This window comes from Ascaphus truei, chromosome 6 (genome assembly GCF_040206685.1).
Source record: "Ascaphus truei isolate aAscTru1 chromosome 6, aAscTru1.hap1, whole genome shotgun sequence".
Lineage (NCBI taxonomy): Eukaryota > Metazoa > Chordata > Amphibia > Anura > Ascaphidae > Ascaphus > Ascaphus truei.
The window spans coordinates 44,244,403-44,316,491 of NC_134488.1; the positions used below are offsets into that span (position 1 = coordinate 44,244,403).

At 44.6% G+C, this 72,089-nt stretch overlaps 2 protein-coding genes and 1 pseudogene across 2 annotated transcripts; 1 reads left to right on the forward strand and 2 right to left on the reverse strand.

The window, feature by feature from the left end:
* The first annotated feature begins 1,594 nt into the window (after positions 1 to 1,594).
* LOC142496451 (nicotinamide N-methyltransferase-like) lies at positions 1,595 to 6,835 on the forward strand. The gene is made up of 3 exons (XM_075603146.1): positions 1,595 to 1,790; positions 3,176 to 3,383; positions 5,336 to 6,835. The coding sequence occupies exons 1-3, from the start codon at positions 1,643 to 1,645 to the stop codon at positions 5,763 to 5,765; spliced, it is 786 nt and encodes a 261-aa protein (XP_075459261.1). The 5' UTR covers positions 1,595 to 1,642; the 3' UTR covers positions 5,766 to 6,835.
* Positions 6,836 to 28,619: 21,784 nt separating this feature from the next.
* On the reverse strand, positions 28,620 to 30,177 carry LOC142496452 (uncharacterized). The gene is made up of 2 exons (XM_075603147.1): positions 30,041 to 30,177; positions 28,620 to 29,675 (listed from the first exon to the last, which is right to left on the reverse strand). The coding sequence occupies exons 1-2, from the start codon at positions 30,135 to 30,137 to the stop codon at positions 28,657 to 28,659; spliced, it is 1,116 nt and encodes a 371-aa protein (XP_075459262.1). The 5' UTR covers positions 30,138 to 30,177; the 3' UTR covers positions 28,620 to 28,656.
* Positions 30,178 to 34,048: 3,871 nt separating this feature from the next.
* Positions 34,049 to 50,626, reverse strand: LOC142498085 (nicotinamide N-methyltransferase-like; annotated as a pseudogene).
* Positions 50,627 to 72,089: the final 21,463 nt, after the last annotated feature.

Consider the following 72,089-nt stretch of genomic DNA (forward strand, 5'->3'; position numbering starts at 1 on the left):
GACTATAGGAAGAATATACAAAAAAGTGGGAAATGCCAAATCAAATAAGTATTTAATAAATGCACAAGTTATATACAAGGAGCAAAGTGACAACAACACAATAGAATAAAGCACACTAAAAAATGTAGCAAAAAAACACGGAAGTGGTGAGTGGGGAAAAGAAAAAAGGGGGGTGGTGGGGGGTGGTGGGGGGCAAAAAATGGGGATGAACAGGGGGTGTATATAAGTGTCAAAATGGAGTGCTATTGAGCGTGGCATATGTATACAACAGACGACAGAGAAGCCCAATGCTACATCCAACATGACAGAAATGCACATTAAAATACTTATATATCCTAATAGAGGTAAATTAGAATTTTAATCCTAATAGGATATATTAGTATTTTATTTGGTAGTGTTAGGCCTTGCGAACAGGTGCCTGCCTTGTCGTGGCTCACAAGCTTACAACGCTTTGGCCAAAGGGTTAAACTAAATTACCTGTCAGGTATGTTCCAAAGTGATACTCAGGAAAGAAGGATCCAGCGCTCCACGGTTTTTTAAATAAAGTAAATTTATTGTGCCACACAACGTTTCGACCAGTAGGTCTTTCTCAAGTGACTAGGCCTAGTCACTTGAGAAAGACCTATTGGTCCAAATGTTGTGTGGCACAATAAATTTACTTTATTTTAAAAAACGTGGAGCGCTGGATCCTTCTTTCCTGGCTATATAAATAAAGACATACGATACAATAACTTATTTTCGAGGTTAATATTTTATTGATTGTTCATTTTGTGCTTCTTTCATTTTTAATACTTATCTTTCAGGTATAATACATGTGATTGTTGCTTTAACTCTGGTTTCTGGTTAATGTAGAGAACTCAGTAAGTTTGGGAAAGTCACATAACACAAACTATTTGTTATGAGAAGTCTCACATTAGCATTTAATCATTGTGATGTTTAATAATCTTATTTTATTTACATTTTTGTCTCCCGCTTGTCTCCAAAAACCGCATGACACTGAATATCCCCCAGTCCCCTCATAAGCTTGTTATTTTTTTGCACAACTGCAGCTGGGCTAATACGTTTACCCCATCTTAATACAATGTGAGGATAACACATTTAAAAATATCTCGGTCTTTAGTGCTTTGCGATGATTAAATTTATTGATTAAATGCAGGTTAGTTTACAGGACCTAACTGAGAAAGAGACATAATAGTTTACATGTAACACTAGTTCACTATTGGACACACTAGACATTCCCAGATATAATAAATACATTGAATCTAAAATAAAATAAGTAGTGCTTGAGGTTAGCAAACATTGGTCACGCTGCTAATCTTTACATAATAGCTGTCATATATTCTCTGTTAATTCCTTGTAGATTGTGATCCCTTCATGGGACCAACATTAGGGATCTTTAAAGATGAAATAGAATAATTTAATCTGCGATTGAAAAACCTTAATATTAGTCCCCTAAAATTTTTCACAACTTACAGTACAACAATTCTAAATTTCTTCAGAACCAACCCGGCTACGGGAACTTTGAACTACAGCAGGTTCTCTGCAATCTTTGACAATTATATTTTTCATCTCAACCAGGTATTGGACAACAGTCAGTAGCATCTGCGGCTCAGAGATATCTATAAGTGTGAGGAGACTCATAATGGCATCCACACCCCATAAACACTATCATGATGAGGAATTTGATGCTAAAAATCTTATGGAAACATATGCAGGTGCTGATAAGACTGATACTAAAGAGGAACTGTTGCACTATCCTTTACGTGAACTATTTAAAATATTAACTCCAGGTTTGTATATTATTGAAATAGGTTATTTAACATTTTTATCAATTACTATATGCACCAATTTAAAAATTATTTAGAATAATTTAATATAATATTTTTTAATTGGACCAATGTTTCTGGTCATGAAGGGAAATGTCATAGGTCAAATCATTTAAAAACATAAAATATCTTATACGGTGGAGGCCGCCTTTATCCTCGTGCGGCCGTATCAGCGCTACTCTGAAAACCGCAGGCAGATGCAGTACTTGATGCGGTATGTTCCGGTATTTTAAGCCGCGGCCGCCTTTATTGTATTAGCGCTGTCTCGGCATGAATGCGGCATGAACGCAGTGAAGTGCATGGCATTCGGAAAAAATACCCAAACAAAATCGGAGATGTTGGAGAATAAAAGGGGCCGTGACAGTATGGTGTCCCCTATCTCAATGGGGAAATCAGCCATGAGGTAGAAAGATAATTGAGGGAATTAATTAGTACCTAATTAGTGGAGGTGTTAGACACTCTGTGCTGTGTCTCAGCTGGTTCAGGTAGTGACAGAATATTAAATAATCTTCACAAAATGTAGCGATGCTAAATATTGAGATATTGCAGTAAAATCTGATAACATATCACATGTCATTATTGTAAAACACAGCAACATATTTGCACTTGGGACCCAGTAAAGTAGGACTATGGCTCTCGTTCTCCTGCACTACCCGTATTTCAGGGTCAGGGTGGGGGTAACATCACCTTTTATTATCTAAGACATGTTACGGAGCCATCATTTTTTATAAGTAACGCAAGTCACTGCTAATTTAACCTGATGTTAAGCCTACGTGAAGGAGTTAAATCACGGCCATTGTATTTGCGTATAATTACCTTTGTGATATGCGTTAAACTCAGGGGAAATAACGTCCGTTAGTAATGTTGGTACCCTAACTATATTTGCCCTGATATAACAGAGCTTACTGCACCTGGGCCAGTATACTTTAGAACAGGGGAGCACAATCTTTTTCCCCTGTACCCCCTGCCGGCTGTCCTCCTCTCTGTGCACCCCACCAACTCCTTACTTTGGTTCCCGGCATCTGGGCGCATGACGTCACGTTTCCATAGCAACGTGACATCACATGATCCCACAGCATTATTTGATTCCGCGTTGCCATGGCAAGAAAAGTTTACAGTGTCCTTCGCCGCTTTCCCGGCACTTAATTTAAGTGCCTTCGGGAAGTGTGCGGGGCCTCTGTAAACCCTATGCACCCCGCAGTTAATCTCGCCCCCCCCCAGATTGTGCACCCCTGCTTTAGAATAGAGATTCTCATGGCTGACCTTAAGGTTCCTGCTAACACGCATTGTTCATATACTGCTCTCTCCACTTGCTAGGCTTGTGTATAATTGTTTTCCTTTTTCTGCAGGTTGTGTGAGAGGAGACACTCTGATAGATCTCAGCATTGGTACCTCAATTTTTCAGCTGCTGACAGCCAGTGATTACTTCAAAGAGATCATTATGTTAGAATCATCTGATGTCAGCATAAGAGAAATAGAAAAATGGTTAAAAAAGGAGCCAGGAGCCGTGGATCGCTCTCATGCAGCTATGTTTGTCTGTGAGCTTGAGGGGAAAAGGTGAAGTATATAAATATATACAGTACATACAGTTGTGTGAAAAAGAAAGTACACCCTCTTAGAATTTAATGGTTTTACATATCAGGACATCATAACAATCATCTGTTCCTTAGCAGGCCTTACAATTAGGTAAATACAACCTCAGATGAACAACAACAGATGACATATTACACCGTCATGATTTATTTAACAACAATAAAGCCAAAATGGAGAAGCTATGTATGAAAAACTAAGTACACCCTTACTGCTTCCATAGGAATTCAGAGGCTAAGTAGCATACAGGTGCTGCTAATCAAATGCCCTTAATTTATTGATCATCAGCAAGTGTGACCACCTCTATAAAAGCCGAAGTTTTAGCAGTTTGCTGGTCTGGAGCATTCAGATGTGTGTTAACACAATGCTAAGGAGGAAAGACATCAGAAAAGATCATAGAGAAGCAATTGCTGCTGCCCATCAATCTGGGAAGGGTTTTAAGGCCATTTCCAAACAATTTGTAGTCCATCATTCTACATTGAGAAAGATTATTCAAAAGTGGAAAACATTCAAGACAGTTGCCAATCTTCCCAGCAAATTCATCCTAAGGTCAGACAGTGCAATGCTCAGAGAAATTGAACTTGGACTTCGCATCTGACTAAGCCTCAGCTGGGCAGGCTTTCTTAGCTCCAAAAATTAAGCCGGCTGCTCTACTATTCGAAACAGAGCAACTTTGAAAAGCCCACCAGCCATAGAATGTCTTGTTCTCTACCTCCCCGTCTCCTTACATACCCTCCACTAAGCTATCCTTAACATGGAAGTAAGAGTGGCGACCAGTCAGAGCATGGAAAATTTCCCCAGCAGCCAATCGAAATAGGGGCTCGTCTGGCTGCTGACGTCAGAGGAGGGGGCGTGCCAAGCCGGCTCAAAAAGCCGGGTGAGTGGGAAATATGAATTGGCCAATGGGAAACGCGCCTATGAGCATAATCTTCCCCAAGCCAACCCACTGCCACCCGCTGGGCAGGCTCCACCAGGTCTGGCAGTCCAAAAGGTGTTCCAACGGGGTGCCATTTATTCTCTGGACCTGGCATATCGCCCTTCCCCGCTCACCAAATGTTTTTTTTCACCTCTGGACATCCTCTCTCCTTTGAACTCTGATGTCTATGCAGAAAACCCAGCGCCTATGTAGATGCCCAAGCTGACTGTATAGACATTAATACAGTTTGTATTCAATATTAAGACACTGTTTAAATAAACTTATATATCTTGGGGGACATTATTCCTGGGTGGGAAATGGGTCACTGTGTAGCCCCTGAGTAATTCACCTCACATACCCACAAATCATGCCTGCATGTCGGAGAGAATTACGGGACTTTGTCCCCCAAACTTTGTTCCCCAAACTCCTACAATACAAAAAAGAAATACATTTTGACCCAAAACATTGCACTTAAAACTCCCACTACCGAAGTTTCATGTTTATTGGGGAGAGGGAACATGTAAAACTCCAAACAGGTCTGGTATTTCATATACATTACATTTTCCCTGGCTTATGGTGCAACATACAGTAGCTGCCCTGGACCCACGGTTTTCAGGGGTAACCAGTCGGGCTTCACCTTTATTATGAAGACTGGCTACTCCCTACCATCACACTGAGGTCACAGGCTCAGGGAAAAATAATGTCTTAAATGCATCATATTTTCTATAGAACCTATTCAGCATCAGAAACAGAACAGACACAGGTTCTCTGAACATGGGATACAAAGAAATATACTGTAGCTGTATGGTCTGTTTTAGCTTCCAAGTCTCTACACATAAAGTGCCTTCCACATTGTACAGTTTTCCCGCTTAAGTTGGCATCAGGTTGCAAAGAGACAATTTAAACATATGATAGTTATAAAAGTGGATGAGTGCTAGAGACGTAATTCTGCAATGTATATGTTTTACATAATTATCTGAAGAAATAATTCATTGTTTTTCAGTGAGGGATGGGAGGAGAAAGAAGTAAAAGTAAGAAGAGCAATCAAACGTGTTGTAAAATGTGATTTCACCAAAGCCAACCCATTGGACCCTGTTGTGGTGCCACAAGCAGACGGGCTGATCAGTGTTTGGTACTTGGACGTTATTAGCAAAGATCATGTCAGTTATCTCAGCAACCTGAAAAAAATGTCATCATTTCTGAAGGTGGGAGGGCATCTGATCCTGTTTGCGTCATTCAACATTTCATATTACATGATTGGCCAACACAAGTTTTCCGCACTGACCTATGATGAGGAGTTTGCAAAGAAAGCTCTTAGAGACACAGGGTATATCATTAAGAGTTCTGGGAAATACAAAAGCAAATTAAATACTCACATGTTAGACTATGACCATATTGGGTATTTTGTGGCTTGCAAGGAAAGGGAGGTTTAATAACCAATAATCTTACATCATATTTACTAAGCATTCCTCTGTCTTAAGACACTAGAGCATTTCTCCAAGGTCACAAACCATATAGAATTGTCCCTCTCTTATTCACAGCAGAGGTTGGGAACTGATCACCATGCATTAAGTCAATGTAGTTTTATCAAATATATGGTGAGATACCTGTGATCAAAACTCAACACACCCGAGATACATGGAAAATATGCAAATTTCAATCCTTTGAATATATTTTCAATATCCAAATTAAAAATGTTCCAGGTATCTATTTATTCTGAGTATTATCCTGTTTTGACAGGAATGAGTTTTTATTAAAATTGGCAAAAAATACAAATGCATAGTGCAAAGATTTGCACGTCTCTAAATGGCACCTTTAGCCTATTCAGGTCCATTGACTGCAGTGCAGGAAAGTGTCTAATGGCAGAAGACTGCTTAGTAAATATGGGCCTAAATTGGAATGATTTACTAATTCTACTGCATGGAAATGAACCATCAGCGACATTTACACCATCCTGACTGTGTTTCATAAAGCCTCCCATTAACATGAGCATGTTACAATATTTATCAGTACTGAGATTGTCCTCACATCGCAAACCCTATAAGACCGCTAATCAATAGCTAGATATGTTCCCTGCAGCTTCCTGCTATTAAAGCTCTTTAGCCTTTAAAAGATTATGAGAAAATAAACCATGCTGCTGCTGTGTGCTATTGTTGGTCAGAAGGCAGCAGGGATTAACATGGCAGGTCTGGGTGTAAATCTGGCTATTAACATTAGATTAGGGTATCATTTACCTGTAGGATAGGAGCTTTCATGGTGTGGGAGTATAATGCTATTGTAGCTAAATGTCTTTGCTTTACGCTTCTTCCACCCATTGGCCAAACCCTGGCAGGCGGGGAGAGTGAGAGAGATCTATTTGTGCCTCTGCAGTGCAAACACCTCTCCAAAGCAGCAGTGTCCCCTGCAAACTGGGACATTAGGTAGCTTTACTTTTAATCACTCCATGTATGTAATGTATGTATATGTTTATTTTCAGAGTTCTGTTCATGTACATGGTGATTCACAGCAGTAATAAAAGTCTATATGATTTACTCCCACAGTGAAGCCTTTTTTTTAAGGATCCTGACCTTTGCAGCACGTCTGTTAGGCACATACATACATGTATATATATATATAGCCTATAGACCTTTGCAGGTTTCTGAACGTATCTGGATGGTAATTTAATACAAATAATAAGCCGGTGTCCCTTTAAGATGGATAGAACCTAATGTTGACCCTCCTTTTTTCGTGATTCAACTCTCACACAGGGCTTGCACACAGGTAGAATTTATTAGGGTATTCAGGTCTGTATTTCAGCTTTGTCAAAGGCACAACAATATTAATTGATCACCGAGATTACTTCTGTATCAGATCCTGACTCTTAGCCCCTTATTGAAGAGGGGAAAACGGAAGGAAGACTGTTATGAAAACAGAGGTCCAAACCAAACAACCTTCCCCCTCTGCTGGGATCCAGAACATGGGTGTTTTCCTTGTTCAAAAAAAACCCCACATCTGATAATCCCACCCCAAAGGGGTATTTAACCAATTTTCCAAAATAAAAAGTTGTCTAACAAATTGATTAAATAGTTACAAAAAATGGATGGCATCAAATTAGCATGAGGATACCTTGAACTCATCACTCCATTTTCCAGAACCCACATTAAAAATGAGATGTGCTGTTAATAAATAAAAAACAAGGTCTCTCTTACATGGCGCCTGGGGTTCTGGCAAAAAGGCGTGCTGAGTTTTTCAGCCAAACCCTTGCATTTAAAAGGACTCCATTTCCACAGGCCCAGTACCACAAGATTGGCGTAAAGCAGATGTGGTGCCTATATTTAAAAAGGGAGCAAGATCACAACTGTGGAATTACAGACCTGTAAGCCTGACATCAATAGTGGGGAAGCTACTTGAAGATTTAGTACACGATAATATTCAGAAATACCTAATCGAAAACCAAATTATTAGAAATAGTCAGCATGGATTTATGAAGGATACATTTTGCCAAACTAACCTTATGAGTTTCCTTGCTGAGGTAAGTAGGAATTTAGACCAGGGTAATGCAATTAATATGATCTACTTAGATTTTGCAAAGGGGTTTGATATGGTTCTACACATGAGCTTTGTGTACAAAATAAAGGAAATTGAACACTGTAAAGATATTTTCACCTGGATTGGAAATTAGTTAAAGGATATACAACAGAGAGTTGTCATAAATGGACCCTATTCAAGTTGGGCTAAAGTTGCGTGGAGTACCTCAAGGATCGGTACTGGGACTCCTGCTTTTTAACTTGTTTATTAATGACCTTGAAGTTGGATTAGAGAGCAAAGTCACTATCTTTGTTGATGACACTAAGGGGCTTCACTAAACATCGATAAGTGCATCATTCCATGATAAGTGCCTTTTTAAACTGATATTGCATGCGTACTTATTCATAAACTTCAATAACATGCAATATTGCACTAAAATATCTTTTTAACGAGCTAAAACACTCCGGCTATAACAAGTAGTGCTTAGTGCAGTAAGTGAAAAAATGCCCAAACTCGCATTTTGTGCCAGCAACTACTATTCACTAAACTCCGATATGCATATCGTACTATAAAACCTTGCATTCTTTTCTCGCAATCCAAAGGGTGGCGAGATCAGAATTGCGATTTGGATATGAAGGAGTTTCTTTTCTTCTTACTGCATAAAATTTAATCCGGGGGTCTCCAGTAGTCTCCTGGTTTCTCTGAGGGTCTCCAGGGGCCTTCAGGGGTCTCCGGAGGTGACCCGCATATTTATTTCACTTCCGAAGACCCCAAGATTCAGTTCTATGTAATACAAATTACAGCCAGTTTCATTAATTTAGCAGCTAACTTCTAAGGTAATGAAGGGGTAAAATAACAGGCACTGCTTTGTTGTTGGTAAAGGCTAGTGGTGAAGGTGGTAGTTGCCCCGGTGGTGGTTTAAGCCTTGCAGGTGGGTTGCAGTAAAAGTTAAACCCTTCATTACCTTAGCGGTTACAACTGCTAAGGTAATTAAGAGGTTAACCCCTCGTGCTATACTCCCACAAGGCCTAAACACCTTCCTGTGGCAACCACCCCCTTCAGCCAACCCCTGTACCAACATCACACCGGAATGGTAAAAGTGGTTTTCCCCATTGAAAAAAAACATTACAGTGAAATAAAATAAAAAAGATAACACCCCCTGCCCCTCCCACTCGCAACCCCACACACATACAGTATAATAATGGGGAAAATTCTTATTATCCAGATCAGGACAATAGCTCATTTGTACATTAAAAATAAAACATTAGCTAGTCAGCATAAAGTAAATTAAAGTTCTACTTATCCCTGATAGGATGAAGGCCATCCTCATCTTCCTCTGCCTCCTCTTTGTCGTCCGTGGGCAGCAACTTTACAATAAAAAAAGAACTACTAGCCACTAACCCCTGTATCACCATAGTAGTTAGGAACCGCTATTGCAGGCCTGCACAACTCGTAAAGTGCGAAGGGCCGAACTGCTCCAAGGAAAAAAAAATTGGGCCGCACGTGTAAAATCATCATCATCGTCATCATCGTCATCGTCGTCATCATCATCTCTATCTCTCCTCCAGCACCTCTCATCATCATTCTGCACCTCTCATCACTCCCCCCCCTGCACCTCCCATCACTCTCCCCCCTGTACCTCCCATCACTCTCCCCCCCTGTACCTCCCATCACTCTCCCCCCTGCACCTCCCATCAATCTCCCTCCCCTGCACCTCCCATGACTCTTCCCCCACTGCACCTCCCATCACTCTCCCCCCTGCACCTCACAAGGAAAACAGAGTCCGCCGCACGGGTAAACAGCATTTATTATTCAAAATAACACATTTATTTACTATGTTTACTCGAAACTAAATTACATTTAAAATACTTTCATTAAAATTAAATTAATTTGCCCATATCAGCCCCCACAGCCCATGTCAGCAGTCCCCCACAGCCCATGTCAGCACCCCCTCCCATGTCAGCACCCCCCCCTCCCATGTCAGCACCCCCCTCCCATGTCAGCACCCCCCCTCCCATGTCAGCACCCCCCCCTCCCATGTCAGCATCCCCCTCCCATGTCAGCATTCCCCCACAGGCCATGTCAGCAGCCCCCCACAGCCCATGTCAGCATCCCCCCTCCCATGTCAGCATCCCCCCACCCATGTCAGCATCCCCCCACCCATGTCAGCATCCCCCCTCCCATGTCAGCATCCCCCCTCCATGTCAGCATCCCCCCTCCCATGTCAGCATCCCCCCACAGCCCATGCCAGCATCCCCCCTCCCATGTCAGCATCCCCCCACCCATGTCAGCATCCCCCCTCCCATGTCGGCATCCCCCCTCCCATGTCAGCATCTCCCCTCCCATGTCAGCATCTCCCCTCCAATGTCAGCATCTCTCCTCCCATGTCAGCATCCCCCCTCCAATGTCAGCATCCCCCCTCCCATGTCAGCATCCCCCCTCCCATGTCAGCATCCATGTCAGCATCCCCCCCCATGTCAGCACCCCCCCATGTCAGCATCCCCCCCCCAAGTCATTTCAGCAGCCCCCCGCATGAATGAATGAATGACCCCCACCCCATGCCTACCTGATAACATTGGTGGCGGTAGCAGAGGTGGCGTCGGCGGCAACAAAAGAAGAGGAGGAGGAGGAGTGGTGGATGGCGGCGGCGGCGGCAACCAAAACTAATTTAAAGTGGTGCCGGTGGTGAGGTGAAGCAGGGAGAAGCGCGCTCTAGTAACAGACCCATAAGTTCCGGGTCGCGCTACACTGCTGGAGCGCGTCCCCCTGCTGGAGCCGGGAAGGGGGGTTAGGGGGATTAGGGGAAGCGCGCGCATTCAAAGTTTGCTGGAGGCGCGCTCCTACTAGAGGGCACAGACACAGCATGCGGCCGTGAGCGTTCTTTTCTTTCCGGGGAAGGGGGAAGAGGGGGGTTGAAGGGGGGAAGAGGAGGGTTGAAGGGGGGCCGTCGCGGGCCGCACGGGATGCCCCGTCGGGCCGCATGTTGTGCAGCCCTGCGCTATAGTAATTAAGGGGTTATCCTCCTTCCCCCGCTAACCACCCGGGAGGCCTAACCAGTCTCCCCGGGATGACTATCCCCCATTTAAATTGTAATACTATTGTGCGGGAGCAAGGGGTCTCGGTAGCTGAATCACATTAATTTCAGGACCGGATACCCCATGCTTCCCAATGTGGTGCCGGTATCTCCTATGTATTTAAATGTCCTTGTCATGTGATGAAGAGATTTAAACATTGCAGAGGGATACTGACACCCCATATTGTGAAGCAGGGGGTCCCGGACCTGAAACCAATGTGGTTCAGCTCCGGAGACCCCCTGCTCCTGCACACTTGTATTCAAATTGAAATAAAAACAGCTTCATTAACTTAGCAGCTAGTAGCTAAGGCGATGAAGGGGTTAAACATGAGTACCCGGTTTATTGGGGGCAGAGTGGGTGAATGAAGGGGGTAGTTGCCCCAGGGTGGGTGGTTAGGCCTTCCAGGTATATTGCGGGAGGAGTTTACACCTTCACTACCATAGCAGTGAAAACTGCTATGGTAATGAAGGTGTTAATAACTCCCACAACCAAAACGAGAGGCCTAACCACCCACCCTTGGGGCAACTACCCCATTCACCCTATCCCTTTACCCCAAGAAATTTAAAACAAAAACACAACAACCCTACTACCCATCTCTTCTAGATGTTTTTACTAAAACATTTCATAAGTAATAATTTGGGGCTCTGAATAAACTGTTGCACGCTCTGTAGAGAGTCATTTACATTTTCATACTGTACATATTTTGCTCATATTTTCTATCATGAACAGGGACTTGAGACACTAGCAGATATATATTCATTACCTTCTTGGTTGGTGGAGTCAGACATATATTGCAATTGATTAAGGGGTTAATATTAACTCATTGAAGGTACCTTGCGGAGGAGATAGGTGAGTTGGCTAGAGTAGCTATGTATATTAACCCTGGTTGCATATATACAGTAAGTCAACGTGCTCACTTGTGTTCTGTTTGTGACAGGTGGTGTATTGTAACAGATTGAGTGGAGATATTGTTCATTTGAGGAACCTTTGTGCAGGTGAAAAGTGGGCTCCATAGAGATCTGCGTTTTGACCTTTATCCCGTAAGTAGGTAATGTACTCAGAGATGTGCCGTACAGGACACTAATGTTAAGCAACCAATAAAAGATGTGTTGAGAGGTTATAAACTCATTTCATTTGCCTGAATAACCCCTGTATCAGCTTTCTTTATATTATCAGAGATTCCATTTGTTTCAGTGTTTAATACACTAAGAGGGAAACTTAAAAATACCATCGTAGAGACTTCCGGTGACGTCACAGAGCATGGTTGGGTTGTAGAGGAGCTCCTGAACACCCTCGCTAATAACTCGCCAAATATAGCACCCACCGCCACCAAAATTTGCCCAAAAAACTCCCAAAACACTTAAGAACAGGGGACTATGCCATCCAAAAGAACAGCAACGCAGAACCAAGCGGTCACCAAGTACTTTACCCCTGCAACGCGACTGCCGGAGCCGAACTGCGACTCCCAAGATGGCGCCGAGGAGGCCATGCTGTATTCTATTTTATCTGTTCGCTTCGTGAGGCCGTTGATTTCAGATCTCAGGTTTTCTAAAGCTGCATTAATATCTTCCTGGACTCCTCTCCTCATCTGGAGGAATAGTGCGTCAAAGTACTGCTTGTTAAGGCCAAATTCTTGCTGTTCGTGGTTAGCTGTGTCTGTGTCCTGTTCCGAGGACAAAAGAAGGCAAAAAAATTCAGGGACATAATGGTAGCGTTTTCCCTTATAGACATTTGGAGGGCTCAGCACCAGGGTCAGAGGGATTATACTTTCTTCTCCACCCCTCATCAGTCCTACTCGAGGATCAACTACTTTCTAGGCACCAACAACATCTTCCAGGCTTCCTTCCACACAAACATAGGCCCAATCACTTGTTCCGACCACGCCCCCATTGAACTCACTCTCACCATACCCTTCGTAAAGAATAATCCATATAGATGGAAGTTAAATGACTCACTACACCACTGCCCAGAAACAGAGCTATTAATTAAAGATAAATTGTGTCAGGCAGACAGGCATCTGACAACACCCGCAAAATTGTGGATATAATAGACCATGTGCACCTCACAGGAACCAAGATGATGATTCTTAGCCTCAACGCAGAGAAAGCTTTTGACAGAATCAAACGGTCCTTCTTAAACCAAACAATGCTGAAATTTGGGTTCGGCGGTCCCTTCCTGCAGGGGGTCAGAGCCCTATACCAAAACCCGACACCACATGTCAAAATCTTGGGTGGATATTCTGACCCAATCAAGATAAGAAACGGGACCAGACAGGGTTGCCCCCTCTCTCCTCTCTTATTCTACCTCACAATTGAACCACTTCTGGCTACAGTAAGAGAGGATAAGAGCATTAAGGGCATTCGAATTGGCAAAACGGAATACAAAATTTCTCTATTCGCGGATGACGTGATACTGACCCTCGCGGAACCCCACATCTCCCTCCCCAATCTCCAAAGGTCCTTCCACCAATTTGGCATGGTCTCTTATTATAAAGCCAATATGGACAAATCAGAGGCACTTAACGTATCCCTTCCAACTCAAGAATGGCAGCTCCTTCAAACTAACTTTAAATATCGATGGAGCACCACACACATTAAGTATCTAGAGTTAGAATATCTAACACATACGGCTCCCTATACCAATACAACTACCCCCCCCCCCTGTTCGACCAAATTAAAAAAGACCTGGAGACATGGAAAATGTTCCAAATCTCCTGGTTCGGAAGAATTGTCTCAATTAAGATGAACATCCTTCCGAGACTTCTCTACTTCTTTCAAACACTCCCTATCACCTTTCCCATCCCAGCTCTAAAAAATATTCAGGCCCTAATGTCCAAATTTATCTGGAACGATAAATGCCCAAGAGTACCCAGATCAGTAATGTTGTCCCCTAAAACAAGGCTGTGGTGTGGAACTACGACCCAGCCACAACATGTTGGCTGGCAATCGAAACCCACCATGCCGAGCCGGCCACCCTCCAGGTCCACCTCTGGTCCCCGGCAGGAAGGGAGGGGGGACCACAGAGATTCGCTCTGGGGGCAATGAGGTGCACATGGGAAGTATGGCTCAAAAACAAAGGGAAGTATAGCCTGTAGCTACCCCATCTCAACTTACACCTATATTTGGAAACCCGCACTTCCCGCCCGGGTGCTCCAAAAAACAATTTGACCAATTCCAAGGTCTAGGTATAAGCCTGGTTGCTTATCTGCTGAAGAGCGAGGGGTTACTATCCTTCCAGGAACTACGAAATAAATATCACTACCAATGCCTCCACCTATTCAAGTTCCTGCAAATTAGACACTTCCTCCTCTCCCTAGCCCCGAACGCCAAATTCCCCCCCTTGACCAGATTTGAATCCCTGTGTCGCAAAGGCTCCTATCAGAAGGGACTGATCTAAGAGATCTACAGGGGGATGGAGTCGTCAACAGTGCCCCCAATCCACCAGTATATGCAGAAGTGGTCTGAGGACCTTAACGTCCAGATAGACATGGACGAGTGGGAGGATATCTGGGAGCTGGCTACAAAGACATCAATTTGCACAGTGACAAAAGAGAACATACAGTAGAGGCAACGTTTATTCTAACATTTGCCATAAACTAGCCGGGTTACATTCTGGGTATGTGCTGGGTATGTGCTGGGTATGTTCTGGGCTAGTTTGAGGCACGTTTAAGGCATTTCTGCATTGACTAACGACCCATAGGATTAACACAGCAGGGATCCCTGGCAGTCCCATTCAGTTTGAATGGGACTGCCAGGGACCCCCGCTGTTAATCTGATAGGCCATTAATCAATGCAGAAATGCTGGGGCTAGTATCAGGAAAGTTTAAGGCATGTACCCAGCATGTACCTGGGTGTTTCCTGGGTTTTTTGGGGAATTGCCACTGGTTTTTGTTCGAATAAGAGTTGCCTCTACTGTATATAAAATACTTTTTCAGTGGTACCTGACTCTGGCTAGACTGAGCCAGATCTTCCCCAGCACCCCCGATCTGTGCTGGAGGGGATGTGGTCAAAAGGGGGACATGGTCATGTCCGGAGATCCAGAGATACTGGACCAAGATTCAGTTGATCATACAACAGACCACGGAGCTCCTTCTCCCTCTGGACCCACTGACCTTTGTGCTGAGCAAACCAATAGACGACCTAGACCCACCCATGAGTAGACTAATAACAGCCATACTAACCGCAGCGAGATGCTCAATTGCAGCGGCTTGGAAAAACACCAAAGCCCCAGCAAGAAACACGGTGCTGAGAAGAACAGATGAAGTGATGTCCATGGACAAATTAACGGCAATGTTACATAAGAAAATGCCACAGTTCCGTAACACCTGGGGCCCCTGGAGTGGCCCGACGGGAATAGATCTGCTGTAGCCCACCCCAAATTTTTTTTAAAAAAGGCCCGAAAACTCCGACCAATTCCCTCCCCAGTATGTCTTTTCCCCCCCCCATCCTTCCCCAACTTCATCCCCACCCACTTAGGAAACACACCCTCATTGAGACTACAACATGCTTTATTTAGTCAAGAACCATGTCATGTGCCTATGACACTGTTGTATTCATGCAAAATGTTTGTTGTTCTCAAATAAAAAAATTGTTAAAAAAAAAAAATATCGTAACCGATTGGACACAACTGTCCCATGACTTGGGCAATCTAATTCAAGCCCCTTCATTATTTTCTTATAAAAGGGGAAGAAATGTGAATGATATGCTTGCAAGGGCTGATCTGAGTGGTGGTGGTCCAACACAGACATTTCTGAGACCCTCCAAATTAGGTACTTACAGATGGTGTTCCTGATCGCAGTGCAACAGTGTAATAGAAGATAGCTTCTTCTCACACCCACAGTAAGGGTATAAATATAACATAAAACAATATTATTCCTGTCTTTCAAAGTATGTGATTTGTCTGATTAAATGTCCATTTAATGACCAATGGCCAATGACCGCTCAGATGGTCAAGGAAAGAATTGTCTAACACAAGGCAGCCATAAGGAGGGGTGATTGGATGCGCCGGTCTCATTTGACATTATTTTCAATGGCCACCAAGCTAACCAGCTGATGTTTCAGGTCACTAATGGGGTGGAGAAGCCACACTGGAGGGGGGGAGAGGGGCAGTAGATCAAACTGCTGCTACAAAAGGAATCAGAAGGAATTTGGAGATTTAAAACACTGATTCCAGCTGATATGAATAAGGAGTTGGACATGAGCTGCTTTTTTTTTTTAAGAGCGGTTCAGGTTGTTTTCTCCTGTCTATTGACCCTATAAGATTACATAATGGGATGGACTATGACATATACCTTTGTGGGCTGAGGTAGATCTTAATGTTCCAATTGCCCATGAAAAAGGGATTTTTGGGCACCTTGTGTAAGAGTTCCAGTCCAGGCTTTGGCTGAAACCCGCCCTTACCTGGCTGCTGTGGGCATTTTGATTATTGGCAGCCTGCTCTATTGGCTGCACCTGTTCAAGCATTGTATATATTTCCCTGTGTTCTTGGCCACCTTGGGTTCTAGTAGCTGATCCTTCCTTGTTTGTGAGCCTTCCCTGTTGCTGTGTCTAGCCTGATGCTGAGCTTTCCTTGTCCGTGAGCCATCCCTGTGGCTTCCCTGTTCCAGAGGCTAGCCAGTTTCTGTGGATAGCCTGATAATTTGAAATCCCTGTTGCTGACCCCGGACTGTGACCCCAACCTCGCTTTCTGCCGCCTGCCCTGACTCTTTACCTGTTGCCTGGACTTTGCAACACTGCCGCCAGCCCTGACCTCCTGTCTGCTTATGGACTATGGATACTCTAACAGGGATTCTGTCCCTGGGCTCTGGTCGGTTAATTTACATCCCTTCCTCAGCCCTGCGGGTCTGCTTCCTGAACTGATAAACACCATCACAGCTTGTACCCTGTGATTGCACTGTGGTATCCCTGGCATGTTGGGTCTCACTAGCTTTTTATTTACGTGTGTCCCTCCTTTACAGGTCTCCCTGATGCACTTCTACCCTCCGTGGTTGAACTTTGTACTCATCTGGCACTGATGTGCATTAAATTGCACTTACGTTGACTTGAGATCTTGTTTGGGATCCTCTCCGATTCTCTATTGGCATTCACCCAACTCTATCCTCCCACATGGTCATTTATCCGATTCCTCGCATATGATTGATTGTAGAAACATTCAGTTAGAGAAATGAATTGGTTACAATGTGTGTTCGTAGATCCATCGGATGAGAGTGTAATACTACAGCACCTTTTCCCTAAGAATAAATAGATGTTTGAGTAAAGGGTTAAGCTATGAGTTACTCATTGTATCTGTTATTGTATATTTATATCCCCTTGAACTAATGCCTTTCTATGATTATTCCTCTATGTAACAAACCTGCGATCAGAGTTCCCGCTAGAGGAACAAGAAGGTTGTTTACTTCCCGGTTTGAATCGTCATGACAACCTACTAAGCAACCAGGATGCTTCAGGCCTCAATTATACCAGAAACAGCAGAGCTGCAGAGCGATACAGTGATGTCATTGTAGCGACGGGCGCTACTGTACATGTGTACATGCAGAAGCGATCTGTAACACTAATGCAGAGGTGAAATGACCAGTTCAATCACTTCCTGGTTTGTTTAAGATGCACTGTGATTGGCCGTGCCAATCACATGATACGGCCGTCGCTTGTTAAAAACACATCTCAAATTTCTTCATGAGAAAGAAGCTTTGCAGCATGTCACTGTACTACCGTCGCGATTGGTATGTACGCTTTCATTGCATTTAATTTTTTTGTTTAGAAGCTGCGCGGCGTTGCGCCTTCAAGCGCAATTTTTGGAATAATCATGGCCTTACTATCGCGGCGGGCTCTCATTGAATTTTTCTGATGATCGTGAGATGTGAATCAGCTGTTGGATGTTGATGACGTCAGACACCCTGCGGCTATTTTAGATCTCCTCCTCGTGCGTTTATCGATGCTAGGAAAGCCTCAGTTCTGGAGATAATTGTTTTTCCGTGTCCATTTCTGCCACATCTGTAGTTGAGTTTTGATAGTAGTTTTTTACTTCGTATGCATTTTTTCTACTGACATAAAATATACTGATTGAAGATAACGGTTTGTCATAGTTTTCTTGCATGAGTCCGGGTTATCTACTGTATACTATTAAGTGTGTGTGTACGTGTGTATGCTCCCAAGAGTGTTTTGCAGACATATAGTCAACTTTTCCTAGCACCTGAGAATAAATAGCAACACAAGGAATTCACAAGTAAACATAATGTGAATTTTTCTTCAATAAATACTGTATATTGGTCCTTCCAAGTTACAAAGGTTTCACTTGTGGCCCATACAGATGTTATTTATCAAGCTGACTCCATCAGTGAACTGTGGTAACTCAACAGAACTCAATAAGCCATTAAAATAAAAGGAGTTCAAATCCATGATAAAATGCACGTAAAGAAAACCAAGATACATGTGATTGTCAGCGTGTTTATTAGTGAAGTTTTGAGAGACAGAAAGAATAAGAAGGTGAGAGATACAAGAGGGAGAGAAAACAGGAGAACAATTACATCCGCAAACCCGCGAGGTTACCAGGGCCACAGAGCTCACACATTTAGCACAAATCCAGACACTGAAAATCTCTGATTTGAAAACAAGGGTTTTTTTAAATAAACAAAATTAAGGTATAGAATTGCAGCAAACATGGCGGCACGTTAGTCAGTATTGGTCCATATATAAGTAAACACGCAAAGGATTGACACTTCTGTACCTTCCAGATCTCTCCAGCTGTTACAGGATAAGACACACTGCAAAGGTAATACAGGTTTGCAGAACATTAAAGGTGTAACGCCCCTGTATCCAGGATATAATGCACGTGATGGGCAGCAACCAGAACCAAATAACCGTATGATCTATTTTACGGGTAATTCTGTATAAGGCAACTGGGGAAACTACACAGTGTCAGTATAGTATATTCCTTTGAACAACTCACAGAAATAAGACTGGGAACACAGTATGGGACAATGTAAATGCGCTTTTAAGTGTTTCTGTTGTTCTTATGCAAATACAACTGTATGCTCATCTGCATGTCTTAGGCAGGTCTGCAACCCCGCCTTTCCTGTTGTTCTTAGAAATCAATCATATACTGTAACACATTTATTACAACAACAACAAGCAACTTCTTACAAGCAGCGTATGGAGCAGCCATAAACTCTGTGGGGAAAGAATCATCACAGTGAAACCTTTATTCCTTTCTCTCAATATAAGTACTTCCTGAACCCCCATTACTAAGTGATTTATTAGTATTTTAGTATGAGTGAGTCCAAGGAAAAGCACACATGTTATCAGATTGTCATTCTTACATAGCGCAGTGTGCACGGTACAAATTTGTTCTTTCGGCATAGATTACTGTCCTGTAAAGTATGTTAAAGTGGACACTGAGATTCCCTCTGAATTTACCCGCTTCATATCAAGTGATTTTATCCCTAAGCCTTTTATTATCTATTTGGCCCAGACTCACTAAACTCAGTTTAGCCATTTAGAGTAACGTTACCCTCAGATAACATAACGTTAGTGGTAACTTTGTACTCACTACAGAGAGGAATGTAATGGTACAGTAATGTATGTTAAAGTCACATTAAAAGCCTAACATTACAGAACATAGCATTTTCCTAAATTATCCCATACTCACTATACACAGTTAAGCCTCTTAATCTAACTTTAATCCCATTTAATGCAATGCTACTTGTAAATGTATGTATATCTTTCTCTTTATTTATATAGCGCCATCTATGTACCTAGCGTGTATGTATAGGTAAACTCCCTATAGAAAGTAATATAACATATATTAGATAGAAATGTATATATACAGACATTGCCATCAATACTTAGCTTAGTAATAACATATCCACTGCATCATGTTGCTTCTATCCCTCCACATAGAAGATCCATAACACCACTGCAGGAGGCGTCTGGCTGCACCACTAACGCGTTTCGACCCGCTGGTCTTCTTCCCGATTGGGAATATACTGTATATCATATACATTTTAAGTTATGGTGGGTGAAAAAGGAAACACAAAACCTCCACTGTTAGCATAAAGCCAATAAATAATATCACTTGTGAACACATTCACATGTCTTAGACAGGTCTGCAACCCTGCCTTTCACCATTATCACCTGGCCTACAGTGCTCCCACTGCAGCAAAGAATTCTGGTAAATGACATGCAAATGAGCACACAATGTGCCATCTTTTGCCTTAAATACCACTTACATGGAACCCATATAAGCAAATGCAATGCTGTTCACACAGCTTTTAAGCACAGCATGGGATTAGATGCAAAGCCAGTCAAACAACTCACATACATGTTCCAACCTTAATGGGTCTCATCAGTGTGAGGTTGGTTTATACTGGCTTTGCAATTTTCAAGGCTGAGTAGGTTTACCATATACAGTACATTTTAAGTTATGGTGGATGAAAAAGGCAACAATAAACCTCAACTGTTATAGCATATACTGTAGCCAATAAAGAATATCACTTGTAAGCACATTCACATGTCTTAGACAGGTCTGCAACCCTGCCTTTCATCCATTATCACATAGAAGAGGCATAAAGCAAAGGTATTTCACTCTCATTTTACTCCCACACCATGAAAGCTCCCGTCCCACTGGGAAATGATCCCCTAATGTAATGCTAATAGTCAGACTTAGGGCCTCATGCAGTAAGCGTTGATAAGGGAATTATCGCCATTTTATAGGCAAAATTGGGTTTGAGATTCAGTAAGCGCCGATAAGTGCTTGATTTCGCCAGGTTTCGGAGCCGATTATTTTGTTATGGCCAGTCGGCTGCCGATAAGCCTGTTTTCGCCACTGATCGCCACTTTTTTAAATCGGCTGGATTCAACAAAAAAAAACAGCTTATCGGGCCTGATCGGCACTACGAAATTGAGATGTTATGGCCAATTTCTCCCGCCAACTAAAGTTGGCAGTTTGGAGGGGAGAACGATCGCTAAGGCTGCCGGAACGGCACTTAGAAAAAAAAAATCTTCTCTACATCAATGGAGTCAATGGAGCGGGGACGTATAACAGTATAGTACTGTTTACGTTTCATTGCTCACAATACAAACGTCATTTGCATTACAGTGTGGGGGCATTCCCTGCATTGTGTCACAGCTGACGTGTATTATTTGCATAACAATATACTTTTACATGTTTGCAGCATTTGCGGGTCACATTACTCATCATGTGATGATGTGTCAAGGGAAAATACTATACTCAACTCTTAAAGGAGAACCTCACATCATATCACACATTTTACTGAACTGAGCAACAATTATTTACATGATGTTACACATGACACACATGTCACACATACACCGTATATTCATGTTCCTTTACATTACACAATGCTTGTAATGTGACACGCATCTTTAAACGTTCATGTACATCTGTCTTCTCATGTTTACATCTAGTTTTGGGTCCTCCCTATTTTCATGACGTCACTTATTGGACGCTCAATCACATTGCATGTTTACATTGTAACCGTAGCATTACAAGCACTTCAACCTAACTTATACACACATGTACAGTAATTCAGCATTGGGAAACCTTGTAAACTCATTCTATAGCAACTATCCTCATTACACAAATGCATGCATATGCACACGACTATTCATTGTTGTCAACATGTCACAATAACATGCCTAATTACACATGTTACACAAAACTTTTCCCACGTCAATCTAAGCCTTTTTGCCTAATTACATGACTGACTGTTGCGTTCACAAGTGTTACATGCATTGCACATGCAACTATTTATTTGCAAGCAATGTTTCTACAAAGGTTCACGTCACATCATTGCCAAATATCATCATTCCCTGCAGAATACACACAACAAATACTTATAACAAGAACTGCACACAGCTTGCCACAGAAATACTTTATTATGTTAATGTAACACCTTGCATTTTACTATGTCACCTGACATCATCACATACCTATTTAAAGGACGCCCATTACCTGATCATTCACAGCTACTCATTTCAAAATGTTGAGATTGTTTAGGAGACGGAGGAACATTCTTTTCTATGACATGCTTGATGATGAAGAGAATCATATAGGGCAAGGGAGGGACACACCGAGGGACAGTGACAGGGACAGTCACGCGGATACGACAGGGACAGGGAGAGGGACAGGCCGAGGGACAGGTAGAGGGACAGGAGATCAGAGGAGAAGACAGAGGAGACAAGTTGTGCCTCGTCCGCGTCTGTACAGGGAGAGAACCCTGTTAGATGGGATGAGTGAGGAGGAGATTGTAAGTCGCTATCGTTTGAGTTCAGCAGCAATCTTAGCTCTTTATCAGGAGCTAAGGGGAGATTTAGATTTTTTCACAGCCAGAGGTCGTGCAGTCCCTGGGCTTGTTAAAATGCTGTGCTCATTACATTATCTTGCTTCCGCGTCATACCAGACAACTGTGGGCATAGTGGGCGGGGTCTCGCAATCTACATTCTCGCGGGCCTTGACCCAGTTTCTCTATGCACTCAATAGACGCGCTAGGAATTATATTCATTTTCCTACAGAGGCGACAGAGTGGCTGGAAGTCAGGACTGGCTTTTATAATATAGCAGGGATACCATGTGTGCTGGGTGCAATCGATTGCACACATGTTGCTTTGATTGCACCTAGTCAGAGTGAGCATGTGTACCGCAATCGGAAGCACTACCATTCACTCAATGTACAGGTGGTATGTGATGCGACGATGAGGATAATGCATGTGGTACCCAAATTCCCTGGTTCCAGTCACGATTCCTCTATCCTGAGGAACTCTTCAGTCTTCCATGCGTTCGAAGAGGGACATTTTGAACATGGTTGGCTGCTGGGTGAGTACACATTTACATGTTATAACACAAAACACTTTTTTATTTAGGAATGTTGGCATTGTACAATTTGATCACTAATGTCAGCTTATGTGTGCTACATTCATTATAGGTGACCTAGGATACGGAATTAGGCCGTGGCTCTTGACTCCGGTGCTAAACCCTCAAACTGAAGCAGAGGACAGGTACAATGCAGCCCATATATCTACAAGATCTGTTATAGAGAGGACATTTGGCCTACTCAAGACCAGATTTAGGTGTCTGGACAGAACTGGTGGGGCTCTTCTATACAAGCCTCAAAAGTGTCTGATATTATCCTTGCCTGTTGCATTTTGCACAATGTTGCACTGAGGCACAATGTACAGTCAGACCTAGCTGAGCCTGTGGTAGACGAGCATCCCACCCATGTAGCTGCTGAAAATGAACAAACAGCCAGTGGTGGCCAGACACGCCAGAATCTCATCAATTCATTTTTTTCTTGTAAGTAAAAACATATATGTTCCAAGTTCTACTTTTATACTTACATTATGTTATCTTAACAATAATGTTTTTTTATATACCCTTCTGGTAGGACACAGATGAATATGGGTTGCACACCTTTCTTCTCTCTGCTGTGTGCACAAAGGGATGTGGCACCGGTATGTTATTGTTGCACAGGTTATATAATCCCTCTTCAATTGTACTTTAGTTGTGTGTATGTGAATAAAACTGGGGTAACAAAGCACCAATATTTTAGCATTGTGTTGTTCCTTATGCTAACACAATACACATATTATGCCCATACTCATTCATGCTTCTAGTATGCTTACATACAATGTTATTGGTGCAGTGTAACATGTACATCCATATGATGTGTACACCAGCCTGATTTACATTTTGAATGTCATGAAATATACATGGTGTTGCACATTTAACACCAAATACACACTTTGCTGTGTTGTTTACGGTACTGAAGATGGCATGTCAATGTTTGCAATTTATATATTGTTCCTTTGCATTATAGGTATATCTCCAGTATGACTGATCATGGTATGTATATTTGCTGACATCTCTCATAAGATGTGCCTACATCAATCTTCCTATAATTATTTGTAGTAAAAACCCAACATATTGGTTTAAACACAAATGTTACATATATGTACTTTCTGTATCATGTATATGCATTTAGCTACTCTTGAGCTTTCATGTGCATTGTATTAGAAAATGATTACTCCCATTTCATCACATTTTATGTATGTTTCCTTATAAATTCCATTAATGTAATATAGAGGTGTTTGGAGACAAGGGGATAACTGTAGTTATTTCTTTACTTACGGGAGATCATTCATCACGGATGAAATTGACTGATCATAAAACTCCATGCATGAATGCCTGCAATCACAACAATGCGTACTACATCTTATATTTAGCAATGTTGGTGTTTTGTAATGCTAGGAATTAAAAGTCAACATTAATTTAAATTTGTGACATGTGTATGTATAAGTCACACGTGTGTGGATGTGTCCTACATGTACCAAGTGTTAAACTGTTAACAGAGAAGACAAATTTGTCGCTAATGTTACTGTCATTTAGCATTTCTAATTTACCAATATGACAATGTTGGTAATATTTTTGGAATATAAATCACGTCACTTCATCATTATCATGATGATAATTATCAAGTATTCTCACAATTGTAACGTCAATCACGTGCACATTAGCATAGACACACTTTGTAAGACAACTGTTTGTGTCTGTATCAATTTGTGTAGGATCCATGTATAACACCGACAAATGATAACACCAGCTTTATTATGGTAGCTTATATCATCATATTGACTATACTATGTATTTTTAGAACGTTTAATAAACACAGTAAACTATAGTTAGTTAGGTTAATGAAATATACACAGAAACGTACTTCATTACATGATGTTGATGTCATAATCAGAACATCATGCATTGTAGGGGACCACAACATCTGGCCAATAACATTATTTGCTACAGTCCCAAACCATTTTATCAACATCCTCATGTAACAAGAGATTATTAACAAGAAATGGCTAGTTGGTTGTAAGTGTCCTTTACATTGGGAGAAGGAGTGGCTCAGTGAGTAAAGACACACACTGGCACTGAGATTTTGAAGCAGGGGAGTCTGGTTCAATTCCTGGTGTCAGCTCCTTGTGACCTTGGGCAAGTCACTTTATCTCCCTGTGCCTCAGGCGGCAAAAAATAAATTGTAAGTTCCACGGGCCAGGGACCTCAGCCTGAAAAATGTGTCTGTAAAGCGCTGTGTACAACTAGCAGCGCTATACATGAACATGCTCATATTATAATTATTATTATTGTTACATAGTTTCGACAGTCATACGTTCCATTACACAATAGAATTCACAAATGTGTTAGCAGAGTGGGAATGGTTGTTATATATAAAACACACCATGCCATAAAATGATAGTAGTCATTAAAGAACACTCAATAAAAATTCATGAGGCACTATTTTGCAACATCATTATGTTAATTAAGTGCTTATGCAATATAGGCATAAGGGTATCACATTTTTTATTGTTTGTTAATAAGCGCTGCAAGCAATATAAAATTAGTTCCATATGTAGTATAGTAGTCGGTGGCTCCTCCTCACAATCATCTCATATAAAGGTAGACTCTTCTGAAATCATACATTGATCCGATTGTATCTTCCCCGACATCTCTGAAATACAGCAAACACATGATGGTCAAATATGGCACCTTACTATATATGTATCCGTGACAACGCATTACACAGCTCTATATGATTGTGTACATACACACGTCACTCACTTATATGTTAGAAGTAAAAGTGTACATCAGTATGTAATGTTTCTTTAAATTTGTAGCAGGCATAACTATGTATATGATGTGAACGTTGCCTGTATACTGAAAAATGTGCGCGCACATCTTAGTGTGCGCACGCACTTCACGCTTGGCTGCACTAACTGTTAGCGCAGGCGCAAAACAAAGCGTACGTTGTGCGTTCAATACATCTTGAAAATACCATTAAACATAAAATCTTTATTTCAAATACAATGAATACGAAACTACATTCGTTCTAAACGAGTACATCTGTATTCTTTTTAAACAGACGTGTTTGGACAGAAAGGACGGCCGATAACACAATGCGCAAATGCAATACGTGTGACGTCATGTTAAACCAGCGTGAAACGCACGCTAACACTCCTCCCACTCAATTAACATTCGGCTAACGCCCAGTTTACGGCTACAAACACTGAGCCGCACACATGACACACTGCAGTTACCGTTACTATAACAAAACATGACAGCCAATAGGCTTTGAGGCGCGCACGTCGCTTGGGGGCGGGACTTACATCCGTAATCCTTTTTAAGGACGCCTTGGGCCATGACAAGGGTCCCACGTCATACGTGGTGGACCCGCTTTTAAATGTTGCATGATAACAAAACAGGTATGTGTTAGAGTTAAGTTAAAATGTTGCTAATATGGTTAAAGGGATAGGAAAGTACGTATATTTATTCCGTCAGCAATGTGTACTACTCTTTCAGGTTATACTATATTGTATTCGGCAACAATTTCTTTGTGATCGCTACATGTTATGCAGTCTGCAATGTTACGCTGTATCCACGCATTGAAAGGGAAAATGGTGGTTAAAAAAAAAAAAAAAAAAAACATTTAAACGCACAGTCAACGCATAACGGTTGTTATATTTACCATTCTTCTAGAATTAACTCTTCGTCTGGCTGCAACTGGTCGCTCCAGAAATGCAAGGCATTTTCATCCACGCTTGACCCACCCGCTGAATCCAGTATGACACACATCTCCTCCATGAAGCGCTCATAGGAATCGCCACTGCTTTCTTCAAACAATTGGTCGGGAGGTAGGTTCATTTCTTCGGGTTCCCATTCCAATGCATTTTCAGCTGAAAGGCTTGGTACATAATCATAGTACTTTTGTTGTTGTACAATGTGGGTTTCAGGAATGGAGGGTGCAGATATTGCAGCAGGTATCGATTCACACGGAACAGTAGTAGCGGATCCATTGCTATTGGCATTAGGAATAAATATGCCTTTCACAACAATATATGTGCCCTCTTTCAGGGTAAAATGCTTTTCCTTTGCAATCTTCCAGAAACCATAGGTGTGTTCTAGCTTATCCTGCACACGTTCAAAAAAGTCATTAGTTGATAAAGTGAATCTTATTGAGGAATTAAAATTCCGCGCATGCCTACGGTCTTGGTAATAAGGATATTTAGCTCGAATCAAATCATAGATTTGGCGTGTGCTTGCTTTGTGTCCGCGACTGTTCAAAATTGCTTCTGAAACCATGTACTTATAACCTAAGAGGGGATTCATATGGTTAACGAATTCATCAGCCATGTCAGAGTAGCACAAAAGATGTGTGCAGTTCTGTGTTCTTTGCTCATCAAAATGATTCTGCTCAATGGCTAACAAATTCCTGTGTTTCGTTTTCAAGGTCAACAAAAGTAACTACTTTTACTCCTTATTTCAAACGCCAATTGGATGTGTCCTTTTAATTGGTTTAACTTTTGTGGTTAGTGATATGCGAATGTGGGAAAAACATGTATCATTTTTTTATCTCGTTTGTGAAAACATTCCTACACTTTTATTTCAGTAACATTGAGTTTTCTAGAAAAATAACAAAGAGCACTGTGTGAAAATAGTGCTTAGACAGCCATATCAGTAAATACACACACCTGCAAAATGAAATGTTTTTTTCCCACATACATTTCTGTGTGTATTTGAAATTCTGGTTAACTACCTGTCTGCATGAGTTTAAATACGTGTGTATCTATATATATATAAATATATCTCTCTCATAAAAATATATATATATATATATATAAAGTGTATATTGTACTATATGTATAGTGTGTGTGTGTGTGTGTGTGTGTGTGTGTGTGTATATATATATATATATATGTATATATGTATATATATATATAAATATATAAAAAAAAAAATTTTTTTTTTATATTGCAGGAGTACACACAACATATTGATGGCAGTAAGTAGGCCTTGTATGAAACCTATTTAAATGGTGATAAACATGAGTGAATTAAGTAATAAACATTTGTTTGCACCCAATAATGTTAGAGGCTCACACTTAGTATAGTTGTCAAACATTAGGCCTGTATTATTAAAATAGTGTGTTTTCACAAGGAAGCATGAAGTGTATGTTTTTTGTAAATACATCTATACCAGTTTAGATAGTACTATATATACACACACACACACACACACACACACACACACACACACACACACACACACACACACACACACACACACACACACACACACACACACACACACACACACACACACACACACACACACACACACACACACACACACACAGACACACACACAGTGTGTGTCTGTGTGTGTGTGTGTGTGTGTGTGTGTGCATATATCAATACATACTACATATATATTAGTATCAATTCAGAGATGTTCTTGAAACAAGAACACATAAATGATTAAAGGACAACATTACAATGGCCACCAAAGGTAAGTAATATTTAACACAAAATCCTGCTGTACACGTACAAGAAAGATGTTTGCAGTTAAATAGGTGCTTTTATAATTGCATGAAAATAATATGCACATGCAATGATTACATCAATTAACACACCCAAATGCAATGTTTTGCTGCAAAGTCAATGGCAGCTTCTCTAAACTTAGCAACTGGCTCCTGGTGGACCATTACTGAACAGACGATTAATACATCAATATTTATAACACTATTCATTAATTAGGAGTGTTAACATTTCCAAAACTTCACGTGTACAAGAACATACTTGAAAGTTTGGAAACAACACAGTCTTCAGCATACATACAATAGTAATTAGATAATCTGAAGTCAACAAAACAAGGCCAAAGACATATTTTGTGAATTATAACATTTATTTTTTTTGTTCCTTTTGCGAGCGAGTAACAGGCCTGCTTGTTGTCTCTTGAATTTTCCTTTTTCTTTTGCCACCAACTTTAGGCACAACAGAGCCACTTTGAGTGGCCTCTGGCACTTCACGGGCAGGGCTTGTGGCCAGTGACTCACCTACAGGGCTTTTGGGCAGTGATTCACCTACAGGGCTTTTGGGCAGTGACTCACCTACAGGGCTTTTGGGTAGTGACTGTTCACCTACAGGGCTTGTGGCCAGTGACTCACCTACAGGGCTTTTGGGCAGTGATTCACCTACAGGGCTTTTGGGCAGTGACTCACCTACAGGGCTTTTGGGTAGTGACTGTTCACGGACAGGGCTTGTGCCCACTGACACATGTGAGCAAGTTGGTAGACACTGCACAAGTGATGGTTGGTCTGTTTCATGTGTGTCTTGTTTTGTTTTTGTCGCCTCCTTTGTAGGTGTCTGCTGCTGAATTTGTACAGATGGCAGCAGTAGGATGTCATCAGGAACCTGCACAGCAATGTCTGCTACTTGACCGGTAACATTTGGGCCTGGTGAATGAATATCAGATGAATGTGGTGAAAACTGACCTGCATGAACAGATCCTGCCTGTGAGGTGTTGAATTGTGGTACATTAGTCATTCTCCAGTAATTAGCTTTTGTTTGCTGAACAACTAATGCTTCGAATGAGGTGTTGATTTTTTGCAACTGTTTAGGCACTTCAATGAAGACTCTGTGGAGATGTGCCAATTGTGAAACTGTTTCTTCCTGCAGTGCAATCATCCTTTCCAGCACTGTCATCAGGTCAGAATGGCGACGATTTTCTGCTTCCACAATTTTTCCCTCAGAAGCTACAATTGCATCATATGTGGTATTTGCTGGACGTTTTGGCGGTAAAACAGTTTCAATTGGAACCTCTTCATGGTCACTTGCTTGTATTTGTGTGTCTATGGCGGCGGCGGCGGCATCATCATCATCATCATCATCATCATCATCATCATAATCCTCTTCATCATGTTCTACAAATAAATGTACACATTATTAAATGGCATGTTAATCTCTGCTGTGTTACTATGTAATTCTACTGTGTCAAAAGTAACAACTAACATGTTTCCATACGTTTTATAACCTCACATTAAAAACTACCTTGAATTAAGAATAATGTTTGGACTCAGTATGAAATATGAGTGAATGAAAACTTGCTGTAAACTCACAACTCCTACATGATAGTTAACATCACTAACACAATACATGTTGCCTTACACTTCATTTTCACATACACTAAGTAATCGTATTTAAAGAACATGTGCAAAACAATTAATGAACATGACAACATAACATATAGAAGAGCACATATTATATGGCCACCAACTGATACACTCACCTTCTAGGTGTGTTGAGCTGGCTGACCCAGGTGAAGACACTTGTTCCCTCTCAGGTGACACATGTCCTTCAGGGGCAACTATATATAACAATAACATAAGTTTTACATTTACATGTGTAAATATTGAACAAACAGTTATTGTATGTTCTGTATTTATGAGTACGTAACAGCATCAGTTCCTTAACCCAAAATGTGTGTGTGAAAGTGAACATAAATAGTTGTAATAACAATGTACATGCCTGTGTACTTAGAACTTTTGAATTCCCTAACATAAAACATACTATGTTTCTGCAGTAATGCGTGAGGATAAATAGATTAAATTTGAACATAAAAATCATATGTTGTGTAGTGATATCAGTATCATAATGTACATAACTATCATGAGATGACCATTCACAATGGTTATCATGAAGGTGGTCATATTGCAAAAAGTGTTGTTTTTGGTAGAGGATATGTGTGGTACATTAATATAAGATGTGGCACACCTGAATGTGGCTGTGACTCAACAAGACAACACATGCAGTGTGTGATAATGTGTCGTTGATAGTAGTTCAACTATAGATATGAGTGAACTAATGTGTGACGTACGCTTTGATAAGTAATGAGTTGTTGGGGCATTTAGTAGCTAAAGTGAAGCTTTCAAATGAGTGTGATTAACTTCAGTTGTGCTAGTCAGGTTGTAAGAACGGTATTCCCTTCCCCAAAAAGCCTAATCAGCCACACCTTTCAATTACTTGAAACAGGTGAAAATGGTGTGAACTAAGTTGACCCTAAAATGAGGCTGTAATTAGTGTGTGTGCTGAACCCCACCCCCTCTGTTGAAGTGTATGCTGTGATGAGATATTAATTGCAGCTGCTTTAACACAATGGTAGATGAGCTAAATAGTCGTGTGCAGTTTTAAAGTTATGAAAACAATGACATAACATATGATACGTGTGCCTCATTATGCTGTCTGTATATGACTTAAAGCAAAAATGGACATTTTCATTAACAACTATAGATGTGTTAGTGCAAGTGATGTTTGTAGGCCGTTGCATGCAATATATTTGATGCATGCTTAAAATAGGCAGTAATGTCATGTTTGTCGGAGTAAAATAAATAAAATACACAATAATATTATACATATTTATGTTCTGTACCTGTAGCTAGTAATAATTTCTCATTAACATGTGTTACACATGTGTACTACCCTGTTGTTCCCCATCTTCGCCCACCATCAATTGCTTCCACTGCAGCAATGCATTTTGGGAATTCACATGTAAATGAGCACGCAATGGCACGTGCTATATTAGTTACTGCTTTTAGTAGGACTACAACATATATGTCTATTTTGAGATATATATATATACAGAATCAGACATATACATATATAGATGCAGGTATGCTTATATTGTGAAGACAGTATAAAAAGCAGTGTAAATATGCAAAATAACTGTAAGCAACGACACGCCTAGTACAGTAATATTTCTCACCTGGTGGAAATTGTGAGGGATAAATTCCTATATCACGGTCACCAGGTAAGCCTTCCACGACGACGGGAAGTAATTTTGCCCGAAGCAGCTCCTCTAATGGACTTAATATGAGACGTTGTGGTGTCGGCCCACCTCCAGTGCCAGTAGCATGCACGCGTTGGTGTTGTATTTTCTTTTTCAATTTGGACCTAATATCATCAAATCTCTTGTGACAATTCCGCTTGTCCCTCACATGATTCCCACACGCATTGACACCAATGACTATTGTGTCCCACATTTCTTTTCTGCTTGCTGAACTTGTCCGCCCTTGAAAAACATATAAAATATATGAGGTAAATGAATAATAATAGAAGCACCAGTTTCCTACACTGCTAGCTGTTCCAAGAGATAGCAAACATGCTGTTTTATGTGTAATATGTGAAGCACATGAGCATTCACTACTAAACCTATACATGTAAGCAAGGTTGCATTCATATTGGATGCAGTTATGGCAAATTGACCGCCTGTGTTTAGTTGTCCTTGTAAGGCATGATAAAAAGCTGTGTTTCCAGACTAATTAACATAGAAAGATATTCTGAACCCATATTTGCATATGAACAAAACTCAGATGACCTAGGATCACATGTATTTGAATAATAAATGTAAAGGTACACTTACCTAGTAAATGTCCATATATACTGTCATAGTGCTCCAGAATGCCAGTGACAAGAGCTGTATTTTCCTGGTCATTGAAGCGAGGATTACGTGGCTTCTCCACACGTTTCTTCCGAGCAGGTTTAGGGTCAGAGCTTGGCTGGTGCTGACTGGACTCTCCTTCTTCCAATGGAAGAGACTCCAAAAGCTGCCCACCAGCAAGCACGCCACCACCAGACACCCCATCAGCAACTGCGCCACCAGCAGCACTCACAGCACCAGCACTCCCACTCCTAGCACCAGCACTCCCACTCCTAGCACCAGCACTCCCACTCCCAGCAACAGCTCTCCCACTCCCAGCAACAACACTCCCACTCACAGCAACAGCACTGCCACTCACAGCAACAGCACTCCCACTCCCAGCAACAGCACTCCCACTCCCAGCAACAACACTCCCACTCCCAGCAACAGCACTCCCACTCCCAGCAACACCACTCGGTGCACCAGCAACATCACTCCCCTGAACAGTACGTTCACTCCGACGCGTACTCCCACGAGTAGAACTCCCACTCCCACCAGCATCACTCTTCCCACGCTTTGCGGGCATACTTCCAGCACTCACAAAAAACAGACAACTAATGTACAGCCAATCACACGAAACACTTCCACATATAAAACAAGACAAAGATGTAAACAAAACAACAATGGACAAAGCTCACCCAATACACAACAAGTCTCTCCGTCAATATGCAAATGTTCAATCAGCCAGCTCTGTGCGTCTCTCTCTCTCTCACTCCCAACAACACAGAGAATGATTAGCAGTACACGTTGCCTTTAAATATGGCGCGCAATCCAATACATGCTTGTTTCGCCTGATTCAGCAAGATTTGTGATTGGGCAACCTATCAGCACCCCGCCACGCACGCCGATACACCTGTGTGTGATCGGATAATCATCGTGAGAGTGGGCGGATTTGTTTTCGGGTTGATTTTGAATGTATTCGGCACTTACTGCATACGGAGAGGAAAAATCGCCATTAACATGACTAATCGGTAAGCTTGCCGATTTCACTTAATCGACGCTTACTGCATGAGGCCCTTACACCCAGACCTGCCATGTTAATCCCTGCTGCCTTCAGACCAACAATAACACACAGCAGCACCATGGCTAATTTTCTAACAATATTTTAAGAGAATAAAGAGCTTTAATATCAGGAAGCTGCAGGGAACTTATCTAGCTATTGATTAGCAGTTTTATAGGGTTTGAGATGTGAGGTCATACTCAGTACTGCTAAATATTCTAACATGCTCACGTTAATGGGAGGTTTTATGAAACACTGTCAGGATGGTGTAAATGCCACTGAGGGTTCATTTCCATGCAGTAGCCTTTTAGAAATCATGCCAATTTAGGCCCATATTTTAGCAGTCTTCTGCCATTAGACACTTTCCTGAACTGCAGACAATGGACTTGAATAGGTTAAAGGCGTCTTCCAGGGCGGGAAGGCGTCTTATAGAGACGTGCAAAGCTTTGCACAATGCATTTGTATTTTTAGATAACATTTTAACCAAAATTGATTCCTGGCAAACCAGTTTCACCAGAGGTTTTAATGACTAATAGATACACAGAAAAAATCTATATGTTAATTTGGATATATAAAATATATTCAAATAATTTAAATTTGCATATTTCCCAGGTATCACAGTTCTGTTGTGTTTTGATCACAGGTATCTCACCACATATTGTATAAAGGACATTGACTTAATGCATGGCGATTAGCTCACGACCTCTGCGGTGAATAAGAGAGGAACAATTGCAATCGGTTTGTGAACTTGGAGAAGAGCTCTAGTGTCTTCAGGCAGAGGAATGATAAGTAAATATGATGTAAGCACTGTATATTGGTTATTAAACCTCCCTTTCCTTGCAAGCCACAAAATACCCAACATGTTCATAGTCTACTATGTGGGTATTTAATTTGCTTCTGTATTTCCCAAAACTCTTAATGATAAACCCTGTGTCACTAAGAGCTTTCTTTGCAAACTCATCATCATAGGTCAGCATTGAAAACTTTTGTTGGCCAATCATGTAATATGACATGTTGAAAAACCCAAACAGGATCAGATGCCCTCCCACCTTCAGAAATGATGACATTTTTTTTCATGTTACTGAGATAACTGTTATGATCTTTGCTAGCAGCTTCCAAGTACCACTTGCTGACCAGGACGTCTGCTTGTGGCACCACAACAGGGTCCAACGGGTTGGCTTTGGTGAAATCACATTTTACAACACGTTTGATTGCTCTTCTTAGTTTTTCTTCTTTCTCCTCCCATCCATCACTGAAAAAGAATTAATAATTTCTTCAATTAAGTAAGTATATACATTGCAGAATTACGTCTCTAGCACCCATCCACGTTTATAACTATCATATGTTTATTGTGTCCGTTTGCAACATAATGTCAACTTAAGCGGGAAAACTGTACAATGTGAATAGAACTTTATGTGGAGAGCCTTGAACGCTAAAACAGACCATATAGCTGCAGTATTTTTCTTTGAATTCCCATGTTCACAGAACCTGTGTGCTCTGTCTCTGATGCTGAATAGTTTCTATAGAAAATATGATGTATTTAAGACATTATTGTTCCATGTGCTTGTGACCTCAGATCCCTGCTTCTGTAGGTAATCCTGGTAGTGAATCATCCAGCAGATTCCAGGAATTCCCTACGGTCATGATATTCAGAATGCTGGTTCATATGCTGGGTTTTTCTAACTGAATGTGTCATCAAATTCATGTCATGCTTTCTCATATCCTCTTGTTCTACCTGTCGCTCAGTCTTTGTGAGGATCGCGGACAAGCGCACGCCCTGCGCTCCCTCTTGCGCAGCTCTTGCAGGATATGGTGGTCTGCCCCCATTCCAAGGTACGCGTAGCACGCATGCGCGCAGCAGTGATGTCATTGGTCACCACGGACCTAGACTCCACCCCCGGATCACGCCGCACGCTCCCAACGCGTGGCGGATGCACGTGACGCGTGCGCGATGCTCCCAATCTCCGTGATCATCAGCCACATTGGCTGCACCTGGCTTGCCGAGCAAGCCTATCACAGGATACCGCAGAGGCCACACATCTGCTCCACCCCCCATGGGGGATTGGTCCTTCCACATATATATGCTCAGCTGTGCCACTGGCACTTTGGCTGAGCATAGATTCATGTTGCACTGTGTTTGACTCTGCTAATCCTGCCTTGTCCCTGTCCTGTTATCTTGCTTCTAGTGTTTATTTCCTGTGTACTGACCCGGCTTGCCTTTGGACCATCCGCATCTCTGGAATACTGAACTTGGCTTTCTCTGACCCCCCGCTCTTCTCCGACCCTGACCACGGTATTGAACTTCGACTGTCCTACTCTCTCCAACCCTGACCTTGGCATACTGCACCGAGGAGAGCACAAGCGTGACACTCTGTACGCCACCACAATGGATTTGAAATGAAACAACGGAGATGCAATAGAAGTGCAGACTTTCAGCTTTAATTCAAGGGGTTGAACAAAAATATTGTATGAAACGTTTAGGAATTGCAACCATTTTCATACACAGTCCACTTATTTCAGGGGCTCAAATGTAATTGGACAAATTAACACAATCATAAATAAAATGTTCATTTTTAATACTTTGTTGAGAATCCTTTGCAGGCAATGACTGCTTGAAGTCTGGAACGCATGGACATTACCAAACGCTTGGTTTCCTCCATTGTGATGCTTTGCCAGGACTTTACTGCAGCTGTCTTCAGTTGTTGTTTGTTCGTGGGTCTTTCTGCCTTAAGTTTGTCTTCAGCAAGTGAAATGCATGCTCGATCGGGTTGAGATCAGGTGATTGACTCGGCCATTGCAGAATATTCCACTTCTTTGCCTTAAAAAACTCCTGGGTTGCTTTCGCAGTATGTTTTGGGTCATTGTCCATCTGTTAAGTGAAGCGCCGTCCAATCAACTTTGCTGAATTTGGCTGAATCTGATCAGACAATATATCCCTATACACGTCAGAATTCATCCGGCTGCTTCTGTCTTCTGTCACATCATCAATAAACACTAGTGACCCGGTGCCATTGGAAGCCATGCATGCCCATGCTATCACACTGCCTCCACTGTGTTTTACAGATGATGTGGTAAGCTTCGGATCATGAGCCGTTCCAAGCCTCTCCATACTTTTTCCTTCCCATCATTCTGGTACAGGTTGATCTTAGTTTCATCTGTGCAAAGAATGCTGTTCCAAAACTGGGCTGGCTTTTTTAGATATTGTTTGGCAAAGTCTAATCTGGCCTTTCTATTCTTGATGTTTATGAATAGTCTGCACCTTGTGGTGAACCCTCTGTATTTGCTCTCGTGAAGTCATCTCTTTATGGTAAACTTGGATAATGATATGCCTACCTCCTGGGGAGTGTTCTTCACTTGGCTGGATGTTCTAAAGGGTTTTTTCTTTAAAATGGAAAGGATCCTACAATCATCCACCACTGTTGTCTTCCGTGGACGTCCAGGCCTTTTTGTTTTGCAGAGCCCACTGTGCGTTCTTTTTTTCTCAGAATGTACCAAACTGTTGATTTGGCCACTCCTAATGTTCCTGCTATCTCTCTGATGGATTTTCTTTTTTTGCAGCCTAAGGATGCCCTGTTTCACTTCCATTAAGAGCTCCTTTGACCGCAAGTTGTGGGTTCACAGCAACAGCTTCCAAATGCGAATGCCACACCTGGAATCAACTCCAGACCTTTTACCTGCTTAATTGAGGCTGAAATAACGAAGGAATTCTGGTTCCCGGAGGGATTTCCTGTGCGGGGTGGATGTCACTTCCGGTTGCAGGAAACCACGCAGAGAGCACACAGGAGAAGGACACCATTGCTGAGTCGGACGGCAGTATTGACTTATGAGAGCCTATCTCATACCTGCCTATTTACCGTGTACACTTGTGAGTGGGCATTTGACTGTTTTTATTGTTCTATAAACAACATTGTTATACTTTAATGCACTAGGTGTGCGCCTGTTTATTTCTTTTCTTTTTCATAGGTATCAAGAGGGAGTTGTGATCCCTTTGAAACGGGCTGCCTTTTACCTGGATGCGTCTTTTTGGAACAGGACTCTGTGTTTTTTAAGGTTTTTTAACGGTTTCAATCCATTGGTTTTTATTCATTTTATTTTAAAATATTTTTTATTATATATTTTTTATTATTAAAGTATTAGTACATTGCTTTTTATTATATAAACGTAAAATCTTTAGAATACATAGGTTTTTTTATATTATACCTATCTTTGCCACCCCATTGGTTGTATTTCACAGTTAGGTAAACTTAATCACAGTTTGTTAGGTTACAATAGAGGCGCTACTTCTTTTTTTATTCTGTTTTGATATATATATATATATATATATTGTGACGTCTCAGTCCCAGCGTCGGATCTTTTGTCCAGATCAAAGGCAGGAAACACTGTATTTCTCTAAGCAGGGGTTTATTTACAGGGTATAAGGCAGGTACAGGGTTAACTCATAACACCAAAACAGAAACAAAAGACCTAACTCCTTTCAGGAGTTACTGACTAATACTGCTTAGTCCCTAACTACAGTAATCGTGGGAGAACTAAACTCTTTTCCCCACTTTACCCAATGTACCTGCACCAGCTTCTCTCACCCTCTCTGTATAACTCTCAACAGTGTGTCTGGCAGCATGGGGGGGGGGGGGGATCTCTGTATCACTTCCTGACTACTATGATGTAAGATTATTGGTTATTAAACCTCCCTTTCCTTGCAAGCCACAAAATACCAATATGTTCATAGTCTAACATGTGAGTATTTAATTTGCTTTTGTATTTCCCAGAACTCTTAATGATATACCCTGTGTCTCTAAGAGCTTTCTTTGCAAACTCCTCATCATAGGTCAGTGCGGAAAACTTGTGTTGGCCAATCATGTAATATGAAATGTTGAAAAACACAAACAGGATCAGATGCCCTCCCACCTTCATAAATGATGACATTTTTTTCAGGTTACTGAGATAACTGACATGATCTTTGCTAATAACGTCCAAGTACCAAACACTGATCAGCCCGTCTGCTAGTGGCACCACAACAGGGTCCAATGGGTTGGCTTTGGTGAAATCACATTTTACAACACGTGTGACTGCTCTTCTTACTTTTTTCTCCTCCCATCCCTCACTGAAAAACAATGAATTATTTCTTCAGATAATTTTGTAAAACATATACATTGCAGAATTACGTCTCTAGCCCTCATCCACTTTTATAACTATCATATGTTTAAATTGTCTCTTTGCAACCTGATGCCAACTTAAGCACGAAAACTGTACAATGTGGAAGGCATTGTATATATATATACAGTCATAGAGCAAGGGAGATTCAACAACAGAAGTGAGTTCCGGAATGCTGTCCCGCCTACTGTGACGTAATTCCGGGCGCGGACGGAAGGCGTCGTGAGAAGCTGCCTGCAGTGACGCCCAAACCGGCATCGATCGTAAGAGGTCCTGCAGTCTTCCACAAGTGGCACGCGTCCACCAACAGCTGCCGCCGGACCACCTTCACTATATATACCTGCCTGTATCCTGTGGACTTCTTGTAAGTAGGATTCCGGGTTTACACACCGGATTCTAGACCTGCTCTTCAACAGTTCTCTGCATTTTATTGTGTTTAATAAATTCTCTGTATATTAGTCAGCCTATCTGTTTATTGTTGTTGTGTGTGTTTGTTTGTCTATGTCTATGTGTTATATGTTTAGTTCATACCTTGTTACGCTATGATTCTTTCTTCTTGTCTCCCCTGCATCATATATCATTGTTGCTGCTGAGGAGTCTGCTGTCTATTCGACTGGATCACCATTCATTGGACATTGCAACCAATCTCTGGACTTATTCCAATTCAATCCATTTGGACTATAAGGCGCCGGTCTGTATTGTTTTTCTTGTGTTTTCCACTAACTGTGTTTGGGTTAGTTTTTCCTGGCAGCCTTGCCTCATTTAGACATTTATTGTTGATCACATTGTTGTATAATAATAGTATTGCACTCTATCCACATTCATTTTTAGCGCCGTATACACCATCTTTTTCCTTTAGACAATGTGGAAGGCACTTTATGTGTAGAGACTTGGAAGCTAAAACAGACCATACAGCTACAGTAAATGTCTTTGTATTCCATGTTCAGAGAACCTGTGTCTGTTCTGTCTCTGATGCTGAATAGGTTCTATAGAAAATATGATGCATTTAACACATTATTTTCCCCTGTGCCTGTGACCTCAGTGTGATGGTAGGGAGTAGCCAGTATTCATTATAAAGGTGAAGCCCAACTGGTTACCCCTGAAAACGTGGGTCCCTGGCAGCTACTCTACGTAGCACCATAAGCCAGGCACAATGTAATGTATATGAAATACGAGACCTGTTTGGAGTTTTATATGTTCCATGTCCCCAATAAACATGAAACTTCGGAAGTGGAGTTTTAAGTGCAATGTTTTGGGTCAAAATGTATTTCTTTTTTGTACTGTAGGAGTTTGGGGAACAAAGTTTGGGGGACAAAGTCCCGTAATTCTCTCCGACGTGCAGGCATGATTTGTGGGTATGCAAGGTGAATAACACAGGGGCTACACAGTGTCCCCCAGAATCCTGGTTTTCATACCCAGGTATCCCAGACCCATTTCCAACACAGGTATAATGTCCCCCAAGATATAAAAGTTTATTAAAACAGTGTTTTAGTATTTAATACAAACTGTATTAATGTCTATACAGTCAGCCTGGGCATCTACATAGGCGCTGGGTTTTCTGCATAGACATCAGAGTTCAAAGGAGAGAGGACGTCCAGAGGTGAAAAAAACATTTGGTGAGCGGGGAAGGGCGATATGCCAGGTCCAGAGAATAAATGGCACCCCGTTGGAACACCTTTTGGACTGCCAGACCTGGTGGAGCCTGCCCAGCGGGTGGCAGTGGGTTGGCTTGGGGAAGATTATGCTCATAGGCGCGTTTCCCATTGGCCAATTCATATTTCCCACTCACCCGGCTTTTTGAGCCGGCTTGGCACGCCCCCTCCTCTGACGTCAACAGCCAGATGAGCCCCTATTTCGATTGGCTGCTGGGGAAATTTGTCATGCTCTGACTGGTCGCCACTCCTACTTCCATGTTAAGGATAGCTTAGTGGAGGGTATGTAAGGAGACGGGGAGGTAGAGAACAAGACATTCTATGACTTGAGCCGATGATGCAAAGGTGGGCTTTTCAAAGTTGCTCTGTTTTGAATAGTAGAGCAGGCGGCTTCATTTTTGGAGCTACAGTAAGAAAGCCTGCCCAGCTGAGGCTTAGTCACATGCGAAGTCCAAGTTCAATTTCTCTGAGCATTGCACGGTCTGACCTAAGGATGAATTTGCTGGGATGTCCACTCCTGGAAAGATTGGCAGCTGTCTTGAATGTTTTCCCCTTTTGAATAATCTTTCTCACTGTAGAATGATAGACTTTAAATTGTTTGGAAATGGCCTTAAATCCTTCCCAGATTGATGGGCAGCAACAATTGCTACTGTAAGATCTTTACTGATGTCTTTCCTCCTTAGCATTGTGTTAACACACACCTGAATGCTCCAGACCAGCAAACTGCTAAAACTTCGGCTTTTATAGAGGTGGTCACACTTGCTGATGATCAATAAAATAAAGGGCATTTGATTAGCAGCACCTGTCTGCTACTTAGCCTCTTAATTCCTATGGAAGCAGTAAGGGTGTACTTAGTTTTTCACACATAGCTTCTCCATTTTGGCTTTATTTTGTTAAATAAATCATGACATGGTGTAATATGTCATGTGTTGTTGTTCATCTGAGGTTGTATTTACCTAATTGTAAGGCCTGCTAAGGAACAGATGATTGTAATTATGTCCTGATACGTAAAACCATCGAATTCAAAGAGGGTGTACTTTCTTTTTCACACAACTGTATGTACAGTATATATTTATATACGTCACCTTTTCCCCTCAAGCTCACAGACAAACATAGCTGCATGAGAGCGATCCATGGCTCCTGGTTCCTTTTTTAACCATTTTTCTATTTCTCTTATGCTGACATCAGATGATTCTAACATAATGATCTCTTTGAAGTAATGACTGGCTGTCAGCAGCTGAGAAATTGAGGTACCAATGGTGAGATCTATCAGAGTGTCTCCTCTCACACAACCTGCAGTAAAAGGAAAACAATTATACACAAGCCTAGCAAGTGGAGAGAGCAGTATATGAACAATGCGTGTTTGTAGGAACCTGAAGGTCAGCCATGAGAATCTGTATTCTAAAGCAGTTGTGCACAATCTGGGGGGGGGGGGAGATTAACTGCGGGGTGCATGGGGTTTACAGAGGCCCCGCACACTTCCCGAAGGCACTTAAATTAAGTGCCGGGGAAGCGGCAAAGGACTCTGTAAACCTTTCTTACCGTGGTTCAGCCGGCATCTAGAGACGCGTCGCCATGGCAACGCGGCATCAAATAATGCTTTGGGATCATGTGATGTCACGTTGCTATGGAAACGTGACGTCATGCGCCCAGATGCCGGGAACCAAAGTAAGGAGGAGGTGGGGTGCACAGAGAGGAGGACAGCCGGCAGGGGGGCACAGGGGAAAAAGATTGTGCTCCCCTGTTCTAAAGTGTACTGGCCCAGGTGCAGTAAGCTCTGTTATATCAGGGCAAATATAGTTAGGGTACCAACATTACTAACGGACGTTATTTCCCCTGAGTTTAACGCATATCACAAAGGTAATTATACGCAAATACAATGGCCGTGATTTAACTCCTTCACGTAGGCTTAACATCAGGTTAAATTAGCAGTGACTTGCGTTACTTAAAAAAATGATGGCTCTGTAACATGTCATAGATAATCAAAGGTGATGTTACCCCCACCCTGACCCTGAAATACGGGTTCTGCTGGAGAACGAGAGCCAGAGTCCTACTTTACTGGGTCCCAAGTGCAAATATGTTGCTGTGTTTTACAATAATGACATGTGATATGTTATCAGATTTTACTGCAATATCTCAATATTTAGCATCACTACATTTTGTGAAGATTACTTAATATTCTGTCACTACCTGAACCAGCCGAGACACAGCACAGAGTGTCTAACGCCTCAACTAATTAGGGTCTCATTAATTCCCTCAATGGCCTTTCTACCTATGGCTGATTTCCCCATTGGGATATAAGACACCATATAAGATATTTTATGGTTTTAAATATTTTGACCTATGACCTATGACATTTCCCTACCAGAAACAATGGCCCCAAAAAATGTTTATATTAAATTAATCTAAATAATTTTTACATTGGTGCACGAATGTGAGTGGCCGGCACATCAAAAAACAGATCCGTCCAGGACTTAATGCGGACATGGTTTTTCTCACACCCTATCAAAATTGCTTGTAATCATCCTGCTTGCCTCTTTTCTTATCCACACTTTCTCTCCCCCCCCCCAGTATCCCTCCCCACCTTTCTTTGACAGTGTCCTCTGGCTTCAAACACTTAACACCCTACCTTATCTACAGTAAATATCTGTTTCCCCCCCCCCTCTCTCCACACTGCCATAGATTCCTTTGTATATCATTTTTTGCCAGACCTGAAGAAGAGAGGATAATTCTCGAAAGCTTGTCCTATTACATAAATTGTTAGTCCAATAAAAAAGTATCACCGAATACTGAAGAACTCTTTTATTCTGCACTATATATATATATATATATATATATATATATATATATATATATATACAAATACAACTGTATGCTCATCTGCATGTCTTAGGCAGGTCTACAACCCCGCCTTTCCCCATTATCACCCAGCATACAGCACTTCCACTGCAGCAAGGGATTCTGGGAAATAACATGCAAATGAGCACACAGTGTCACTTTTTGCCTCAAAAACCATTTTTAACATGGTTCCCTATAGGCTTAAGCTTGCTGCATGGTCACATATATATATATATATACTGCATTACAATTCATGAATTTATGCCATCTGGCGGACACGCGAAGCATTGCAGCCTATTAAATCCTGAACCATTATCAATTAACACATCAACCGCGCGTCAGCCGGGCATGACCCGTGGCTGGGAACGCAAAAGGAATGCGGCATGCTCCAGGTGAACAGCGTCGCATTCCAGGAACAAGCTAGGAAGAAACCGGTGATTTGTTAGAATAAAGTCTGCCGCAGCAGTAGATGTACAGGACGTGTGCTTTGTGATGCAGACTTTTTGTTTAGCAGACTGAAGTCCTGTATTGTGCTCAATTCTGGTGTATAGGGATTCCACCTCTAGGATAACAAGAAGTGCATCTTTGTGTATTGTAATTCCAGTAGGATGTCTTTAGTCTCCCTAACGTAGGATGGCTAAGATGTCATAAAATGTTTTAGCGCTTGTTCAATATACTAACTCATATTTTCTGTAATTTACCTTTTCCTGAGATAGGCCTTGTGGTTTAGAGGGAAACTCTTCTCTGTCCCTGGTTCAGCTCCATTTCCTCAGGGTGTGTCAGCATTCAGGTTTAGAAGTTTTCCCTGTGTCTTGAAAGCAGCTATGCTGTGTCTTCTGGCAGGGCTCAAGACAAGTTGTGAGAGTCAAAGACAATCTCTGCTCTGTCTCCAAGTTCAGCTCAGGTATGAGCTAAGAAGTCTCACTTCCTGTCTCAAAAGACAGGCTTTTGTAAGCAATCTAATCAGGCAGGTGGTGTTTGTTAATTGACTACCAGCAGTTAACCACCACACTGCTGGATTAGAGGCACATTACTTGAACAGGGATAACTCCCCTGTTACAGGCACCCAGGTGTTTGACTGCATTTTTGTGTACTTTTGGGATGCTATAAAATGTGGTCATAGTGGGGTTCAAATCCATCATTTAACATTTTATTTAGTTTTTGCATACATGCTATGGTTGGGCCTATTGGTTAGAGGAGAGCACCTGAGGTACCCTGGGAGATATGCTAATGGCTTTGCAAACTATTTTTAAATTGTTCTCATCTCCCACACTTCCTAAAATAATTTCCATACCAACTGTATTGAGTTGATAATCCTAAAGCACCAAGTAACTGGAATAGAGTACTGGTGTCAGAACCAACAGAACTAGAACCCACAACCACTACTTTTCTAGGCAGGCACTGAGTTTGAAGCAGGGGAACCTAGTTAAATTCCCGTTGTCGGATCCTTGTGACCTTTATCTCCCTGTGCCTTAGGCACCAAAACATAGATTGTAAGCTCCAAGGGGCAGAGACCTGTGCCTGCAAAATGTCTGTAAAGCTCTACGTAAAACTAGCAGCGCTATACAAGAACATATTATTATTATTATTATTATTATTAATATTAACAGCTCTAGTAGTGTGAGCTAAACCAGCTGATGGGTAGCATCACTGTCACATCCTACTTTTGGTCTGCTCCAGATTAAACTGTCAACCATGAATTGGAATGGGTTTGCTTTTATAGGAAGTCGGAGGAGGGAGCTACTACAGGTATATGCACTTTTTGGTGCTACATGAAGGATATGCACAAAGGTGGCTATGGTATAACAGAACAGGGACAAACATATTCACTGCAGCATCTGCCATAGTGAAAGACACATACTGAATTGAAATACATTATTTATTATTTTAAACTGCATACAGTGATTCCGCTTGCTTTCCACAGTTTTATTGGGTTGACAAGTCTAAGGCACCTCATGAAGAATAGGATATGGTTGCAGGACAAGTCTATTAAGGCCATTTCCTCCACGGCAGAGGTCAATTAGAATTTTCACAGGTGGTGTTAGGACCTGCATACTGTTCATGCCGTGACGTGACTGCTTGCTTATAACGCTCTGGCCAAAGGGTTTAACTAAATTACCCTTTTTCATGAGAATACTAACATTAAAGTATTTAACTACAGATGAAGTCTCTGTTTCGGGTTGAGCCTCTAGGGACACTCCATGCGCTGTCAGCTGGCTCCCCACTGGGGAATTTGTGACTACCCATTGTGCGCTGACACCAACAATTGCTTTCAAAAAGCCAGGCAAATCATGTGTGTGCCTCTTGTGTGTGCAGCGTGGGTGGTGGTGGGGGGGGGGGGGGGGTTTCCCAAGCCGGAGCTACAAGGACGACATGCCAGAACCGGAGATCTCATCTGTATGTATTTTATCCCATTGGATGTAGCATTGGGTATCTTTGTTTTTTGTTGTATACATTATATATATATATATATATATATATATATATATATATATATATATAAAGAATATATAAAGAAACATATAAAGTAGCGACAATGTGATAAATGGTATTAACCAAATTAATTTAGAATGGTGACGGTGAAGTGAATGTAGTAAAAATAGTGAAAATTAATTGATAAAATATTATTAATTACACACAGTGCTAGTATTCTATATACAAACAGTGATAAATACATGAAATTATAAGAACCAGTCCTTATAGAAAGTCCGATAAACAATGTAGGAAAGAACCCCAGTAGAGCACTCATACACTGTGTTTAGATGATGGTGTAAATTTAAAACTAAACTTTATTAGAATAGTAAAACATAGTAAAACAATGGGGATTAAAATAGGATTAAACTCTGTATCACTACGCTTAATTACCTAAGGGATATGATAGTCCCCAGGTAGATAGTCGTTATTGAAGTGTTGCTTGAGTACACTAGACGTGCACGTTTCGCAAGTAGTGCTTAATCATTGCCAGTGTGGAGGCTTTCAGGACCTTATAGAAAGTCCATCAAGTTATAGACAATTAATTCTGTTGAGGGGGTCTCCGGCAGCTCTCAAAAGGATTAACCACATCCGATTATGACCTAGAGGAGAAAGAGAAGAGAGAGCGCACCCCCATAGCCTAAAAAAAATACATTTAATGATGGGAAAGGGGGGAAGGGGGAAGAATATCACTCACAAAGGTCAATAAAAAATATGGCATTTGTGAAAAATTATCACCGCCAAACAGGTGACTCCTCGTCCAAAATCCAAAGTCCAGATCTCACTCCGTGGTTTAGGGGAACAGCGGTCTGCTGAGAAACCTTGAGGCACCTTTGGATGTTCACAGATGGTCCCTTTTGAGTTTCAATACAGTCTCCTGCAGTAGTAAGCCGCAATTCTATTCCGCGATCTGGCCTGATTATGCGTATGCGTAATGACGTAATGTCAGTGCAGGATGCGTGATGATGCTCCCTGACGTGTTTCGGCGCACACGGGTGACTTTCTCAAAGGGTTACTGCCAATAGTATAGGTTCAAATAGATAATTAATCAGCCAATCGGCTCTTTGCTCAGAATGTAAACAAATTGTTCTAGCAACATTGGCAATGTGATTATCAAGAGTATAGAGCTCTATAAAAAAGATAAACTTGTTAGCTAAACTAAAAAATATCTTACTAAAATAAACTGCTAACAAAAATTAAAAATGAGAAGTGGTTAACTCAAATTGAATTTCAATGTTGAAAAAGGAGAACTGGCGCGCAGCCAAAGGATTGGGTCACCAAAAAATAACTGAAGAATGATCCTTAATTTAATCAATAGAACAAGCGGAGATTAGTACCCTCCAAAGCGTTTCGTGTACGGAAGTACACTTTATCAAGGAGTTGTTTCGTGTGCAGAAGTACACTTGATAAAGTGTACTTCCGTACACGAAACGCGTAGGAGGGTGCTAACCTCCGCTTGTTCTATGGATTAAATTAAGGATCATTCTTCAGTTATTGCTTGGTGACCCAATCCTTTGGCTGTGCGCCAGTTATGCTTTTTCAACATTGAAATTCAATTTGAGTTAACCAATTCTCATTTTCCCTGTGCAAGGTCTAAAGTGGCCTATATTATCGCCCTGCTGACCAGTGACGCCTTGACCTGGGCATCCCTCGTTTGGGAACAAAGACCAGAGATCACTCAGGACTAATCCCACTTTATAAAAGAATTTAAGCAGGTTTTTGATACCCCGTGACGCAAGATCACTGTGGCATCCTCTCTTTTCCATATTTCTCAAGGTCTCTGGCCAGTCGCTAAATACGCCCCTGAGTTCAGGACTATCGCAGCAGAGACAAACTGAAATATTGAGGTTTTGTCTGCAGCCTTCTAGCAGGGTCTAGCCGAACCCCTCAAGGATCAATTGGCCACCCAAAAAAGACCTACCAAATTGGAGGATCTCATTGCGGTATGTATCCGTGTTGACCAGCGTCTCCAGAAGAAAAAGGTTGAACGCTCTAATTCCCGGCCTCTTCCGGCCAGACCTTCTATCCATTGTTCCTTTAGATTCTTCTCTAACTGACGATCCTGAACCTATGTAGCTGGGAGGCCACCAATTATCTCCCACTGAGAAACAACGCTGGTGGGACAGCGGCCTTTGTCACTATTGCGGTCATCAGCTAGCCCGTTGTCCACTCAAGCCGGGTAATGCTAACGCTCAAACGAGATATAAGTGGATCACCTTGGGTACTATCTCACTTTCCCCTTCTATCCAGGAAATCCTGCTAACTCGGATCATACTCCCTATTTCTCTTGAGGGCCCTGGCTTCCAAACCTCCGCTTCATCCTTCATTAACTCTGGGTCTGGAGGAAATTTTGTGGATCAGGACTTCGCAGTAAGGAACAACATTCCCCTCTTGCAAAAATCTGTGCCGTCAGGTTGGAGGCCATAGATGGACATCCTCTCCAGCCAGCCTTCATCTCCTCGCAAGTAGAAATGGAGAGATAAGATCCGGTGCAACAGCAAACAGCCAATATGACGTCAGTTCCGAGATTTGAACAAAAGTAGCTTTATTGATGTACTGTAGACACACACTTGTAAAACAGCAGGCTGCAGCACAGCCTCCTCCTCTGCACTTTTCACGCTCTGCTAGCGCTTCGCCTTTTCATCTCCTCACAAACCTGTGTAGTTTCCCATTGCACTAAAGATGGCCACAAGGAGGAGATCTTTGGACGTGATCCACTCACCTTCCGTGGAGGTAATCTTGGGTCTCCCCTGGCTCCAACGACATAATCCACACCTAGATTGGACTGACAAAAACCCTATAAAATGGGGTCTTCCTTGTACCAATTCTGATGTCCCTCTCATACAACACTGTGACGGTTCAGGGGATTCCTTCCTCTCCATGTGTCCCCGGCACCGTGCTTTCCCCTGCCACTGATCTTCCTCCCTTGCCTCCTCGTTCGGTTCTCCCTTCCTCCTCCCGCATCCGTCCCTCTGGGGCATGCCCTTATGCGCTCCCGGCGTCTGCGCGCGTTCCCTGCAGGGCGCGCGCATATTCCCAAACACCCGAGCCCCTCCATGGTACTCCGTGCTTGCGACCTCCCTCTGTCTTCCCTCCGGTCACATTACCTTCTACAGTCACTCCTCCGGTTCTCTCTCCTCCCTTCGGCGGGTGCCCCCGTGGCGCGGCGCTCCGCGCACTTTCTGACGCAGCCTGTGCACACGCACCCCAACCTTACAGAGGCCGCACACACACGCTCCTCTTGTAAACTTCCCCAGACCTCTGGCTCCGCCCCCCATGCTGTGCAAGCTATCTCCCTCTCTGATTTACCAGTCTCCTCCCTCTCTCCTTCTCACCTATCCCTGCTGCCTCTCACTTCACCCTCTACTCCTCCTCTCTCTCCCATTGGTGTTCCCTCCTTTATAACCCCTGTCTGTCCTCTAGCTCATTGCTCTGCATAGCTTCTTGTTACCCCTGTGTGTGCAGTCCTATGCTTGGCTCTCCTGTGTCTTTCAGCGTTTGTTCCTGCTCCTGCTTACCTCCGGATCTCCCTGGCTTGAACTCTGCTTGGTACTGGATTACCCTGCTCTCTCCTGCCCTTGAATCCTGCATACGGATACGACTTCGCTACCTTTAGTTATCCCTGGACTCTGGCTTACGGACATCACTATCCTGCTCTCTATTGCCCTAGACTCTGGCACACGGACATCACTATCCGAACTCTGAATCCGAAGGCGTTGCAAGTATACCTTAACCTTCTTTCTTCAGGCCCGGCAACGCACTACCACACTCCGGGCACGCCCTCACTGCTGTGGGTGCGTGTTATAACCCTACGCACCTCAGTACTGGGGACTGGCCAGGTCTGCAGGCGTTACATTATGCAGAGCCCAATAAATGCAGACCACCCTGAGGTGGGTCAAGGTATTTCCTTGGAACATTTACAATTTGTGAGCAACCAGCTGACCACTGTTTCGCAGCAACTTGCTAATCTGTCTCCAGCAAACTCCAGTGGCTCCGTCACCCACTGTCTCTATGACATATGGTAATGCTGTACAACGTATTCCACTTCCCAACCGGTATGATGGGGAACCTCTCGCTTGTCGCGGATTACAAAACCAATGCGAGGTGCAATTCAAAATGTCTCTCTCTCGGTTTCCTACCGGCCGTTCTAAGGTGGCTTACATTTACGCGTTAGTCACCGGCGACGCTCTCGCTTGGGCTTCTCCCTTCTGGGAACATAAAACTGAATTAACCCAAGATTACCCTAAGTTTAGGCGTGAATTCCAGCAAGTGTTTAACACTCCCGCACGCCGGGAGATGGCCGCTTTTTCTCTCTTTCATATCTCACAGGCTCGAAGATCTGCTGCCAAGTACGCGATCGAATTCCGTACCCTCGCTGCGGAGACTCAATGGAATGATGAGGCACTTGCCGCCGCATACTGGCACGGTCTCTCTGACACCTTGAAGGATGATCTCACAACTCACGCCCGGCCTTTGTCCCTGGACAAACTGATTACTCACAGAATACGAATGGACCAACGCACCCAGGAACGACGTCATGAGCGACACTGTTCCCGTTCTCTTTCTTCCCCGGTTGTCTCTCACAGGTCGCCCTCTTCGCCCTTCCTTGCATTGGACGTCCCAGAGCCGATGCAAATCGGTAGACAAACAACCTTGGGCTGCGGAGAGAATGCGACGTCATCAGAATTGACTCTGTTTCTACTGTGGTTCTTCAGAACATCGTCTCCAGAACTGTTCCCTGAAGCCGGGAAAAGGGAATAACCAGTAAAGGTAGAGGGGCTTCTACTGGGTACTATCTCTTCTTGCCCCTCTCTCCCTAAGAATCTCCCAAAGAAATTCATGCTTCCTGTTATGCTAGTGGGCCCTGACCTCCTATTAGAAGTAAAAGCTTTCATTGACTCTGGATCTGGCGGTAACTTCTTGGATCATACCTTCGCCTCTGAGAACCAAATCCCTCTGGTCAAGAGAAAAGCACCCATTGGCCTCGAGGCTATTGATGGTCACCCGCTTCAGCCAGCCTTCATCATCTGGGAGTCCATTCCTGTCACTTTGACCTTGGCCAACGGTCATAAGGAGGTAATAGTTTTTGATATCTTCCATTCTCCTACCGTTCAGTGTTATTTTAGGATTGCCTTGGCTGCAACTCCACAATCCGCGAATTGATTGGACCGGCGCCTTACCTATCCAGTAGCCTTCCTCAGATGAGCCAGTCTCTACTTCTCCTCCTGCTGCTGTGCTCGACGGTTTGGAGTCCGTTCCTTCCAATCTGTCGATTCTTCCGACCATGTATCATGAGTTCCTGGATGTGTTTAACAAAGTACAGGCTGAAGTATTGCCTCCCCATCGTCCCTACGATTGTCCTTTTGATTTAATTCCAGGAACCATTCTCCCGAAGTCGAAATCATACCCCTTATCCATTCCAGAAACTGAGGCTATGATGTCTTACATCCAAGAAAATTTGGAGAAAGGATTCATCCGCAATTCTACCTCCCCCGCTGGGGCAAACTTCTTCTTCGTGAAGAAGAAGGATGGATCGCTAAGACCCTGTATCGACTATCACGGACTCAACAAAATCACGGTGAAAAATCGTTATCCCCTCCCCTAATCTCTGAACTTTTCGACCGCCTCCAAGGAGCCTCTATCTTCTCCAAGCTCGATTTAAGAGGGGCCTATAACCTCATTCGTATAAAGGAAGGGGACGAATGGAAAACCGCATTTAATACGCGATCTGGACATTATGAGTATCTAGTGATGGCATTTGGGTTATGCAATGCTCCTGCCGTTTTCCAAGAGTTCATGAACGACATCTTACGGGATGTATTGGGAACATTTGTTATCGTATACTGGGATGACATTCTCATTTTTTCTAAAAACTTAGATGAACACATTCACCATACCAAATTGGTGCTTTCTAGGCTCCGTGCTAATCGCCTATATGCCAAGATGGAGAAGTGTTTGTTCCACCAGACGTCTACTGCCTTCTTAGGCTATATTATCTCTAACCAAGGTTTTTCTATAGACCCAGAGAAATTGAAGTCTGTTCTCGACTGGCCGCTGCCAAATTCTCTCAAGGCCGTGCAGCGTTTTCTCGGCTTTGCCAATTATTTCAGGAAATTCATCCGTAATTTTTCTTCCATTGCTCTCCCCATCACCGCCTTGACCAAAAAAGGTGCCGACCCCACGTCTTGGCCTCCCGAAGCCATTGACGCCTTCGAGTTTCTCAAAAAAGCCTTCGCCTCTGCACCCATCCTTCGGCATCCTGATACCTCACTTCCCTTCACGTTAGAAGTTGACGCCTCGGATGTGGGAGCCGGTGCAGTACTCTCTCAGAGATTCTCTCCCCAAGAAAAACTCCATCCCTGTGGTTTTTTTTCTCGGAAATTCTCGTCTGCCGAGAGAAATTATAATGTTGGTAATCGTGAGCTATTGGCCATTAAATTAGCTCTTCAGGAGTGGAGGCATCTTCTCGAAGGCACCAAGGAGCCTATTGCCATCCTCACCAAATACAAAAATTTACTGTATATCGAGGGGGCTCGACGATTAGGATCTCGTCAGGCCCGTTGATCTCTTTTTTTTCCCGTTTCAACTATACCATTTCTTATATTCTGGGTACCAAAAATATCAAAGCAGATACTCTCTCTCGTCAGTTCGCCACGGATAACGAATCCAATGAGTCCACGGAACCTATTCTTCCCACCAAGTGCATAATCTCTGCCAATAATTTTGATGTGTTGGATGAAATCAACAAAGCCCAGGTTCACATTCCCAGGAGATTCAGGGTACCAGAGGGACGCTTATACGCAGCTCCACGATTTCGCCACAAAATCTTACTTTGGGTACATTCATCTAGATCGGCCGGTCATCCAGGCTTCAAGAGGACAGCGGATCTTATTAAACGGACCTTTTGGTGGCCTAAGATGAACAAGGACATTTTTGATTTCACCAGTGCTTGTATGTGCCCAGAGTAAATCTGCCCATCACAAACCTTCGGGCCTTTTCATGCCTCTTCTCATTCCGGAGCAACCTTGGAAACACATCTCTATGGACTTCATTGTCGAACTTCCCAATTCTAAAGGAATGAATACCATTCTTGTTGTTGTAGACAGATTTTCTAAACACACACACTTTATTCCCCTCAAGGGTCTTCCTAATTCTGCTACTATGGCCGATATTTTTTCTAAGGAAATTTTCAGATTGCACGGTGTTCCTATTTCGATTGTTTCTGACAGAGGTTCTCAATTCCTCTCTAAGTTCTGGCGTGCCTTTTCCCAGAGACTTGGGATTTCTCTTTTTTCTTCTTGATATCACCCTCAGACCAATGGTCAGACTGAAAGACGCTCTAATTCCCGGCCTCTTCCGGCCAGACCTTCTATCCATTGTTCCTTTAGATTCTTCTCTAACTGACGATCCTGAACCTATGTAGCTGGGAGGCCACCAATTATCTCCCACTGAGAAACAACGCTGGTGGGACAGCGGCCTTTGTCACTATTGCGGTCATCAGCTAGCCCGTTGTCCACTCAAGCCGGGTAATGCTAACGCTCAAACGAGATATAAGTGGATCACCTTGGGTACTATCTCACTTTCCCCTTCTATCCAGGAAATCCTGCTAACTCGGATCATACTCCCTATTTCTCTTGAGGGCCCTGGCTTCCAAACCTCCGCTTCATCCTTCATTAACTCTGGGTCTAGAGGAAATTTTGTGGATCAGGACTTCGCAGTAAGGAACAACATTCCCCTCTTGCAAAAATCTGTGCCGTCAGGTTGGAGGCCATAGATGGACATCCTCTCCAGCCAGCCTTCATCTCCTCGCAAGTAGAAATGGAGAGATAAGATCCGGTGCAACAGCAAACAGCCAATATGACGTCAGTTCCGAGATTTGAACAAAAGTAGCTTTATTGATGTACTGTAGACACACACTTGTAAAACAGCAGGCTGCAGCACAGCCTCCTCCTCTGCACTTTTCACGCTCTGCTAGCGCTTCGCCTTTTCATCTCCTCGCAAACCTGTGTAGTTTCCCATTGCACTAAAGATGGCCACAAGGAGGAGATCTTTGGACGTGATCCACTCACCTTCCGTGGAGGTAATCTTGGGTCTCCCCTGGCTCCAACGACATAATCCACACCTAGATTGGACTGACAAAAACCCTATAAAATGGGGTCTTCCTTGTACCAATTCTGATGTCCCTCTCATACAACACTGTGACGGTTCAGGGGATTCCTTCCTCTCCATGTGTCCCCGGCACCGTGCTTTCCCCTGCCACTGATCTTCCTCCCTTGCCTCCTCGTTCGGTTCTCCCTTCCTCCTCCCGCATCCGTCCCTCTGGGGCATGCCCTTATGCGCTCCCGGCGTCTGCGCGCGTTCCCTGCAGGGCGCGCGCATATTCCCAAACACCCGAGCCCCTCCATGGTACTCCGTGCTTGCGACCTCCCTCTGTCTTCCCTCCGGTCACATTACCTTCTACAGTCACTCCTCCGGTTCTCTCTCCTCCTTTCGGCGGGTGCCCCCGTGGCGCGGCGCTCCGCGCACTTTCTGACGCAGCCTGTGCACACGCACCCCAACCTTACAGAGGCCGCACACACACGCTCCTCTTGTAAACTTCCCCAGACCTCTGGCTCCGCCCCCCATGCTGTGCAAGCTATCTCCCTCTCTGATTTACCAGTCTCCTCCCTCTCTCCTTCTCACCTATCCCTGCTGCCTCTCACTTCACCCTCTACTCCTCCTCTCTCTCCCATTGGTGTTCCCTCCTTTATAACCCCTGTCTGTCCTCTAGCTCATTGCTCTGCATAGCTTCTTGTTACCCCTGTGTGTGCAGTCCTATGCTTGGCTCTCCTGTGTCTTTCAGCGTTTGTTCCTGCTCCTGCTTACCTCCGGATCTCCCTGGCTTGAACTCTGCTTGGTACTGGATTACCCTGCTCTCTCCTGCCCTTGAATCCTGCATACGGATACGACTTCGCTACCTTTAGTTATCCCTGGACTCTGGCTTACGGACATCACTATCCTGCTCTCTATTGCCCTAGACTCTGGCACACGGACATCACTATCCGAACTCTGAATCCGAAGGCGTTGCAAGTATACCTTAACCTTCTTTCTTCAGGCCCGGCAACGCACTACCACACTCCGGGCACGCCCTCACTGCTGTGGGTGCGTGTTATAACCCTACGCACCTCAGTACTGGGGACTGGCCAGGTCTGCAGGCGTTACATTATGCAGAGCCCAATAAATGCAGACCACCCTGAGGTGGGTCAAGGTATTTCCTTGGAACATTTACAATTTGTGAGCAACCAGCTGACCACTGTTTCGCAGCAACTTGCTAATCTGTCTCCAGCAAACTCCAGTGGCTCCGTCACCCACTGTCTCTATGACATATGGTAATGCTGTACAACGTATTCCACTTCCCAACCGGTATGATGGGGAACCTCTCGCTTGTCGCGGATTACAAAACCAATGCGAGGTGCAATTCAAAATGTCTCTCTCTCGGTTTCCTACCGGCCGTTCTAAGGTGGCTTACATTTACGCGTTAGTCACCGGCGACGCTCTCGCTTGGGCTTCTCCCTTCTGGGAACATAAAACTGAATTAACCCAAGATTACCCTAAGTTTAGGCGTGAATTCCAGCAAGTGTTTAACACTCCCGCACGCCGGGAGATGGCCGCTTTTTCTCTCTTTCATATCTCACAGGCTCGAAGATCTGCTGCCAAGTACGCGATCGAATTCCGTACCCTCGCTGCGGAGACTCAATGGAATGATGAGGCACTTGCCGCCGCATACTGGCACGGTCTCTCTGACACCTTGAAGGATGTTCTCACAACTAACGCCCGGCCTTTGTCCCTGGACAAACTGATTACTCACAGAATACGAATGGACCAACGCACCCAGGAACGACGTCATGAGCGACACTGTTCCCGTTCTCTTTCTTCCCCGGTTGTCTCTCACAGGTCGCCCTCTTCGCCCTTCCTTGCATTGGACGTCCCAGAGCCGATGCAAATCGGTAGACAAACAACCTTGGGCTGCGGAGAGAATGCGACGTCATCAGAATTGACTCTGTTTCTACTGTGGTTCTTCAGAACATCGTCTCCAGAACTGTTCCCTGAAGCCGGGAAAAGGGAATAACCAGTAAAGGTAGAGGGGCTTCTACTGGGTATTATCTCTTCTTGCCCCTCTCTCCCTAAGAATCTCCCAAAGAAATTCATGCTTCCTGTTATGCTAGTGGGCCCTGACCTCCTATTAGAAGTAAAAGCTTTCATTGACTCTGGATCTGGCGGTAACTTCTTGGATCATACCTTCGCCTCTGAGAACCAAATCCCTCTGGTCAAGAGAAAAGCACCCATTGGCCTCGAGGCTATTGATGGTCACCCGCTTCAGCCAGCCTTCATCATCTGGGAGTCCATTCCTGTCACTTTGACCTTGGCCAACGGTCATAAGGAGGTAATAGTTTTTGATATCTTCCATTCTCCTACCGTTCAGGTTATTTTAGGATTGCCTTGGCTGCAACTCCACAATCCGCGAATTGATTGGACCGGCGCCTTACCTATCCAGTAGCCTTCCTCAGATGAGCCAGTCTCTACTTCTCCTCCTGCTGCTGTGCTCGACGGTTTGGAGTCCGTTCCTTCCAATCTGTCGATTCTTCCGACCATGTATCATGAGTTCCTGGATGTGTTTAACAAAGTACAGGCTGAAGTATTGCCTCCCCATCGTCCCTACGATTGTCCTTTTGATTTAATTCCAGGAACCATTCTCCCGAAGTCGAAATCATACCCCTTATCCATTCCAGAAACTGAGGCTATGATGTCTTACATCCAAGAAAATTTGGAGAAAGGATTCATCCGCAATTCTACCTCCCCCGCTGGGGCAAACTTCTTCTTCGTGAAGAAGAAGGATGGATCGCTAAGACCCTGTATCGACTATCACGGACTCAACAAAATCACGGTGAAAAATCGTTATCCCCTCCCCTAATCTCTGAACTTTTCGACCGCCTCCAAGGAGCCTCTATCTTCTCCAAGCTCGATTTAAGAGGGGCCTATAACCTCATTCGTATAAAGGAAGGGGACGAATGGAAAACCGCATTTAATACGCGATCTGGACATTATGAGTATCTAGTGATGGCATTTGGGTTATGCAATGCTCCTGCCGTTTTCCAAGAGTTCATGAACGACATCTTACGGGATGTATTGGGAACATTTGTTATCGTATACTGGGATGACATTCTCATTTTTTCTAAAAACTTAGATGAACACATTCACCATACCAAATTGGTGCTTTCTAGGCTCCGTGCTAATCGCCTATATGCCAAGATGGAGAAGTGTTTGTTCCACCAGACGTCTACTGCCTTCTTAGGCTATATTATCTCTAACCAAGGTTTTTCTATAGACCCAGAGAAATTGAAGTCTGTTCTCGACTGGCCGCTGCCAAATTCTCTCAAGGCCGTGCAGCGTTTTCTCGGCTTTGCCAATTATTACAGGAAATTCATCCGTAATTTTTCTTCCATTGCTCTCCCCATCACCGCCTTGACCAAAAAAGGTGCCGACCCCACGTCTTGGCCTCCCGAAGCCATTGACGCCTTCGAGTTTCTCAAAAAAGCCTTCGCCTCTGCACCCATCCTTCGGCATCCTGATACCTCACTTCCCTTCACGTTAGAAGTTGACGCCTCGGATGTGGGAGCCGGTGCAGTACTCTCTCAGAGATTCTCTCCCCAAGAAAAACTCCATCCCTGTGGTTTTTTTTCTCGGAAATTCTCGTCTGCCGAGAGAAATTATAATGTTGGTAATCGTGAGCTATTGGCCATTAAATTAGCTCTTCAGGAGTGGAGGCATCTTCTCGAAGGCACCAAGGAGCCTATTGCCATCCTCACCAAATACAAAAATTTACTGTATATCGAGGGGGCTCGACGATTAGGATCTCGTCAGGCCCGTTGATCTCTTTTTTTTCCCGTTTCAACTATACCATTTCTTATATTCTGGGTACCAAAAATATCAAAGCAGAAACTCTCTCTCGTCAGTTCGCCACGGATAACGAATCCAATGAGTCCACGGAACCTATTCTTCCCACCAAGTGCATAATCTCTGCCAATAATTTTGATGTGTTGGATGAAATCAACAAAGCCCAGGTTCACATTCCCAGGAGATTCAGGGTACCAGAGGGACGCTTATACGCAGCTCCACGATTTCGCCACAAAATCTTACTTTGGGTACATTCATCTAGATCGGCCGGTCATCCAGGCTTCAAGAGGACAGCGGATCTTATTAAACGGACCTTTTGGTGGCCTAAGATGAACAAGGACATTTTTGATTTCACCAGTGCTTGTATGTGCCCAGAGTAAATCTGCCCATCACAAACCTTCGGGCCTTTTCATGCCTCTTCTCATTCCGGAGCAACCTTGGAAACACATCTCTATGGACTTCATTGTCGAACTTCCCAATTCTAAAGGAATGAATACCATTCTTGTTGTTGTAGACAGATTTTCTAAACACTCACACTTTATTCCCCTCAAGGGTCTTCCTAATTCTGCTACTATGGCCGATATTTTTTCTAAGGAAATTTTCAGATTGCACGGTGTTCCTATTTCGATTGTTTCTGACAGAGGTTCTCAATTCCTCTCTAAGTTCTGGCGTGCCTTTTCCCAGAGACTTGGGATTTCTCTTTTTTCTTCTGGATATCACCCTCAGACCAATGGTCAGACTGAAAGAATGAATCAAACCTTAGAGCAGTATCTCAGATGTTTCGTCTCCGGATCTCAAGACAACTTGGTGAATCTGCTACCGTGGGCTGAATTTGCTATCAACTCTCTTAAAAATGAATCTACGCAAGAGTGCCCTTTCTTCATTAATTTCGGATTCCACCCTAGCAGTCTTCCCCTCTCCTCCCTCCCTTCTGGTGTTCCCGAAACGGATTCTCATGTTTCAACCCTTCAGAATTCTTGGAGGAAGATCCTTAAAACCCTACAAACTGCAGTCTAAAGACAAAAAACAAAAGCAGATCGACGTCGTCAACCGGGCCCTTTGTTCAAACCCGGAGACAGAGTGTGGTTGTCCTCAAAAAATATAAGGCTCAAGACCCCGTCTCCAAAGTTGTCCCCGAGATTTTTGGGCCCCTTCAAGATATTAGAGAGGATCAATCCGGTCGCATACCGTTTGGCACTTCCTCCTAACTTGAGGATTTCTTCTGTGTTCCATGTATCCTTACTCAAACTATTTATCCAGAGCTCTCACTTCCCGGAACGTTCCCGAAAACCCAACCCGGTGACCATCCACGGGCAGCAAGAATACGAAGTTCACTCCATAATTTACTCCCGTTGGTCCAGAAATAACCTACAATTCCTCATCCATTGGAAGGGGTATGGCCCAGAAGAGCATTCATGGATTCCGTCACGTCACATCCACGCTCCCAAACTCCACTGGCAATTCCATCGGAAATTCCCCAAGAAACCATGGTAAGATCGCCCGGAGATCGATCCTCAAAGGGGGGATACTGTGACGGTTCAGGGGATTCCTTCCTCTCCATGTGTCCCTGGCACCATGCTTTCCCCTGCCTCTGATCTTCCTCCCTTGCCTCCTCGTTCGGTTCTCCCTTCCTCCTCCCACATCCATCTCTCTGCGGCATGCCCTGACGCGCTCCCGGCATCTGCACGTGTTCCCCGCAGGGCGCGCGCATATTCCCAAACACCCGAGCCCCTCCACGGTACTCTCTGCTCGCGGCCTCCCTCTGTCTTCCCTCCGGTCCCATTACCTTCTACAGCCACTCCTCCGGTTTTCTCTCCTCCCTTGGTGGGTGCCGCCGCAGCGTGGCGCTCCGCTCGCTTTCTGACGCAGCCTGTGAGCACGCACCCCAAACTTACAGAGGGAGCGCACACACGCTCCTCTTGTAAATTTCCCCAGACCTCTGGCTCCGCCCCCCATGCTGTACAAGCTATCTCCCTCTCTGATTTACCGGTCTCCACCCTCTCTTCTTCTCATCTATCCCTGCTGCCTCTCACTTCACCCTCTACTCCTCCTATCTCTCCCATTGGTGTTCCATCCTTTATAACCCCTGTCTGTCCTCTAGCTCATTGATCTGCATAGCTTCTTGTTACCCCTGTGTGTGCAGTCCTATTCTTGGCTCTCCTGTGTCTTTCAGCATTTGTTCCTGCTCCTGCTTACCTCTGGATCTCCCTGGCTTGAACTCTGCTTTGTACTGGATTACCCTGTTCTCTCCTGCCCTTGAACCCTGCATACGGATACGACTTCGCTAACTTCTGTTATCCCTGGACTCTGGCTTACGGACATCACTATCCTGCTCTCTATTGCCCTAAGCTCTGGCACACGGACATCACTATCCGAACTCTGAATCCCAAGGCATTGCAAGTATACCTTAACCTTCTTTCTACAGGCCTGGCAACGCACTACCACACTCCGGGCATGCCCTCACTGCTGTGGATGAGTGTTATAACCCTACCCACCTCAATACTGGGGACTGGCCAGGTCTACGGGCATACAGGTGTTACAAACACATTTGTGGCTTAGAGGTTCCCAAAACTGACAAACCTGTCCTTCCTGAGATTTATGCTGAGGTTCTAGACATTTTTGACAAAGTCTGCTCTGAGGTTCTTCCCCCTCATTGTCCCTGTGATTGCCCCATTGATCTGTTGCCCAGAGCTTTTCTTCCCAAATCTAGGTCTTACCCTCTATCTCTTCCTGAAACTAAAGCAATGTCTGAGTACATCCAAGAGAACCTAAAGAAAGGGTTCATTAGAAATACTTCTTTCCCAGCTGGGGATGGTTTCTTTTTTGTAAAAAAAAAAGGACGGTTCTCTTCGCCCCTGTATAGATTACAGAGGGCTTAACAAGATCACCCTGAAGAACCGATACCCTTTTCCACTTATTTCAGAGCTTTTTGATCCTTTACAAGGTTCTGCGATTTTTAAAAAACTTGATCTTAGAGGGGCCTACAATCTGATACGCATACGTCATGGGGATGAATGGAAGACAGCCTTCAACACGCGATGGCCACTACGAATATTTAGTTATGCCTTTTGGATTATGTAATGCTTCAGCTGTTTTCCGAGAATTCGTGAACAAAATTTTTCGAGACGTTCTCAACATTTTTGTCATTGTCTATCTGGATGGTATTCTCATCTTTTCTAAATCCCTCTATGAGCATATCCATCATACCACGCTGGTCCTGTCTCGCCTTTGTGAGGATCATCTCTACGCTAAGATGGAGAAGTGTCTGTTTCATCAAACGTCTACATCATTGCTGGGTTATATTATCTCAGACTCTGGGTTTTTCCATGGACCCTGACAAATTCAAGGCGGTATTAGAGTGGCTACAACCTACCTCTCTCAAGGCAATTTAGCGTTTCTTAGGGTTTGCCAACTATTACCATAAATTCATTCGTAATTTTTCTTCTACTGTTGCTCCTATTACTGCTCTGACTAAGAAGGGTGTGAATACGTCATCCTGGCCTCCTGAGGCACTTCAAGCCTTCGACTCACTCAAGAAAGCTTTCATTTCTGCCCCATCTTATGCCATCCTGACCCTACAATTCCCTTTTCTCTGGAAGTAGATGCTTCTAATGTTGGGGCTGGCGCTATCCTCTCTCAGAGACAAACACCTCAAGACAAAATACATCCATGTGGGTTTTTCTCCAAACAAGTTTCTTCTGCAGAGCAAAACTATGATGTCGGCAACCGGGAGCTTCTAGCCATTAAGCTTGCACTTCAGGAGTGGAGACATATTCTGGAAGGTACCGAGAATCCCATCTCTATCCTCATGGATCATAAAAATCTCCTTTACATTGACGGGGCTCGCCGCTTTACATTGAAGGGGCTCGCCGCCTCGGCTCCCGTCAGACTCACTGATCTCTCTTCTTTTCTAGATTTAATTATATAATCTCCTACACTCCCGAATCAAAGAATGTGAAAGCTGATGCCCTATCTCGCCAATTTGACATGGAAGACAAGACTAAGGACATTTCTGAAACTATTCTTCCTTCTAAGTTCATTATTTCTGTCAACTCATTTGACGTTCTGGACAAGATTCTAGCTATGCAAACTCATATTCCTATGGGTCTAGAGGCGCCGGAGGGTTGTTTATATGCTGCACCACAGTTCTGAAGAAACATTTGAGAGTGGGGTCATTCTTCTAGGTCTGCCGGTGACCCTGGTACCATAAGAACATCAGACCTCATCAGATGTACTTTTTGTTGACCTAATATGCTTAAAGACATCGAAGAGTTCATCAAATCTTACTCCATTTACACCCAAAATAAAACCAACCGCAGCAAACGTTTCGGTCTTCTACATCCTTTGCCCATACCGGATCATCCCTGGAGCCATCTATCAATGGACTTTATTGTGGAGCTGCCTATCTCCAGACGAATGAACACTATCCTTGTGATCGTTGATAGATTTTCTAAACAGGCACATTTTTTACCTCTCAAAAGTTTTCCCAACTCTGCCACTTTGGCAGATATTTTTGATAAGGATATCTTTCGAATTCACAGAGTACCGATGTATATAGTGTCCGACTACGGATCGCAGTTCATTTCTAAATTTTGGCGTGCCTTTGCTCCAAGGATGGATATTACACTTCACTTTTCTTCAGGGAATCATCCTCAAACCAATGGATAAACCGAGAGGACGAACCAGTCCCTAGAACAGTATCTCAGATGCTTTATCTCTGATGCACAAGACGACTGGGTAGAGCTCCTTCCAAGGGCAGAATTTGCCCATAATTTATTAAGAAACGAGTCCACCCAAGAGTTGCCGTTAATTACGGGTTTCACCCGACACGTCTTCCTATCTCTTCTTTATCTTCCGGAGATCCAGCAGCAGATCTAAGGGTAAATTCTTTGCAAGATTCTTGGGAAAGGATCCAGAAAACTCTCAATGAGGCTGTCTAGTATCTTGTTCATTGGAAAGGGTTTGGACCAGAAGAAAGGTCCTGGATACCCCATCACCAGGTACATGCTCCCAGCTTGTTGAGGCGGTTCCATGCCAGGTATCCGCACAAGCCTTTTTGGAGTCGTCCTGAGGCCTCTCCTCAAAGGGGGGGGTACTGTAAGGAATCGGGGAACACGTCCCCTGCGACATGTCCCCTCCTTAACTATTGCTCCACATGCCTCCGCGCCCCTTACAGTGTGGGCGCACACACAGAGGCTCTCTCAGAACATCACAGAGCTTGGCTCCGCCTCCCACTCGCGTCACGTACGCGTGGCGCGCTCACGTGACTTTCTTGCACCACTCCCCAGCTGTGTGACAACATTCCTAATAATGCTAACAATGCTCACCTGTCTCCTGCATCCTCTGTCCAATCCCTGCTCCCGCAGGGGCCGCACTTCAGCTCCGCCTCTCGCATTCATTGTTCCAGCCTTGCTATTAAAACCCTGCATGCTCAGTCACCCATTGCTGAGCATAAACCCTTGCAGTCTTGTGTTCCTGCATTCCTGCTTTGCTGTGCCTTGCCTTGTGCTTTGCTATTGTTGCTTCCAGTTGATCTCACGTGTACCGACACGGCTTGACTATTGGACCCTCTATGGATAATGACCCCGGCTTGTCTCTGACTAACCGCATATCTCCTTCTCTGACCACGCTATTGGACACTTTACTATTCCACTGGCTCCAACCTCTGACCATGGCACAATGGACAACGGCTATGCTGCTGGCTCTGCCCCATGACCTTGGCAAGTATCTGGACTAACCCACTTTCTCCAACCCAAACCCGACTATGCCGACAACCCATTTTCCAGGCATGCCTCCACTGCTGTGGGTGTGCAGTTCTGTACTTTCCCACCTCAGTACCGGGGTCCCACCTTGTTTGTGGTGAGCACAAGCGTTACACTGTTATAGAGAAGGGACATTTAGAGAAGAATAGGATGTGTGAGGTCAAAGTAGATGAGATACCTGTAAGTGCAATGCTTCATACTGGCAGTACAGTTACGTTGGTCGCTGCACATCTGGTTAAGTCTAGGTTTCTGCCAGGAATCATCTTACCGGTAACCTGTATCCATGGGGATAATCGCACTTACCCTGCTGAATGCGTACTTAGAAAACCCCATCGGCCCAGTACATCATCAGGTCAGGGTAGTGCTGAATCTGATGTATGAGGTATTAGTGGGTCAGGATTTCCCGTGGTTTTGGGAATTGTGGGAAAGAAAGTCTGATTGTGTCGAGGATGTACCCTTAGTGTCTGAGGTCCCCGATCCTGTAGACCCTGGCTCTCTGTTAGAGGGTATGGCAGGCAAAGGACCTGCAGTTGAGGACACCCCAGAACTAGATTTTCAGGACTTACAGGTTGCCTCTGCCCAACTAGACGATTTGACACTAGTAAATGCCAAGGCCACAGTAGTGAGCATAAATGAGGTACCAGTTAACCCCAATGTTATGCCATCACCACCCTACTTTGTCTACAATAATTACTTATTGTATAGGGTAGAAAGAGAAGACCCCAATAGGTTAGAGCAACTTCTGGTGCCAAAATCCTTTACAAGTCAGGTGTTGGACCTGGCCCATAGCCATATCTTGAGGGGACACCTGGGGGTAAAAAAACCACTGATAGAATAAAGGCGCAATTTTACTGGTCGGGTCAACACAAAGAGGTAGAACGTTATTGTGAGACGTGTCCAGAGTGTCAAATTACCTCACCAGTAAAATCATTCCATAGTCCGTTAGTACCCTTGCCCATTATTGAAGTTCCTTTTGAACTTATTGGAATGGACCTGGTAGGCCCGTTACCTAAGGCAGCATGGGGTCATCAACACATTCTAGTCATTGTAGAAAGTTACAAAAAGGGAAAGTGCGCAGCTAATACAAAGTGAGACACACACAGTGATTACAATGTGAAATGAACAATATTGTAGACCTTATAGGTGTAGATACACTAATATTGCGTCTGCAGCCTTTCTTGGGGGGTGGCTCGACACCCCTGGAACTGGAGGTTGAACTATGTGCCTTGTGCGCCTTGTTTTCTTGTTTTTCCTCTAGTCATTGTAGACTATGCCACAAAATATCCGGAAGCGGTTACCCTCCAGAATACATCCGCTAAAGGCATAGCCAAAGATTGAATGTTATTGTTTACCCGGGTCGGGATCCCCAAGAAAATATTAACGAACCAAGGAACCCCTTTTATGTCCCAGGTTACGAGCGAGCTATGCAGATTGTTGAATATCAAATATTTACACACCTTAGTCTATCACCCTAAAACCGATGGCCTAGTGGAGCGATTTAACAAGACTCTTAAACATAAGCAATCCCTCCAGCCAATTAGGCGAGGGAAGCCCATGACCAGGGGGCAAGCCCCCTCCCCCCCTCACCTCGCTAGGATCTCTGGGTCACCGTCGTGACCCCTGAGGGGGGGGAGGGGCAGGCCAAGGGAGGCTTCAAAAGAGGCAGCCGGGAGCTGAATCTGCCATTCTGCTCCCGGTCTGCAGTGAAATCGGACGTCCCTCTCCTCCCTGCAGGTTAAATTAAGGTAAGGCCCCGAAAGGGGGGTCAATCCTGGGCACTCCCCCCTCCTGTAGAGCCGCGATTTTTGAATCGGCGGTGAGGGGGGAGGCAGGATGCAGGGAGGAGAGGGAGCCCGTAGTGTAGCGGCCCGTCCCCATCCTCCCATCTGCAGCGCGCAGCATGGAGCTGGGGGGCCGGACTTAAGCCCAGGCCACGAGGGGCATTATTTATTAAATTGTTTGGGGATCCCCCTGCCACGTGGCTCTCCCTCACTCAGCCTCTGTGGCTGGCCCGCTCGGCGGGCGGGAGGGGGGGTCACCGGGGAGCGGGGGGTGCGAGGAGAGGCACAACAACCCCCCCCCCCACGGTTCTTACTGTGCGGGTCCTCGCCCCCCCCCCAGTGGCGCTCCGTCCAACGGGGAATAAAGTTATATCAATGCCCCCCCCCCTGCAAGCAGCAGCCTGTATTTGGTTTATGTGGTATACACTGGATTATAGGGTGTGTATATGGTAATTGTGTTGCATGGTGTATCTTCAGCAGGAGGGGGGGGGTAGCTTCGCGCAGCCTCAGCGGTCTTCGTCTCTCCCTGCTGCCAGGTCACTCTGTCCTCCCTCCCAGCAGCAGCGCGGGGGACGAGCTGGCGCAGGGAGGATTAAGCACAGGGCTGAACATGGGACACCCAGTGACCGCGTGGGGGGTCTATTAACCACCACAGGGTCTTGGGGGAGGCCGTCTGTAGCATAGTCGCCGTTAACAACGTTATTGCCCTGTTACCAATGCATGTTTCTTTCAACATTGAATAAAGTTATATCACTGCTATAATCGCCGCGGGGTGTCGCTGCATACCGCATTCGTAGTGATAACGGGCGGTATGTGGGGCATAGAGGGTATACGCCTCAGTGTGGTTATAATGCGCTGTATTCGGTGTATAGGGCATAGACGCTGCATTCGAGGTACAATTTGCTGTAATTGGATTACATGGTGTATATAGTGTATGTACTGCATTCGTGGTTACGTGCGGTAGTTGGATCATATGGTATATGTACCGCATTCGAGGGTACGATGCGTGGCAATTGGGCTACATGGGTATATAGTGTATATACTGCATTCACGGCTACGGGCTATATTTGGATTATAGGGTGTGTATATATACTGCATTCGAGGTTACAATGTGCTGTAATTGGTTTACAGGGCGTATATAGTGTATATACTGCATTCAGGGTTACGTGCTGTATTGGGATTATATGGGGCATATATGCTGCATTCGATGTTATAAAGTGTAAGGAAGGGTTTAGGTATTGTAGGGGTAAACGTGACAGGGTTACACTCATGTGTGTATATGGGCACACGTAGATACGCGCTTGTGTATATGGGCACAAGTAAATGAGCGCGTGCGTATATGGGCACACGTAAATGCGCGCTTGTGTATATGGCCACACGTAAATGCGCGAGTGCGTATAGGGGCACAAGTAAATGCGCACGTGGGTATATGGGCACAAGTAAATGCGCATGTATATGGGCACACGTAGATGCGCGCGTGTATATATGGGCACACGTAGATGCGCGCGTGTGTATATGGGCACACGTAGATGCGCGCGTGTGTATATGGGCACACGTAGATGCGCGCGTGTGTATATGGGCACAAGTAAATGCGCGCGTGTATATGGGCACACGTAAATGCGCGCGTGTATATGGGCACATGTAAATGCGCGTGGGTGTATATGGGCACACGTAGATGCGCGCGTGTGTATAGGCACACGTAAGCGCGTGCGCGCGCGCGTATATGGGCACACGTAGATGCGCGCGCGTGTATATGGGCACACGTAAATGCGCGTGTGTATGGGCACACGTAGATGCGCGCGCGTGTGTATGGGCACACGTAGATGCGCGCTTGTGTGTGTGGGCACACGTAGATGCGCGCTTGTGTGTATGGGCACACGTAGATGCGTGCGTGTGTATGGGCACACATAGATGCGCGCGTGTGTATGGGCACACGTAGATGCGCGCGTGTGTATGGGCACACGTATGCGCCATGCGGCAGGACAAGGAAACGGAAGGGACACACCGCAATGGCAGGGGCACATGTAGATGCGCGCGTGTGTATGGGCACACGTAAATGCGCACGTGTGTATATGGGCACACCTAAATACGCGCGTGTGTATATGGGCACATCTAAATGCGCGCGTGTGTATATGGGCACACCTAAATGCGCGCGTGTGTATATGGGCACACCTAAATGCGCACGTGTGTATATGGGCACACGTATGCGCCATGCGGCAGGACAAGGAAACGGAAGGGACACACCGCAATGGCAGGGGCACATGTAGATGCGCGCGTGTGTATGGGCACACGTAAATGCGCACGTGTGTATATGGGCACACCTAAATGCGCGCGTGTGTATATGGGCACACGTATGCACCATGCGGCAGGACAAGGAAACGGAAGGGACACACCGCAATGGCTGGGCATAAGTCCGCAAGCAGGGCGGCGACCCAATTCATCGGTGCCAAGGGGCATGTCAACACGGAGGTTTCAAAGTATGCGCCATGCGGCAGGACAAGGAAACGGAAGGGACACACCGCAATGGCAGGGCATAACTCCGCAAGCAGGGCGGCGACCCAATTCATCGGTGCCAAGGGGCATGTCAACATGGAGGTTTCAAAGACCATCGCCGGTCACGGACAAGCCAGCGGCAGGCGTCCCCATTCTCTCATTTCAGGCATCAGGGAGGCGGTGTCCGGCACAGGGTCGGCTCAGCAGCAGGCGGCTGAGGCGCAGGCACCATCACCACACAGGGTGGAAGATGGGGCGTCGACAGCACACGGTCACAAGGGGAGACTCGATAACAGAGACCGGGGGGAGGAGGCAGCCATCGCGGTTCCCGATAGGTGTCCGGCAACGCCACCCGGGTCAACCCCTCAGCCTGGCGAAAAAGCGGTCAAAGAAAGGTAAGCGGCCAGTGAAAACTAACTAAGAGGTAGCCAGCAGGAGTCCCCCGCGCAAGAGACTAGCGGTTTGCGCTCCCCCTCAAGTGATGTTAAGAAAATCTCCCCGATGTACTGGTGCACAGCTCATGGAGGCAGCATCGTGGGATATAAGGCAGGCCCTATCCCCGCTAGTGGCGCACCTTGACGCAGGGTTAAGGGCGTCGGCAATTGCGGGAAGTCACATTGGGATGACGACACCCGCGCGGGCAGAGTCACTTACAACAGAAGTGACACCAGCGATAAGCGCAGCGCCAGTTCTAGCAATGCTAATCGCGTCAGCAGCGGCGATAGCTCCGGCTATAGCGACAGTCGTAGCGCCGGCATTGGGGGCGGCGCCAGCGGAAGCAACGCCCATAGTACCAGCAGCGGCAATGGCCGCGGGTCCCCCGCAAGCGGTTAACAACACACCTCTAGGGGCCGGCGGGCAAACCGGGCAAGCGGAATCACCATCTCCCACGCTTCCCTTTCCTCAGGCGGCATCCGCCTCAGAGGAGCTAGCCAAGGATAAGAGGATGCCCGATGCGGCATAGAAGGTCTCTTATACATCCAGACCTAGCTCAGTGGGCTTGCACTTGCTGAAAGAGGTGAAGGACAAGATACGGGCCGGGGAATACGTAGATATATTATCTCTGCTACCAGGCTACGGGGAGGCGTTGGCTGCGTCCTCAAAGACGGGGGAAGCAAAGGAGGGTTTAGAAAAGAGGTTTTTCCCACACACCTTTCGCAATGGGTCAAAGGCATTTGTTATCCTGGCTGGAGTAATTGGGGAGAAGGATCCCCAGGCATGCGCCTCGCTCTTTACTTAGGGAACGGGTTGGTGGACATATGACCAGCACTTTAGGCAATCAACGAAGGCGCAGGGCGTAAGTTTGGACGCGAGGGCAGCAACACCAATAATCATCGCCAATTTGGCACCGTGGCTAGCAAGGTATCCCAATAGGGAAGCAGCCCAGCTACTCCTAGCTGGGTTTAAGGAAGGGTTTAGGATTCCGTTTGAATATCAAGAAGGATCAGAATTTAGTCGGGACACACGTTGATGTCGCAGGCTCCCTCTGGAGAAGCTGGTCCCCCTAAGCAGGCTTCTCCGCGAATTCATAGCCCTCAAGAAACCATCATTGAGGCGCTGCTAGGCCACTTAGTATTCGCAGCGCGTGTAATGCTGGCAGGAAGGGTGTTCGCCAGGCGCCTCTCCGCAGCAACATTCGGGGCGAGACGACCCGACCACGTCATCCGCGTCACCGCCGAAATCCGAAAGGACTTGGCGGTGTGGCTGCGTGTTGTTAAAGGAGTATAACGGCAAAACCTTGTGGCGAGCCCCCCCCTGTCCGGCCAACAGCACAGAATTGCAGTTGTTTACAGACGCTTCAGGGTCAGTCGGTTTTGGGGCCTACTTTAATGGGGCATGGTGCGCGGAGCAGTGGCCTCCCCACTGGCGGGAGAAGCCACTCATTAGGAACTTGGCGTTCTTGAAATTATTTCCCTTGCTCGTCGCAGTGCGCCTGCGGGGTCACTTATTCGCGAATAAGCAAGTAAATTTTTGGACAGGCAACATGGGGGTAGTGGAAGCCGTGAACAATTTCGGCTCACGCTCCCCCCCGGTGCTGTCCGTTCTGCGCAGTTTCGTACTGGCATGCTTGCAATTGAACATTGCGTTCAAGGCTTGGCATGTCCCGGGGGTTGCGAATAACTTTGCGGATACCTTATCCCGGTTATAGATGGCGCTGTTTCGGAGACTGGCCCCCCAAGGCGGACCCAATCGCCATTCCATGCCCTGCAGACCTGTGGGAGCGGGCGACGACCCTTAAGGGGCAAGGTGTTTAGTCAAATGACAGCAGAAGGCCAGTGACGCAGCGATATTAGAGGGTTTAATGCAGGCCACAGACAGAATGTGGCTGTCAGGGTCCGAGGCGAAACTTTTCGGCTGACGTTTGCTTTGGCCTTCGCAGCACTGCGAGCCTGGGAGCTGGCTGCATGTCGCGCAAAGGCGAGGGAGGGATGCAGTTTGAGGACTGGCTACCAGGGACCAATTTTTTGCCCAGTGAGCACGCTCAGGGAATACTTGGCATGCAGGCCAGACGGTCAGGGTCCTCTGCTCCTTCACGCAGACGGGGTACCGTTATCTAGATTCCAGTACCTGCGGGTTTTCCGCATGTGCCTAAGACACCAGGGTCTCGACGAGGCACAATACGGGACGCATTCTTTACGGATTGAGGCGGCAACCGAGGCACCATGCTCGGGGCTGTCAGTAGCTGCGATACAAAAGATAGGGCGATGGAAGTCTAACAGATACCGGTCCTATACCAGGCCCGCATTATCTGAGATTTAGCGTGCTTCGATAAACCCACTCATCCCCTTAGGCCTTCACAGACGCTTATACACTGGGCAGAGAAGTGGACTTTCAAAAGCTCGTTGGCCAGGAGTACCGATTGTTGGGTAGGACAGAGTGGGCAGGACAGTTTGGAGGGGTACAAGGGCACCTGGCGCCATCGACTGAGCGAGGGTCAAAATATTGAACAAGATGGCGGGAAAGTTCGTGACGCAGTGTGGGGGGTAGCAGATCACCCATCCCGAGTCCGACTACAAGTCAATCGGCCTGTTCCGGCCGACGGCACACACTTATCTGAGATAGGGGCGGACTTGTTCAACAATGATTTGCAGGAGGGGTTGGAGAAGGTCCTAGCGGTGTTGGCGGCACGGTCTAATTTAAGGAGGTTTAAATAGAGCCGTGAGTGGCGGCAGTTCGGGGGTAACTGCTTGTCCTTGCCAGATGGGCTCGGGGCGGACGTCGCCCGGGGGTAGGAGCGAATGGGCGGGGTCAAGCGAACGTGACACCCGGGAACCCACTCGCGACAACGGCCGGCTCTTTAGGGGTCGGCCGGGTACGGGGGCAGCAGGCCAAGGCCTGGCTGACCCTCTGACCCCACTCTGGCTTGGACTAGCGCTTACTCCAGTATTATGATTGTTAATAAACAAAGCCGCGGCCTTTTATACCTCCAAATCTGAGTCTGTCATTAATTGTCCTCCCTGTTTTTTCCTCCCATCCTAACTCTCCTCCTGCCTTCCTTGACTCTTTTTCCACTGTCTCAGAGGAGGATGTGTCGCTGTTGATCGCCTCTTCTCACTCTACCACTTGCCCTCTTGACCCCATTCCCTCCCATCTTCTAAAACCTCTTGCTCCTACTATAATCCCTACGCTCACACACATTTTTAACTCCTCCCTCTGCTCTGGAACCTTTCCATCCTCCTTCAAACATGCAACCGTTATACCATTACTCAAAAACAGCAAGCTTGACCCTACCTGTCTTTCTAACTATCGACCTGTCTCCATCCTGCCTTTTGCCTCAAAACTCCTTGAACGTCTTGCATTCTCTCGCTTGCTCCATTTTCTCAACACCTATTCTCTCCTAGACCCTCTACAATCTGGCTTCCGCACTACTATCTCCACGGAAACAGCCCTCACTAAAATAACTGACGACCTCCATGCTGCCAAAGACAGAGGTCAGGACATACTTGAAAACGAGAGGTAACTCTCAATGTATTACTTCCTGGTAAAATATTTTATAAATAAATAAATAAATAAATTATACTCTGCTAATATTACTCGACCTCTCTGCAGCATTTGACACAGTGGACCACCCTCTTCTCCTCCACATTCTCCATACTCTTGGTATTCAGAACAAAGCTCTATCCTGGATCTCATCCTACCTCTCCCATCGTACTTTCAGTGTCTCTTCTGCTAACACCTCCTCCCCCTCTATTGATCTCTCTGTGGTGGTACCCCAGGACTCTGTCCTGGGACCTCTTCTCTTTTCTCTGTACACACTCTCTCTAGGTGACCTAATAACATCTTTTGGGTTTAATTATCACCTCTATGCCGAAGACACACAAATATACTTTTCAGCATCCGACCTTACACCTTACACCTGCTGTACAAACCAAAGTTTCTGAATGTCTCTCTGCTATATCATCCTGGATGGCCCTCCGACGCCTTAAACTCAACATGGCTAAAACAGAGCTCCTCATACTTCCTCCCAAACCTGGCCCTACTACCTCCTTCGACATTACTGTTGGAACTACAATCATTCACCCAGTAGCCCAAGCACGCTGCCTAGGGGTCACACTCAACTCCTCTCTCACATTCTCCCCTCACATTCAAAACTTTTCTTAAAATTGTCGCTTTTTCCTCCGCAATATAAAAAAGATACGCCCTTTCCTCTGTTGCTCGACTGCTAAAACTCTGACTCAGGCCCTCATTTTCTCCCGTCTTGATTACTGTAACCTCCTGCTGTCCGGCCTTCCTGCCTCTCACCTGTCTCCCCTACAATCTATCCTAAATGCTGCTGCC

Excerpts from the sequence above, each read along its gene's own strand:
- LOC142496451 (XM_075603146.1), top strand. The coding sequence starts at position 1,643 with ATGGCATCCACACCCCATAAACACTATCATGATGAGGAATTTGATGCT. Across the intron at positions 1,791-3,175 it reads ATTTAAAATATTAACTCCAG|GTTGTGTGAGAGGAGACACT; the intron begins GTTTGTATATTA and ends CTTTTTCTGCAG. Across the intron at positions 3,384-5,335 it reads TGTGAGCTTGAGGGGAAAAG|TGAGGGATGGGAGGAGAAAG; the intron begins GTGAAGTATATA and ends ATTGTTTTTCAG.
- LOC142496452 (XM_075603147.1), bottom strand. The coding sequence starts at position 30,137 with ATGTTATTGTTATATATAGTTGCCCCTGAAGGACATGTGTCACCTGAG. Across the intron at positions 29,676-30,040 it reads CAGCTCAACACACCTAGAAG|AACATGATGAAGAGGATTAT; the intron begins GTGAGTGTATCA and ends ATTTATTTGTAG.